The sequence below is a fragment of the Rutidosis leptorrhynchoides genome, chromosome 4 (genome assembly GCF_046630445.1).
Source record: "Rutidosis leptorrhynchoides isolate AG116_Rl617_1_P2 chromosome 4, CSIRO_AGI_Rlap_v1, whole genome shotgun sequence".
Taxonomy (NCBI): domain Eukaryota; kingdom Viridiplantae; phylum Streptophyta; class Magnoliopsida; order Asterales; family Asteraceae; genus Rutidosis; species Rutidosis leptorrhynchoides.
Genome location: NC_092336.1, coordinates 245,417,291 through 245,489,379, shown reverse-complemented (window position 1 = coordinate 245,489,379; position 72,089 = coordinate 245,417,291).

Here is a 72,089-nt window from a genome sequence, read left to right as displayed (position 1 = left end):
GACTCGGTTGGGTGACGTATTAACATTCCACAAAGGTCTAAACTTTCTTAAGCATAATAGAGTACAGGGTTTTCCATATCCGAGAGACGTGAAGTGCTTCGATGCTTTCGTTAATGATTGGGTTTAAAAGGTAGTTAGGCCCTTAAAAAGAGTTTAACCATAAAGAACACCATGGCCAAGTCGGTTTTAATTTCCATGAACACGTTCAGTTATCCTAACGGTCCAATCCTTTATATGTTTAAACAAACAGTTCCTTAATTAACCAAGAATCCCTCAAGCGAGGTGCAATGCTTGAGACCGCGTTATGGTGACGTGTACTAATCAGCACTGATCGGGTTCCATGGCCTTACTTAGCAGAGGTACAACTTATAACAACCGTTGTGCATCAGAGTGCACGTACGAAGTTTATATGCTTGGTGACTACACTAGCATGGTCTAGGACCGACAATGTACTAAGGGTCTAGTTAGATGTTTCACTACCAAAGAGTCCTCAGTCGGAATCCATGGCTCGGTGGACTTACTACAACCGGTGTTCCTCAGTCAAACTTACGTTGTATCCGATAGACTTCTCTTACCAAGGGGTGACATAGATTGTGTACTATGAATCGGGTTTCGCGACTTCCCAATAACAGAGCCAATAGCTAAGTTCTATTAGTTGGAAAAGCGATTGAGTTTAAAGCATAATCGGAAAGCATCTCAACAACATACACAAGCCATAATATTATTTCGACATTATAACTGACTACGTCATAGCATACACTAAAGATAACTACTTGCTAATCATGGAAACAATATCACAAAGCATAATAATGGACAACATTATATAAATACAAAGGATAGAAGTACTAGTAGATTAAACAAGTTTCGAATACAAAAGTGACAACTTCAAACTCCTGATCGTTCTTAATACAATCTTCGGCGTTCTTCTTCGGGTACTAGGTTTCCCGCACGAAGTTGAAGATCTTGAAAGTATGACTAATATTGTAGAAAGAGAGAAAAAGAAGTGAATTAAAGTGTGTATAAAAATGGATGACAAAGACCCTTTAAATAGACATGATTTTTGCCTGCAAATGGCTGGCAGGCCGTTGGCAAGCTGTTTGGCAAGCCGTTTACAGGGCCCGTTTACAAGGTGGCCCATTTTTTATGCCCGTTTGATTTGACCGTGTGGCAGGCCATTTCCCATAGTGGCAAGCCGTTTGGCAGCCTGTATGGCAGGCCGTTTGGCTTGCTGATTTGCTAGATCGTAACTTGATTTCTTGTCTTTCACCGTTTTCGCTCTAGAATCTTCGTTTTTTAGCTCCGATTCTCTTGATTCTTTTTGCACCGTATTTGTAATCACTTGTTCTTCAATTTTAACTAACGAAGCGGGTATTTTGGCGATAAATCTTGGAACTTTATTGTTTTTAGGCCTTAATACCGGGGTGAAAACGTGACTTTTTAGCCGATATCAAATATCCCACATTTAGACTTTGCTTGTCCTCAAGCAAACTTCTCGTTTTTACCTTAAGAAATATTTTCGGAGTTTCTTTTCTAATAGCCTAAGTGATTTGCTTTTCACTACACTAGTCCTAAACGCACCTATCATAAGACATGTCACTGGGTAAAGCGATAGGCTTGAAGATTTTGAATAGACAGCAACATCCCTTACCCCTGACACCCGTGCAGTCTGACTACAGGCATACACATTCAGACGGCTCATCCAATTGAGGCACTCGGTTGGGTGACCTATTAACATTCCACAATGGTCTAAACTTTCTTAAGCATAATAGGATACATGGTTTTCCATATCTGAGAGACATGATGTGCCTCGATGCTTTCATTAATGATTGGCTTTAAGAGATAGCTAGGTCCTTAAAAAGAGTTCAACCATAAAGAACACCATGGCTAAGTTAAGTTGACTTCCATGAACACGTTCGGTTATCCTAATAGTCCAATCCTTTATGTGTTCGAACAAACAGTTCCTTAATTAACCAAGAATCCCTCAATCGGGGTGCAATGCTTGAGACCGCGTTATGGTGAAGTGTACTAGTCAACACTAACCGTGTTCCATGGCCTTACTTAGCTGAGGTACAGCTTACAACAACCGTTGTGCTTCAACTTTCACGTACGAAGTTTATATGCTTGGTGACTACACTAGCATGGTCTAGGACCTACAATGTACTAGGGGTCTAGTTAGATGTTTCACTATGAAAGAGTCCTCAGTCGGAATCCAAGGCTCGGTGGACTTACTACAACCGGTGTGCCTCTGTCATACTCACGTTGTATTCGATAAACTTTTCTTACCTAGGGGAGACACAGATAGTGTACTCTGAATCGGGGTTCGTGACTTTCCAATAACAGAGCCATTAACTACGTTCTATTAGTTGGAAAAGCGATTGAGTTCAAAGCATAATCAGAAAGCATTTTGACGACATACACAAGCCATAATATAATTTCGGCATTATAAATGACTACGTCATAACATACACTTAAAGATAACTACTTGCTAATCATGGCAACAGTATCACAAAGAATAATAATGGAAAACATTATATAAAGACAAAGGATAGAAGTATCAGTAGATTAAAGGAGTTCTGAATACAAAAGTGACAACTTCAAACTCCAGACCGCTCCTAATATAATCTTCGGCATTCTTCTCCGGGTACTAGGTTTCCCGCACAGAGTTGAAAGCCTTGAGAGTATGACTAATATTGTATAAGAGAGAGAGAAAGAATTGAATTGAAGTGTGTGTTGGAATGAATGACAAAGACCCTTTAAATAAGCTTGAATTTTACCTGCAAACGGCTGGCAGGCTGTTTGGCGAGCCGTTTGGTAGGCCGTTTGCAGGGGCTGTTTGCCAGACCATCCTGTTTAACGTGGCCGTTTGACTTGGGCATGTGGCAGGCCATTTGCAACCCGTTTGGCAAGCCGTTTGGCTTGCTGATTTGCTGGATCGTAACTTGATTTCTTGCCTTTCACCGTTTTCGCTCTAGAATCTTCGTTTTAGCTCTGATTTACTTGATTCTTCTTGCACCGACTTCGTAATTAGTTGTTCTTCAATTTTAACTGACGAAGCTGGTATTTTGGCGATAAAGCTCGGAACTTTATAGTTTTTGGGCCTTAATACGGGGTGAAAACGTGACTTTTAAGCCGATATCACCTGCTACACTATGTGGACGGCCTGCCTGATTGAAAATGGCCTTCCAATTAAACGGGCTGATCAAACGGGCTGCCTTCAAATCAAAATGCCCAACAACAAATCAAATGCCCTAATTGGACAGCCAGCTACAAAATCAAATGCCCTGTCAAGAAATCAGACGGCCTACCATGGATGGCCTGCCAGGCCAGAACTTAGTATAAATAAAGCTCATTTGTCTCCATTTCAACACACTCTCCACTCTCCACTCTTCAATTTACTCTCGAATTTAGTTTAGTTTTCTAGTCTAGTTCGAGAATAGTCTTTCAAGGCCTTTGTTAGGACCCCGAAGCTGTGGAATGTAATTTGTACCGATTCTCTCTCTTACTGAATCTCCTTCTCACCTACCGAATCTCATTCTATCTAATCGTTTCTCTCAATCTCAACATGATCTGACCTATCATTTGGTATTAGAGCTTCTAGGGAGTGATATTACATCACTAGATTGATCCAGAGATTGAAGATTACAGAATCTGACCACTCTCGGTATTTTGAATAAGACTCGGTATAATTGAATCTGATAATCTGACGTTCAGATTCCTGTGATAAGTTCCGCGAAGGTGTATTAGGTTGATTAGAAAGAGTTTTGATCATCATTACAGCTTTTTAACATCATTTATTGAGAATCAAGTTGATTTTTAAAGTTTGTGGCTAAAACTCTCGGTATTCATCATTTCTAGCTTGATTCTGTAGTTAAGTAAAGATTTGAGGTTTCAGTTGAGATCGTGAGGTGTTTAATCACATTTCTGACTGTTTAATTTCATCAATTCTTCAAGTTTTGAAGATTTGATACACATTCGGTATTGTAACTGCCATACCGAATCTACTTTAAGTTAATAATTCTCATTCAGTGTTGCAGATTGTGGTGTGTTTGTTATTCTATCACATTCGGTTTGTTCATACGCAGCAAGTTAGTGTGATTTGGGAAAGGATTTGTTTGAAATTCTAAGTTTTCATACTTAGACTCGGTATTATCAACTGCTACAGTTGACATTCGGTATTCTATACATTCGTTATCTTTGTTATTTTGTGTGATACTAACGTGTTTCCTTGTGCAGCAAGGTTACATAATCTAATTCAAAGGGATTGAATTGTGTTTGAACTTCATATTCATACAGAATCTGACTACCGAGTCAGATACCAAATCTGAATCTCTGTATCACTTAATTCATTGGTTTAAGTGTACTCAGGCTTTAAGTCTTGTGGTTACTGAATCTATACTGAATCTAGGTGTGTTACTTGTATTCCTGATTAGTTTCTGTTGCATAATCTGGTTTACCGAATCTGCTACAGTACAGAATCTGTATCGAATCTGCTACATTACCGAATCTATTACTGGATCTGACATTCTTGTTAGATTGTTGTGATTTTTCATCTTAGATTTGTAATACCGAATCTTTATCGAATCTACCTCATTTGCAAGATGTCTACTCAAGATACTTTGATCATTGGATCGGATTCCTGTCCTCCAGTGTTGTTTGATGGCAAGTACACTCAGTGGCTTCACTGTATCACTCATTACATAGACTACAAGGGTGAGAAAGCAAAGTACATATGGGCTTCTCTGAGAGATGGTCCAGTTGTAGATTATCATCTGGATACTGGTATGCCAATTCCAGTCTATGAACTTTTTGGTGATAAACGTGAGAGTGCTCAGGGTGACATAGAGGTAAAGAACATTGTTATGCAAGCTATCCCGTATAAAATGTTTGAAAATGTTCATAGCAACACAATAGCAAAAGATATATGGGATGAGATCAAACGACGGCAAGAAGGTTATGACATGTCAGATGTTACTAAACTGAATAAGGCTCTGGGATTTTATGAAGACTTCAAGCAGGAACCTGATGAACCACTCAAGGATACCTACCGTCGTTTCAATGGTGTTCTCAATGAGTTAAAAAGGTGCAAGATCATAAAAGTAAATGCTAAAGTTAACATGAAATTTCTAAAAAAGCTCAATGCTGATTGGCTTCCTTATGGAACCATTGTTCGATCAACCAAAGAGATTGATAAGATGACTATTCATGAACTTGTTGGAGTTCTTATGCATTACCAACCTGAAGTTTCTAAACTTTAAGAAGGAAGGAAAGAGTCATCTCCAAGTGATCCTCTTGCTCTCATTGCCAAAAAGAAGAGCAAATCATTTACGACTTCCAAAAGCTTATCCAAGAAAGTGCTTGTTGAAGATTCAACTAATTCTGAAGAATTGAATCTGTCTGATGTTGATGAATCTCACCTTAAATTAGTCAAGATGTCAGCCATGTTCACAAAGCCTTGGACAAATACAAATTCAAAGGCAAATCAAGCAATCAACACAAGAATTCATCATCTTCCTCGTACTACAAGAATGCTGATCAGTCAAAACAACAACAACGTGCTGATGATTCCAAGAAGGATGATTCAATCTGTTTCAATTGTGCCAAAGCTGGTCATTACTCTTGTGAATGCAAAATGCCTAAGAAAAATGATGCAGCTTACTACAAGAAGAAAATGTTGTTGGCTAAGATTGTAGAAACTGGGGGAGAGCTGAAACCGGGTTGATGATACTTGGTTTAACTGGACTGACGATTCAGATTCAGAGGTTTAACATGCAAATGTTTGCAAGGTGACTAAGCTCATCAAAGCTACAGAAGCAATGGAGAATTCTGACTCAGCATCTGATGATGATGAGGTACAATCATCTGAAATTCCACCTAATTTTATCAAAGTGCAAAATGACATGATGAAGAATTTGGTCTCAATGTCAAAAGAAGTCAAAGGTTTAAAATCTGAAAACAAGGTTTTAAAAGATAAAATCAAACTTTTTGAGACCAAAACATCTTCATCTAAATTACAATCAGAACTGCAAAGATTGACTGTCCAACTCAGCTCCACGAAAACTGAGTTGGAAGATCTTAAAAAATTAGTTCATCCGATTAAGGTCGAAAGGACAGATTATCGTCTAAAATTGGAACGACTTGCAGAAAAAGTTCAATTCTAGAAAAAGATCTTTCTGATTTAAAAACTCAACATGAACCCACACTTTCAAAGCTAAACAAGAAAATTATTCAATTGGAAAACTCCATCATTGAAAAGGACTCTGAAATCTCTTCGTTGTCAAAAGAGTCTTTTCAAATGAAAGCACAACTTGCTCGATATGAGGAAAAACTCTATCGAATAGATCAATCCAAAGCTATCATGAATATGGAACTTTCATAACAAATGATTTTCATGAATAGACCAAAAATAATTCATGGTGACAAGTGGGGGTTGGGTTATGAAGATCCTAAGATCTTAGAAAATGCTTCCAAAAAGATTCCAGGACTATATCATTCTGATTATTTTCAAGCTGGTTTACCATATCATTTTGTGCATGCTTCTGATGTTGATTTTGATGATATTATTGTTAATCGCAAATCTAGAAAATACCATCAAATTAGCTTAATGTATGAGAAAATTCTAACGACCCATCCTAATCCATCCGAACGAAGTCCATATCGATTATAAATGATTCATAATAGTTGATTACATCGCGAGGTACTTGACCTCTATATGATACATCTTACAAACACTGCATTCGTTTTTAAAAGACCAACTTGCTTTACATCGAAAGTTGACGGCATGCATATCATTTCATAATATATCAAACTATAATTGACTTAATAATAATCTTGATGAACTCAATGACTCGAATGCAACGTCTTTTGAAATATGTCATGAATGACTCCAAGTAATATCTCTAAAATGAGCAAATGCACAGCGGAAGATTTCTTTCGTACCTGAGAATAAACATGCTTTAAAGTATCAACCAAAAGGTTGGTGAGTTCATTAGTTTATCATAAACATTCATTTCCATCATTTTAATAGACCACAAGATTTCATTTTTCATAAGTAACATCTCATATCAGGCAATTCGGAAACTGCATAGAGATAAAAATCATTCATATGAATTGAACACCTGGTAAGCGACGTTAACTTAATGCATAAAATATCCCCAAAACAGAACCTCTCGTATGTATAATAATCTCGAAGTACTAAAGCATTCGTACCCCGAATGGGACTTATCAAGGTCCATAGATCTATCTTTAGGATTCGCGTCAATCAGGGGCCATTTCCCTAAATTCTTAGGTTACTAGACTTGAAGGGCGATATTCGGTTAATAATCCAACCATAGAATGTAATTTTAAGTACTTGTGTCTATTTCGTAAAACATTTATAAAAGCAACGCATGTATTCTCAGTCCCAAAAATATATATTGCAAAAGCATTTAAAAAGGGAGCAAATGAAACTCACCTAATGTATTTTGTAGTAAAAATACATATGACTAAATTGAACAATGCATGATTGGCCTTAGATTCACGAACCTATAACATTTGTATAAACATTAACACACATATCGTAATCGAATAAATATATTTATTATTTTTAATAATATACTTGTTAAATTATTTGTTATATAGATATAGATATATTTAATTTATATATTTTATTTAACTAGTGTTTATCTTTCATTATAACATATTAATAATAATAATAATTTATATTAGGGTTTATATATGATAAAATATGTATGTACCTATTAATTTGATATATTTTATATATAGCTTAGTTACTATCTTGTTAATAATAAAATCATAGCGATATGTGGTATTAATATTCTTATAATGTATTTTTATATAAAAATATCTATTGGTAGTAATACTAATAATAATAACTATGAATATAACAATTTTACTACTAATGATAATAATGATGATAATAATAATAATAATAATAAAGATAATAAAAATAATACTTAAAAATAATAACGATTAAGTTTTATGATTTTTAACTTATAGCATCCATATATATCATGTCCACATAATAATAACGTTGTTTTAAATACTTAATATCTTAATTATAGCATTAAGCGTAATCGCATCCATATTACTCTTATATATAACATAAACGTTTTCATGAGCGCAACAAGTTTATATCTATCCTTATCAATATCATATGTAATTACATTATATTCTTTTATCACATCCTAATTACTCATAAATTTATCTCTTCTTATATTATTCATAATCTTTAATTATAATACATAATCATAACCATATTTACTTTCATATTAATAGTTCTAAATCTATATTTTCTTTTACATCATATTAGTTAATAATAATAATAATAATAATAATAATAATAATAATAATAATAATAATAATAATAATAATAATAATAATAATAATAATTGATAATACTTGTTAGTGATAATAATAATAAAGGTCATACTTTTCATAACACTTACTAATATGAACAATAATAACAATAATACTTAATAATAACAATAATATAAATATTCATAATAATATAAATGTTAATAGAAATAATTTTTAGTAAGGAAACTACCTTTAAAACTTGTTCTAAAAAGAATGCCCAAAACCGGGCTCGAACCCTCGACCTCTCGTTCCCTCACCAACACACCTAACCACGGCTCCATCCATGTGTTTCTGATTAAATCTCTCCCCATATTTATATAACCCAAAATTAGTTTTATGCTCCACTTCATCTTCTTCAATTAATCAAATCCACAAAACTTCTTTTGATATATATATAACATCGATTGTAGTTTGAATCAGAATGTTATATAGAAATTGAAACAATTACTTATTATTGTTAATTGTATTAACAAATAAAAAATAAAATAAAAAAAGATCACAGCAGCCCGTTGCTGTTCTTCACAAAAAAATAAATAAATTGGTTTTTGATTTTTAATTTCGTTTTAGAAACAGTTAAAATTATTTCATAACAAATAAGATATTGTTAGTATATATTTAATAGTTAATAATTTCCTAGTTATATAATGCACAAAAAAAAATGCAGACCAAGCTGCTATCTGACGCAGCTAAAAAAATAATAATTTGATTTTAATTTTTAATGTGTTTCAGACAAATGTTATAACACGAATCATGTTTCAAATCGTTCTTAGAAACTTTATCAACTGCCAATTTAATTGAAAACATAGAAACAATTACGAATTTTTCAATGAACACATTCAGTTGACTTTTATTTTAAAACCTTTGACTTCGAAATTAAACATCAATTTGAGAAATTAAGGATAGAGAACTTACAGATAGATCAAATTGATATTTCCTAACACTCCTGCATTTATAGATTTTAAATAAACTCAAAATTAAAGATTAAAAAAAATAAGCAACGAACAGGGGATAAACTGGATACTCTTTTTTTTTCTTTCTTTTCGGTTCAGTTCATCAAAAAAAAATGAAATTGATAATTGGTAATAATAGGGAAGTAAATGAATGGATTTCTGTTAATCATGTGATTTTATGAGCTGGAAGAAGTCAACAATGGTTCATGAAAGTAGGGAGAAGAAAAGCAGAAAAATATAGTATTAAAAAAACATATATCTCGCGTATATAAATAATGGATTTGTACTGTATTTAAATTTAATAATAATAATTAATAATTAATAATATATAATAACAATACTATTAATATTTAACATTATTAATAAAAATAATAATAGTAATAATTATAATATTAATGTTAATAAATAAAAATAAAATGATAATAATAATATTAGTAATAATAATATAGTATATATATCTAATTTCATCTTTATATGTTATATAATGATATTATTAATACAAATGTTAATATTTGATAGTACCAATATTATTACTACAACAACTATATTTGTATTTTAATTTAATTTATTAATATCCCATATTATTATGTAATACTTAATAATTATATAATATGTATTATAACATATACTGAATAATATATATTTATACATTTTAATATAAATACATTATAATATATGTTTGCATACTAATTATGTTATGATTATATATGTAATTATGAAAATCTAAATGTTTTATATATGCAAGTATTATATATATTTATTTAGAATAATACATTATTTCATCATAGAAATATTATAAATTTCTACATATACATAATATAATAATTATGTATAAAATCATATATATTTATATATACATATATATTCACATATATATACATGCTTAATTACAATTAATTGTTCGTGAGTCGTAGGGTTAAATCCAATTGATAAATAAAATATATGAAATCATTTTAATGTAAAACGTCGATTTACATAATTTGTCGATATTCATTTTCAACGTTAACTATACTCCATAATTTCACTTTCACATTAAATAATATGAAAGCTAAATAGTTATCTTATCAAAAATAACTAGGAAATTATTGTAAAGTATGCATTGAAAATCAAACAGTAACATCCACTAACCATTGTCTAACTCTCGTTAATTGACATCTTGTTCTCACTTGTAAATCACTTTACCATTTTCCGAATGTGGTTAAAAAAATTAGATTTCTTAAATCACAGTGGACCTCACAATAGAGACTCGTAATCATAATACAATGTATCTGATAATTCAATCATTTAATATTATCTTTCAATTCCGTTGATACGTATATTAAACATATATTGAAACAATTATGTTCATGTAAAATATTATACATCTAATACTTTGTTAACGTTGTTAGTTAATATAACTATATATTATATATACATATCTATATACACATAATTGTTCGTGAATCGTCGAGCACAGTCAAAGGGTAATCAATTATATGAATATAATTCCAAAACTTTTTGAGACTCAACACCACAGACTTTGCTTATCGTATCTGAAACATATAAAGATTAAGTTTAAATTTGGTCAAAAATTCCCGGGTCATCACATTACCTACCCGTTAAAGAAATTTCGTCCCAAAATTTGAGTGAGGTGGTCATGACTGGCAATAAGTATGTTTTCATGACGAATATGAGTTGATAAATAGAGTTTTATCTTCATTGAGTAATATGAATAAGACAATTCGTTTACTCGAAGAGTACGAATGAAGTTATCACTAAATAGTGAAATGAGAAAGACATGTTTCATCATAACTTTTGTCTAGTCATGGTTGTATTCCGGAATTCAAGGGATTTAAAGAAAAATCTTCGAAATCTAAAAGATTTGATTCTTCGGTGAATAAGAAAATTAAGATCTCTTTAATTAAATACGGTGATCTGCCTCGACTACTTCGTCTGATATTTTCATTATAAATTTAGCTCTTTCGTTCCATTATTCTCACCCTTCCTATATTTTCTTTCTTAGTCCATACATTCAAAAGATTGTGAGAATGCTTAATCCAGTTCTAATCCCTAATATTTTCCTAATTATTATTTCTGTCATCCTTCTTTTCAATCATCCACCAGAAAAAGCTGCTTACTTTTAATATAACATTGGGGTGATACTATTCTTAATTATTCCGTGTCTTTATATTGCTATTCCTATTAATATCCACGGTTTGTAACTTCCGTGTTGTTATTGGGCTTTATATTTTCTCTTATATTTTGGAGCTCTTTGCCTTTTTATTATCCTCCCGACTTCTAGTAAAGCGAGTAACGGTCCAGAATTTATAAGTATGGAGTTTTGAATGATTAGAATATTCTAAGCAAAGAGAAACATAATAGCACGATTTGATTTGTTAAAATATCAGAATCATGAAGGTTAGAGGCATCAAGAATATATGTTCTCGATTTGCTTAGAGGTTAGATAGAATGTAAGAGTCATGTAACATGGCACATGATGACATTATCATCTGTGAATCATCACGTCCCATTAGAAGTTCAGCATGACTTACTGTAATATAATCACGTTGATCAAGTGTCATTATATTGTACTAACTCATGCATCAATTCCCAACACTACTTCAAAAACATTCATAATTTAAACTCGAATTTTAAATAATTTTATAAACTAAAGTAGTTTCCTTTATGATGTAATATAGATAGCACGAAGAGAAAAATAATTTCGGACGAGAATATTTACGAAAATATCTTCAGAAATATCGAAGATATTTTTGATGATATTTTAAAATTTCTAAGTTCGATGGTTGATGAAGAAAGATTTTCCGCAAGATTTTAACATGAGTACGGAGCAAGATATTCGTTGAAGGTTTCATCGGATCCAAAATTACCTGGATTCTTTGAATATATGGTATGGTCCTTGTATTTGTCCTTGGTTTCCTTCGTGGTTAGCTCAATCCGTTTTCCAGTTCCAACTTTTCTGAGCTTTTCCAACATACTATTCTTTATCATCAAACTTCCGATGATTAAGGTCGTTTACGGTTGTCTACGGTTTCTGCTGCTTCATTCAAATTTTTTTTTTTTTTTAACATTCAGAGTATTGATTTGTGACTGAGTGCTTTTCAGAATTTCAGAATGAAAGATCATAATTCTAAGAGATAAATGTCATACATATAACTGTTGATGTAGATATGATGTGAGTTTTCAAAGTACTGATTGATGATTCCCGGTAATTGGTATGGCAGTTCTCGTTACAAGCTGCGGATGAGTATATGATAGAGTTTCAATGAATAAATATAATGATTTATCAGAGAGATTTAAGCCAAGAAGCATCGAGGTTGTTGGTACGTCTACTGGTAATATGATGGAATATCAAAGAATTCTCTGGTATCAAAAGGGTAATCGTATATATCAGGATTATAGTAAGACTACTTCGAATGAAAAGTCGAAGTTGACTTGCTGGAGCTGTGACAAAATTGGCTACTTTGAAAAGGGATCGCAAAGTTATTTTTGCTAATAAATTCCAAAGGATCTGACGCGGCTACATGTTTAACTTTTACTCAGTTGCCGAGAGTTTCTCAGGTGCATAACTAAATGCATAAATCTTTCCTTCCGTAGATGAAGTGCGGTTGATTCATCCTATCGATTGAGGTGTTTTCAAGAATCATGAAAGGTTTGAACGCAGATTGTAACCGTCAAGATACAAATGGGGTTTAAGATGAAATCAATTGGCAAACTTGAAGAATTGTTTAGTTTCATATATTATAATCAATATTTTAATTCATTTTAATTGTCCAATGTTGGTAGTCCACAGTGTGCAGTCCACAGTCAGCAATTCAATAATTCATATATAATATTCGAATTAATTAATAAGTATCGTGACCCTTGTACATGTCTCAGACTCAATCACAACTCAAAGTATATATATTATTGTAGAATCAACATCAACCCTGTATAGAGAACTCGATCATTACTGCATATAGAGTGTCTATGGTTATTCCAATCACAACTCAAAGTATATATATATATATATATATATATATATATATATATATATATATATATATATATATATATATATATGCGTCGATATGATATGTCAAAACCTTGTATACGTGTCCCGATATTTAAAGTGCGTAAAATAAATACAGAAATTAAATGGCGATAAATAAAATGCGTAAAGTAAATAACAGAAATTAAATGACGATAAATAAAATTGCGAGAATATAAATTGCGATAAATAAACTGCGATAAATAAATTGCGATAAAATAAAATGTGATACAGAATTAACAGTTAGCTAGGAACAGTTAGCTAGGATCTTGTTAGCGTGGTTTCTTAACAAAATTTCATATTGTTAATTAGTCTGTTTCTAATCAATTTTTATTGTGTCCATTATTTCTTCATTATGCCACTTGTTGAATTCTGATAATCAAAATCCCAATATGAAATTGGATGAATATGGTTATTATGTGGTGAACGGATTTGTATATCGGTGGATGTAAGTAGGATAGTAAACGACTGTTGAATCAGTTTCGAAGAATGTACATTGTAACTTATTAATGTGAAATCTGAATATTCCTCGGGTATTACCTACCCGTTAAAATATTTTCACAATTAACACTTTGTACGAAAGAATTTTTAATTACAATCTTTATGAAAACATATATACATATATATTTTCTTCAGATGTAATCATGGATTCATTGAGTTAATATAATATTAAACTCATCTGGTTTACCGTTAGAACTAGAATACATAATCTCTAAAACATTTAGAGATTACTTAATCGCCATGTAGAACGAAGATAATCAATGTAGAACCATACGTAGAACGATGATTATACTCGAGGTACAGAATGAGATGTTGAGGCATAGATTGTTGATGTTACTGGTGCTGTTACTGATGGTACTGTTGGTGCCGGTGATGTTGTTGAAGCTGGTACATTTTGCACCATATTCTCCAAATTTATTTTTCGAGTGCGAAGTTTGTTGACTTCTTCTATTATTCCGGGGTGATTGTCGGTTGGAACGAGCGAATGAATAAGGTTTAGAATTTTAGATAGAATATAATCTTGGCGAGATATTCGGGAAATGAGAGAGAAAGTAGTATTACAAACAGGTTCGTCGGTAAGTGTTTTAGGTTCATCGCCAAGAGGTAAATTCGGTTGGTGAAAAGGATCGCCTTCTTCGCGTCTTCATCGATTAAGTCGACTACGAACCCATCAGATGAATTGGGGATGGCTGATTGATTGATTCATTCTGGTGACACCGATTTCGGAGTTTAGGTGAATATCCATGTCGGAATAGCTGTCGGAATAACTATCCAAATAGCTATCGAAATGTGAGGGACTCGAACTGGTGGAGGAATCCATCTCGTATGATCAGATGAAAGATTTTCGATAAGAATTAGATTATAGGATGTAGATTAGTACCCTGCAATACATAATTTACATATGCATATATAATTCCATAAGTTACGGAGGAATCTACGAAAGCTGTCAGGCAAAGGTAACAATAACAGATACGCTAAGATATGAATTTATCTATACACTGTCTACGCAATAAAGGCAGTAAGACATGTCTAGACTAAGAATGATAAGCAGGTAATTTCCCAAGGATGATAAGCAGATGATTTCCAACTAGAAATGATAAGCAAAACTTTTGACATGCAGACACGGTCGAAGTCCAAACTCACTAATGCATTTAAACAACTATCAATTAGACACACTAATGCAAGACCTGGTTCGCTAAGACCACCGCTCTGATACCAACTCTAACGACCCATCCTAATCCATCCGGACGAAGTCCATATCGATTATAAATTATTCATAATAGTTGATTACATCGCGAGGTACTTGACCTCTATATGATACATCTTACAAACATTGCATTCGTTTTTAAAAGACCAACTTGCTTTACATCGAAAGTTGACGGCATGCATATCATTTCATAATATATCTAACTATAATTGACTTAATAATAATCTTGATGAACTCAATGACTCGAATGCAACGTCTTTTGAAATATGTCATGAATGACTCCAAGTAATATCTCTAAAATGAGCAAATGCACAGCGGAAGATTTCTTTCGTACCTGAGAATAAACATGCTTTAAAGTGTCAACCAAAAGGTTGGTGAGTTCATTAGTTTATCATAGACATTCATTTCCATCATTTTAATAGACCACAAGATTTCATTTTTCATAAGTAACATCTCATATCAGGCATTTCGTAAACTGTATAGAGATAAAAATCATTCATATGAATTGAACAACTGGTAACCGACGTTAACTTAATGCATAGAATATCCCCAAAATAGAACCTCTCGTCTGTATAATAATCTCGAAGTACTAAAGCATTCGTACCCAGAATGGGACTTGTCAAGGTCTATAGATCTCTCTTTAGGATTCGCGTCAATCAGGGGCCATTTCCCTAAATTCTTAGGTTACCAGACTTGAAGGGCGATATTCGGTTAATAATCCAACCATAGAATGTAATTTTAAGTACTTGTGTCTATTTCGTAAAACATTTATAAAAGCAACGCATGTATTCTCAGTCCCAAAAATATATATTGCAAAAGCATTTAAAAAGGGAGCAAATGAAACTCACCTAATGTATTTTGTAGTAAAAATACATATGACTAAATTGAACAATGCATGATTGGCCTTAGATTCACGAACCTATAACATTTGTATAAACATTAACACACATATCGTAATCGAATAAATATATTTATTATTTTTAATAATATACTTGTTAAATTATTTGTTATATAGATATAGATATATTTAATTTATATATTTTATTTAACTAGTGTTTATCTTTCATTATAACATATTAATAATAATAATAATTTATATTAGGGTTTATATATGATAAAATATATATGTACGGATGTACCTATTAATTTGATATATTTTATATATAGCTTAGTTACTATCTTGTTAATAATAAAATCATAGCGATATGTGGTATTAATATTCTTATAATGTACTTTTATATAAAAATATCTATTGGTAGTAATACTAATAATAATAACTATGAATATAACAATTTTACTACTAATGATAATAATGATGATAATAATAATAATAAAGATAATAAAAGTAATACTTAAAAATAATAACGATTAAGTTTTATGATTTTTAACTTATAGCATCCATATATATCATGTCCACATAATAATAACGTTGTTTTAAATACTTAATATCTTAATTATAGCATTAAGCGTAATCGCATCCATATTACTCTTATATATAACATAAACGTTTTCATGAGCGCAACAAGTTTATATCTATCCTTATCAATATCATATGTAATTACATTATATTCTTTTATCACATCCTAATTACTCATAAATTTATCACTTCTTATATTATTCATAATCTTTAATTATAATACATAATCATAACCATATTTACTTTCATATTAATAGTTCTAAATCTATATTTTCTTTTACATCATATTAGTTAATAATCATGATAATAATAATAATAATAATAATAATAATAATAATAATAATAATAATAATAATAAGAATAATAATAATAATAATAATAATAATAATAATAATAATAATAATAATAGATAATACTTGTTAGTGATAATAATAATAAAGGTCATACTTTTCATAACACTTACTAATATGAACAATAATAACAATAATACTTAATAATAACAATAATATTAATATTCATAATAATATAAATGTTAACAGAAATAATTTTTAGTAAAGAAACTACCTTTAAAACTTGTTCTAAAAAGAATGCCCAGAACCGGGCTCGAACCCTCGACCTCTCATTTCCTCACCAACACACCTAACCACGGCTCCATCCATGTGTTTCTGATTAAATCTCTCCCCATATTTATATAACCCAAAATCAGTTTTATGCTCCACTTCATCTTCTTCAATTAATCAAATCCACAAAACTTCTTTTGATATATATATAACATCGATTGTAGTTTGAATCAGAATGTTATATAGAAATTGAAACAATTACTGATTATTGTTAATTGTATTAACAAAAAAAAGATCACAGCAGCCCGTCGCTGTTCTTCACAAAAAAATAAATAAATTGGTTTTTGATTTTTAATTTCGTTTTAGAAACAGTTAAAACTTATTTCATAACAAATAAGATATTGTTAGTATATATTTAATAGTTAATAATTTCCTAGGTATATAATGCACAAAAAAAATTAAAAAAATGCAGACCAAACTGCTATCTGACGCAGCTAAAAAAAATAATAATTTGATTTTAATTTTTAATGTGTTTCAGACAAATGTTATAACACGAATCATGTTTCAAATCGTTCTTAGAAACTTTATCAACTGCCAATTTAATTGAAAACATTGAAACAATTACGAATTTTTCAATGAACACATTCAGTTGACTTTTATTTTAAAACCTTTGACTTCGAAATTAAACATCAATTTGAGAAATTAAGGATAGAGAACTTACAGATAGATCAAATTGATGTTTCCTAACACTCATGCGTTTATAGATTTTAAAATAAACTTGAAATTAAAGATTAAAAAAATAAGCAACGAACAGGGGATAATCTGGATACTCTTTTTTTTTTCCGGTTCAGTTCATCAAAAAAAATATGAAATTGATAATTGGTAATAATAGGGAAGTAAATGAATGGATTTCTATTAATCATGTGATTTTATGAGCTGGAAGAAGTCAACAATGGTTCACGAGAGTAGGGAGAAGAAAAGCAGAAAAATATAGTATTAAAAAAAACAGATATCTCGCGTATATAAATAATGGATTTGTACTGTATTTAAATTTAATAATAATAATTAATAATTAATAATATATAATAACAATACTATTAATATTTAACATTATTAATAAAAATAATAATAGTAATAATTATAATATTAATGTTAATAAATAAAAATAAAATGATAATAATAATATTAGTAATAATAATATAGTATATATATCCAATTTCATCTTTATATGTTATATAATGATATTATTAATACAAATGTTAATATTTAACAGTACCAATATTATTACTACAACAACTATATTTGTATTTAAATTTAATTTATTAATATCCCATATTATTATGTAATACTTAATAATTATATAATATGTATTATAACATATACTGAATAATATATATTTATACATTTTAATATAAATACATTATAATATATCTTTGCATACTAATTATGTTATGATTATATATGTAATTATGAAAATCTAAATGTTTTATATATATAAGTATTATATATATTTATTTAGAATAATACATTATTTCATCATAGAAATATTATAAATTTCTACATATATATAATATAATAATTATGTATAAAATCATATATATTTATATATACATATATATTCACATATATATACATGCTTAATTACAATTAATTGTTCGTGAGTTGTAGGGTTAAATCCAATTGATAAATAAAATATATGAAATCATTTTAATGTAAAACGTCGATTTACATAATTTGTCGATATTCATTTTCAACGTTAACTATACTCCATAATTTCACTTTCACATTAAATAATATGAAAGCTAAATAGTTATCTTATCAAAAATAACTAGGAAATTATTGTAAAGTATGCATTGGAAATCAAACAGTAACATCCACTAACCTTTGTCTAACTCTCGTTAATTGACATCTTATTCTCACTTGTAAATCACTTTACCATTTTCCGAATGTTGTTAAAAAAATTAGATTTCTTAAATCACAGTGGACCTCACAATAGAGACTCGTAATCATAATACAATGTATCTGATAATTTAATCATTTAATATTATCTTTCAATTCCGTTGATACATATATTAAACATATATTGAAAAAATTACGTTCATGTAAAATATTATACATCTAATACTTTGTTAACGTTTTTAGTTAATATAACTATATATTATATATACATATCTATATACACATAATTGTTCGTGAATAGTCGAGCACAGTCAAAGGGTAATCAATTATATGAATATAATTCCAAAACTTTTTGAGACTCAACACCACAGACTTTGCTTATCGTATCTGAAACATATAAAGATTAAGTTTAAATTTGGTCGGAAATTCCCGGGTCGTCACAAAAATCAATGCTAAAATGGGTAAATCAAATCCTGAATTCTTGAAGGAACTTGTTGAAACTGAAAACAATATGCAACATGAAAATTATATGACTAAGCGTAGACTAGTTTATATTCCACACTCATGCTAGAGAAATACATTTTAATGCTTGAGAATGAAGTGTTTAACAAACCTAGTTCTAGCATTATTGCCATAGATGAGGTGTTTGATGAACCAACTTTTGATGTGAAACCAATTCTACCCGCTTTGCCTGCATGTTCTGATAATGTTTACCGTGAAGACCTAGCACATGAATTAACTGTCTTCTTTGAGACAGAATCCCTAGGTCAAACTGATTTAGATGTAAAGGTAGAACCTCGAGATGAACCAACTCCTGTAAACCTGATAGACTTTGACAAACCAATTGATCCTTTGAATGAATTTTATGCGAACTTACCTATTGTACAAAACTTGAAACGTATACTAGGTGAAGTTGAACAGGAAAACGTTGATTTGCAACTTAAGTGTCAATCATTAGAACAAATGCTTGCTTTGTGTGATAAATTGCCTCCACTTTCTAAGAAAGAATTTACTTATGATTTTAAGGAAGGTGAAGTGATAGTTTCTGCAGAGGAATTATGTCTTGAGATTAAGAGCTTAAAACAAAACATAATTCAACTGAAACAGGCTAACACACTTAAGTAATCATCCATTATTGAAACCATTGTGTCTACAAGTGCTGGTGGGATGACTAAGAAGGGGAAGGGGACAACAACATCTAAGGATGTAAAACCCATTATTACTCTTAAAACCCCACTACGTTCTCAATTTGGAAACCGTGTTTCAAAAGTTGCACCTTCAATACAATTTGTTGTCAAGAGAGTTCATTCTCAAAATGGTTCTGTGTTAACTGAAAAGATTCCTATGATTCTAATGTCAAATCAATCAAAGGAAAGTCTTTTACAAAAATCAGTCAAGTCAACACAACACAAGAGTCTAAAACCTGATTTGAGTGAGTATGATGCAAAGGAACGTAAAATCAAATTAGAAATTTTGCAAAATCAATCATCTCATGTGTCAACCAAAAAATTTGGACGTCTAACTAACTGAGGTGTTTTTCTTGTCACAGGTTATAATCCAAATTTGACTTACAAGTTTGTATGGGTTCCTAAGTCTACGACTAAGAAAGTAGCAACTAAACCAAAGAAATCTGCTAGTCGACCTAGGAAATCATCTCATGTTTTTCGATTTTTGTCTGTACATAAAACTTCTACTTGAAATAAGTTGTGTGTTAAGACTTCTGATAACGATGTAAAACTTGATATTGCGTATAATGCTTCATGTAATGTGGTTTTAAATGATGCTTTATTGTCTAAATTGCATGATGCTTTACGTGATTATCTCATTGTTGATCCAAAGTTTATTATTGGTACTAACCGAAAAGGACCCAAGAAACTTTGGGTACCTAAACTATAGGAAATTAACGTTTACAGGGTTTCGACGTCTGTGTTTGGTATATCGATTCCGGTTGTTCTCGACACATAACGGGTGATAAATCCTTGCTTATCAATTTCATTGACAAATTCCTAGGTACAGTTACTTTTGGAAATGATGAGATTGCAGCAATAACAGGTTATGGAGATTTTGTGAAGAATGGCATAACGATCAAACTGGTCTCATATGTTGAGGGTTTGGGGTGCAGTTTATTTAGTGTTAGCCAGTTTTGTGATGGAGATCTCAAAGTTTTGTTTGAACGTCGTCAATGCTCGGTGAAATCCACCGATGGAAACGATCTCCTTGTTGGTAAACGTTGTGCTTCACTTTATACTATTGACCTCAATGATGCACCATCACATGGAACCATGTGTTTGGTCACTCGTTCAACGAAGGAGAATTCATGGTTATGGCATCACCGGATGTCTCACCTGAATTACAAGGGTATTAATCGACTAGTCTCTAAAGACTTGGTTGATGGTATTCCAAGCTTTCAATATGATAAGCATCATGTGTGTCCATCATGTGCGATGGGTAAGCTAAAACGGACTTCTCATCCACCTAAGCAACACCCCAGTACTTCATCGTCCTTGCAATTATTGCATATGGACTTATGTGGACCCATGAGGATTTTTAGTCTTGGTAGTCGGAAAGATGTGCTTGTTATTGTTGATGACTATACCCGATTTACATGGATTTTCCTTCTACGAACAAAATCAGAAACCCCAGCCATTATCATTGAGTTCATTAAAAAAACTCAACGCTCTTTTAACAAATATGTTAAGAGTATTCGAACTGATAATGGGACGGAATTTAAGAATGTGCTGCTTGATAGTTATTTGAAGGCCCAAGGCATTGAACATCAGTTCTCTGCTGCACGAACCCCTCAACAGAATGGAGTAGTCGAATGACGTAATCGTACGTTATGCGAAGCAGCTCGAACGATGCTTGCTTACTCCAAACTACCTCCGAAAATGTGGAGGGAAGCCATTTCTACTGCATGTTATACCCAAAATCGCTGCATCATTAATAAACATTTTGATAAAACTCCTTATGAGTCAATATATGGCAGACGCCCGAATGTCAAATATTTCCGTGTCTTTGGTTGTATATGCTATGTGCTTAGCGATATTGACAGCCTCGGAAAGTTTGATCCACATGGTGATCAGGCCATATTTCTTGGTTATTCTTCGAACAAAGTTGCCTATCGTATTTATCACAAACGGACAAAGACGATCAAGGAAAGCATTAATGTAAGGTTCACTGAATTATCGGGAATGGTTTTTGAACAACTAAGTTCAAAACTCAATTTTCTTGAAAAAGGGTGTTCCTACGGTTACAACAGAGGAACTGGATATCTTGTTTGATAGTATTTATGCTCCTCAACGAAATTCAAATGTTCAAACCGTACCGGTTACACCAACATAGTCAACTACTATGGAGACTCAATCAAGTCTTTTTGATGAAGATACAACACCAACTGATTCACCTATTGTTTCTTCATCCTCCCTCCCACCTCCAGATACAGATAATCTTGAACCAATTCAAGATTCATCAGTTGATACAACTCCAGTTGTTTCTCCAGATACTCAATTGAATCCATTAGATGATGTTACATCAGATCAAGAGGACCAAGGCTCAACGTCAACAACGGTTGATGTTCCAACGGATACCACTGATGTACAACCTCTTCCACATAACAACCGATGGACTAAAAGTCATCTAATTAATCTTATCATTGGTGATGCATCTGCTCCAGTCTCAACTCGAAGGGCGACTTGGAATATGTGTTTATACACTCGGAATATGTTGCTAGGATTGAGGCTATTCATCTTTTCCTTGCATTTGCTTCTCACATAAAGTTCACGGTGTTTCAAATGGATGTCAAAGCTACTATTCTGAATGGTCATCTTCAAGAAGAAGTTTATGTTGATCAACCAGAAGGCTTTGTCGATCCCATTCATCCAAACCACGTCTATTACTTGGAGAAAGCTTTATATGGTTTGAAGCAAGCACCGCGTGCATGGTATGAAACCTTGACAAAGTATTTGCTGGACAATGGCTTCTCTCGTGGAACGATTGATACAACACTATTCATCCGTAAAAACCACGGTCACATTCTCTTGGTTCAAATTTACGTTGATGATATTATTTTTGGTTCCACGTCCCCGGCCTTATGCAAAGAATTTGGTGACCTTATGGCCAACAAATTCGAAATGAGCATGCTTGACCAATTAAATTTCTTCTTGGGGTTACAAGTAAAACAATTACGAAATGGGATTTTTATTAGTCAAACAAAGTATATCAATGATATGCCAAAACATTTTAAAATGACTGATTTAAAACCAATGACAACCCCAATGAGGACTTTACTGGATACTGATGCTATTGGGGAACCCTTTGATGTAATGCTTTATCGAAGCGTGGTTGGTTCTTTAATGTATTTGACTGCAAGTCGACCAGACATTACACTTGCTGTAACTTTCTGTGCCCGCTTTCAGTCTAACCCTAAGAAATCTCACTCCAAAGCGGTTGTTAGGATTTTTTAGTACCTTAAAGGTACACCTAACCTTGGGATCTGGTATCCTCATGGATCCGATTTCAATCTCACTGCTTATACTGATGCGGATCATGGCGGTTGCTATGTTGATAGAAAAAGCACATCTGGATTAATTCAGATGTTGGGAAATAGGCTAGTTAGTTGGTCATCCAAAAAGCAGAACTGTGTGTCTTTATCAACAGCTGAGTCTGAATACATTGCTACAGCTCACTGTTGTTCACAAGTTTTGTGGATGCAAACTCAACTTTTAGACTATGGCTTTAAGATTTCTAAGACCCCAATTTACTGTGATTCACAAAGTGCTATTGCAATTACAAGCAACCCGGTCCAGCATTCTAAGACTAAACACATTGATATTCGCTATCATTTCATTAAGGACCATGTAGAAAAAGGGGATGTAGAGTTATACTTTGTGCCTACCAAAGTGCAATTAGCTGACATGTTCACTAAGCCCTTAGATGAACTTAGGCTAAAGTTCTTGATCAAAGAAATTGGCATGGTAGAGTATAGTGCTTGACATTCCTTAGATATGTTGGGACTTATACTTGGGAACTTGTGTTTAGGGGGAGCAACTATTCCTTTTGCTTTAGATAACATCTTTCAAGGGGGAGCCATACTTTTTGATTTCTGTTAACTACCTGGGATTAAATTTCAATGGTTACGAAAGGGGGAGGTAACTCATTGATATCATATTTCAAGGGGGAGTTGACTCATTTTCTTTAGAATATATCAAAATGGTGATTTACTTTCTTGTATATCACATTTTGAGGGGGGAAAAAAGGGAGAAAATGAAAAGAAAACTGTTTTTCAAAAGTGAATTTCATAAATTTTTTGTTTTTATCTGAAATAATTCACTAAGGCTTGTATACATCTCAGTATGCAACCCGTTTTAACAATTGGTATCACTGAAGATTTGTACTTTGTACATAATTCAATATTTTCTAAGTACAAATCTTGTTTTGATAAAATTCATAAAAATTGAAAAAGATAAAATCCAAAAATATTCGAATTTTACTGAATAAATGCTAATTTTAGCATTATACCGAATCTGACAACCAACTGTACAGATTCGGTAAGTCAAAAATTTTCAATAATTGTCTCAGAAATATTTTTCATGAAAAGTTTGAAATGAATATTGAGAGGAAAAGTCAATTTGTCAAGATTTGAAGTTAAATTGATAAAGTTTGGAAAAGTAAACTGTATTCGGTATAATAGGCCTATTCAGTAAAGCCCATTCGGTATTTTATCTTCGGTATCTATAAAAGGAGGGTTAAAGTCAAACTAACTCTCTTACTGTTCTTAATTACCTACCGAGTCTGACTGAACATACCGAATCTGCCTAATCTACCGAGTCCGTCCTTCTCTTTCTTCAAATCTTTGTTATATTTTCATTTTAATCAATGTTTAAGATACATAATTGTAGATCTGAGATAATTAAGTGTTTATCAACCAGAAAAGATCAAAATAACTGGATTATGACTTTTAATTTTGAAATATTGTTGATTATACCGAATCTGAGTCGTACTCTTTTAATCTTTGATTAAAGTCAATTGATTTGGATAATTAACATGAAATCTTGTCTAATCTGAGTTAAATTTGATTGATTTATCATTTGACTGAGTCTGATTACATGGTTAATTGCTTATTTGATAGATTCTGTATATACCGAATGTGTTCTATCTACAGTACCGAGTCTGTTCAAACAATTAACATGTTGTTATGCTTTAATTGAGTGGTTAATTGATTTTGGTTGTGTTCTTGCATGATATGTGATAGAATATGCATGTTTGAGTGACTTTCTCTTAATTTTGAAGATACCGAATCTGTTCTTGTCTTGATACCGAGTCTGACATTTGGTACCTCGAAACTTTCTGGTTTTTATCTTCGAACACTTAACATGTTTATTCTGGATCTTTTTGAATTGAAAACTCAAAATTAATTTGGTTTCCAAATCTTAAAATTTTTGGTATACCGAATCTGCTTAATTGTGTTTAAAATTGACTAAGTGTTGTTCTGATTCTTTGTGTTATATAATTGACTTTGCATGATGACTTTATACTGTAATGAATATCATATGAATGTCATGTTTGTCAATTATTTGTTCATATTTGGAATAAATGGTGTTTTTAACTTAGAAAAACCATAAAAATCATAAAACTAGAAAAATACAAAGGATTTCAAAGGCAAATAAGAATAGAGATATGTGCTTTATGTTGAATATATTGTGGTCTTCTATTTCTTATTCATGCAGCTAAATGGCGAACAATCACTTCATCAACTCTGAAACCAACATTCCTTGCAATTACTGGACTGCAATTCTAGAGAGGCATACACTTTGGCCTGCTCTAAGCTCAATGTCAGTATACCAGTAACAGATCTGGAGCTACTCAATAGAACCATTAGGTTTGTGGAAGTTGCACAACCTACAACTGAAAATCCAGAAGGAACTCAAGCTCGATTAGAATTTCAACTAAGGGGAGTTCAAGGGATGAGGAGTATCACTAAGGCTAATCTCAGGAGGATCTTCAGACTTTCTCTTGTACAGAATGCTCCTGCTTTCCCTACTACTCAGCAAATGATGAACACAGTCTTCGATCTTGGTTATGTTGGAGCTACTAATGTTCCACCGGTTAAGTTCCAGAAGAAATATCTTCACTCAAGGTGGTATGTGATCTTCTCAATCATTAACAGATGCTTGCTGATGACAAAGAGTGGATATGACAGCCTTACCGTGCCAATGTTGAAGTTGTTCTACTCTTTCATAAGAGTAGAGGCTCCTAACTATGCTGAGCTTCTATGGGAACTGGTTCAGGCACAAGTTGATAAACCAAGGGGTTCATACATTCCTTGTGAAAGGTTTTTCTGTATCTTTATCCATGATGCTATCACTGCTTGCAGAAATGCAAATATTTTTGTACCAGGTACACATGGATTACAGATAAAGAGATTTGTGGAGCTAAAGATGAATACCCCAATGATTTCTGACAATCAATTCACTGCACCAATTCCAAATTGGCTTGTGGGGCTAGCTGTACCCCAAGACGCTCGAATACGCTCTTATTTTGAGGCTGTAGGAATACCTCTTCCGAACCCAGCACAACAAGAACAAGTTGAACCCGCCGGGGTTCCAGCCCCAGACGTTATAGAGGAACCTGTAGTACAACCACCCGGACCAGCTAATCCTCCACTTAGGGTGAACCTCAAATGTTCTAGGGTAGCACACCAAGCTCAACCCGTGAGGATCAGGGAGCCTAGTTCACCTAGGATTGAACTAACCCTTTCAACAACACCCGAAGTGAGTAGTGACACTGATTCTTTAGCAACTGAGTCATCTCCTGAACCTTCTCCTAAGAGAACTCGATTTATACCTAATGAGATGATTCAGACACCACCAACCCAACGAGTAACTAGATCTAGGACTTCGACACCCATCGTCCGCCAAATAGTTACTCCAACCGTTGGTGATACGGACCAAGACCTAGAACCAATTAGGTCACCCTCACCCATCTCCGTATCACATCTAATAATAACAGTAAGCCCTACGCTAAATGAAGCGCAAGCTTTGGTAGGCAAGAGATCTAAACGCAAGGATGGTAAAAATACCACTAAGCCCATCCAATCTAAACAGGACTTAACAATAAATCTTACACAGAAAGATGCTTCGGCATCTAAGGAAGTAAAGTCTTCCTCTGCAGTAAAGTATGCGTTGACTCAATCGATTGAGGAAACTCAATCATTGAAGTCCGGAACGGCCGAAGGGGAGCCGAAAAGTCTTGAAAAGGCACACTGCGTATCGGCTGGAAATCCTCCTGTGCCTCAACGTACAACAGGGTCTCGAGGTCTGGCTTATCTTGATGAGGGAGATCTGCCGTGTCCCATGGAAACGAGTCAACATGACAATCCTTCGGGATATTTATTAGACTTCCAGCATACTGATCCTTTGGTTCATGAAAGTGATCCATTGGTTCAAACCACTTCTCTTTCAGATTCTGAAACTCAGGGTCTGGAGGAAGAGTCGTTAACTAAAAGAGATGTACCACCTCATGGTATATCAATGATTTGAGGAGTCGGAGATAGAAATATCTCTGCAAGATCAAAACCGACGGGTAGTTCTACTACTTTTTCAGAGTCCCATGAGACCAAAGTCATGGAGGTGGATGCTTCGAAAGAAACTTCGCAGGCGACAACTCCGGTTGTTGCCCAACCTCCATCCGAAAGAGATATCACGAATCTGACTAGTAGTATGTACAGCCCTACATATAAGAATAATACCGCACAAACATCCTTACCTGCCCTTACGGTAACTCACACACTTCCACCGACATCGCCTTCAACAGTTGCTGCTGATGCTGATGTTGTTCGTGGTTACACTGTTGTTTCACCGACTGGGTCACCTTCTCGGATTTCAAATAGATATGGATTAAGATATCTCTCTGACAATGAGGTGGAGGAACTATATCTTGCTGAGTTTGCTAAACGAACTGATCTTGATGAAGTTCGCGAGACTATGATGATTTATCTTGAGCAAGAAAGGATAGTATATCCTTTATCTCCATGCAAGTCACCTGGACCAATTCACATGCCTGATCATGATGATTTCGATCCTGACAATATTCATGAGGGGGAGAATAGACAAGGTGGTTATCGGTCCAGTGGTTTTCAAAGATCAACATATGAAGCTGGTACATCTAGTCAACATAAGGATCAAGATGTTGTTGATATTTTTGATTCTGAAAGCGATGAAATTGAGGAAATTCAGTGTAAAAGTTTTCTAGATGAATCGAAAGGTCAGAGAGAGGGTGACTCAGGGTGGCTTATGATTATGGATTTAGCTGATCAAGTAGAAAATAAGTCAGCTCAAGAGGACAATCAGAACTTCGATAATATTGAAGATATTTTGAAGGGGTCGTCGAGTGTCGCCAATGAATTCAATGATCATCAATTTGTTAATTTGTCATCTCCAACTGATGAATTTGGGATACACTTTGAGAAAGAGATTTTCTCTAATCGCAAGGAATGTGACGACCCAGAAATTTTTGACCAAATTTAAACTTAATCTTTATATAATTTCGACACGATAAGCAAAGTCTATAATGTTGAGTCACAAAAAAATTTTGAACTGTTTCATATATTCAATTTACCTTCGACTGTTTCAGACGATTCACAAACAAATAATTGTAAATAGATATGTGTGTGTATATATAAATAATAATTTGAAATATAATTTGAAATATTATATGTTGTTGTTATTAAAACTAATTATGTAAAAATAAAATAAAAATAGGATATTATAATAATAATTATTTAAAATATATCAATGTATATAAATAAAGTATAAATATATATATATATATATATATATATATATATATATATATATATATATATATAAATATTAAATTATTGTAATACTCGTTTGATGTTCTGATTGATATTAAACATGTTAAATTCAAACTTATTAGTATTATCATTAATAATAAAATTATATCATTATTAGCATTATTAATAATTATCATTATTCTATTATTAATATTATTATTAGTTTTATTATTATTAATAATACTAAAAGTATTATTATCATCAATATAATTATATTTATAAATTATTAATTAAATATGAATTACGCAGCCAGCTATATTATGCGAATTCATTTCATATCACAATCAACTTTAATCAATTTCTTTCCCTCTCTGTTCAAGATAGTACAAATCATAACTCTAATGACATTGAATCTGTTAGTAGTTGCAATCAGACTTTTATTTTTTTTGTTTTTTCTTATTGTTCCTTCTTCTGTTTGATTCTTTGTGTCGACCTTCATTCAATGTATATCAATTAATCATCCATTCTTTAGTAGTAAAACCAGTCGACTTCTTTTGTTATCACTACTACGAGTTTGTTCCAAACCCAAACCAAAAACCCTATCACCCCTGAACCCAATCACCCCCTTACACCGCTAGCTACTCTTCGTTAAGGATTGCTACTCAATCAAGACTCAAACCACCTTCATGAAACCAAATTGTTGACGTTGAATCGAGACCAAAGAGCCACCATCACCACACCTTCGTTGCCACTGCTACAGGTTATTTTTCTGTTTCTAAAATAAACTACATGTTGCTCTTTTTCTTTTATTTGGACAAGTAAACAACAATCAAGAAACCACCACTTCCACCACCACCTTCACCCCTCTTGTATTACTATCACGGGATAGCTAATATACTCCTGTGTTTTGTTTAAATTTGAAACTCTCCAAATCTTCTTGCTAAACCACCTCCGTCACTTTCCATCACCACTTCACGTCACCACCATAAATCACATGTTCATGATCAACAATCGAACCACTATACCTTCAATGATTTTTCTGTCGTCTACCGAACCATGAAAAACCACACCATCATTTAATCATCACCAAAGCCAAAACGTTTTCTTCCTTTTTCTGCTGCTACTGTCGCACATGCTACAAGTTCTTGAACACTAACAATGGAAATTGATAATGATATTGTAGTTGGGTAATTATATAATGGATCAAAGACCCACTCCTTTATTCCAGCCGACGTTTTGATAGCCTTTTTAAATTAGTGGGGAGATTAAAACATTGAACGGTTAATTCAATTGGCCACAAGAACCCCACCTGTTATTCCCTTTTCGCAGATATCCTAATTACAACCTACACATGTATATTAAATTGAAGTATGGCCGACACCTTTTAAATTGGTGGAGAATATTTTTTTTTTGAGGGACCAAGGTGGGATTCTTACATAAGCAAGTGCCAAAAACCCTTCCATCATGTGTGAACAACTAGGAAAAGGGGTACGGGATTTAAGGAGACAGCAGGACGAATTTTATAGCCACCACGTTACCATCTGTTTCTCTTCTATTCGCTAAAACAACAAAGTTCTTTTTTTTTAAAGACTGTGAATGAACTGGGTTTGACATCTATATATTTCGGGTAGTGATAGTTATGTCATGGGGCTGATGACTTGATTTTGTTCGGCCATATTGTTTTGGGTCGAGTCCCAGCTTCTGTCTTCGATAGATACCGAAGATAAAATACCGAATGGGCTTTACTGAATGGGCCTATTATACCGAATACAGTCCACTTTTCAAAACTTTATCAATTTAACTTCAAATCTTGACAAATTGACTTTTCCTCTCAATATTCATTTCAATCTTTTCATGAAAAATATTTCTGAGACAATTATTGAAAATTTTTGACTTACTGAATATGTACAGTTGGTTGTCAGATTCGGTATAATGCTAAAATTAGCATTTATTCAGTAAAATTCAAATATTTTTGGATTTTATCTTTTCCAATTTTTATGAATTTTATTAAAACAAGATTTGTACTTAGAAAATATTGAATTATGTACAAAGTACAAATCTTCAGTGATACCAATTGTTAAAACGGGTTGCATACTGAGATGTATACAAGCCTTAGTGAATTATTTCAGATAAAAATAAAGAATTTATGAAATTTACTTTTGAAAAACAGTTTTCTTTTCATTTTCTCCCTTTTTCTCCCCCTCAAAATGTGATATACAAGAAAGTAAATCACCATTTTGATATATTCTCAAGAAAATGAGTCAACTCCCCCTTGAAATATGATATCAATGAGTTACCTTCCCCTTTCATAACCATTGAAATTTAATCCCAGGTAGTTAACAGAAATCTAAAATTATGGCTCCCCCTTAAAAGATGTTATCTAAAGCAAAAGGAATAGTTGCTCCCCCTAGAATGTATCTACTCCCCCTAAACACAAGATCCCAAGTATAAGTCCCAATAGATCTAAGGAATGTCAAGCACTATACTCTACCATGCTAATTTCTTTGATCAAGAACTTTAGCCTAAGTTCATCTAAGGGCTTAGTGAACATGTCAGCTAATTGCACTTTGGTAAGCACAAAGTATAACTCTACATCCTCTTTTTCTACATGGTCTTTAATGAAATGATAGCGAATATCAATGTGTTTAGTCTTAGAATGTTGGACCAGGTTGCTCGTAATTACAATTGCACTTTGTGAATCACAGTAAATTGAGGTATTAAAAATATTAAAGCCATAGTCCAAAAGTTGAGTTTGCATCCACAAAACTTGTGAACAACAGTGAGCTGCAGCAATGTACTCAGACTCAGCTGTTGATAAAGAGACACAGTTCTGCTTTTTGGATGACCAACTAACTAGCCTATTCCCCAACATCTGAATTGATCCAGATGTGCTTTTTCTATCAACATGGCAACCGCCATGATCCGCATCAGTATAAGCAGTGAGATTGAAATCGGATCCATAAGGATACCAGATCCCAAGGTTAGGTGTACCTTTAAGGTACTGAAAAATCCTAACAACCGCTTTGGAGTGAGATTTCTTAGGGTTAGACTGAAAGCGGGCACAGACAGTTACAGAAGTGTAATGTCTGGTCGACTTGCAGTCAAATACATTAAAGAACTAACCATACTTCGATAAAGCGTTACATCAAAGGGTTCCCCATTAGCATCAGTATCCAGTAAAGTCCTCATTGAGGTTGTCATTGGTTTTAAATCAGTCATTTTAAAACATTTTAGCATATCATTGATATACTTTTTTTGACTAATAAAAATCCCATTTGGTAATTGTTTTACTTGTAACCCCAAGAAGAAATTTAACTGGTCAAGCATGCTCATTTCGAATTTGTTGGCCATAAGGTCTCCAAATTCTTTGCATAAGGCCGGGGACGTGGAACCAAAAATAATATCATCAACATAAATTTGAACCAAGAGAATGTGACTGTGGTTTTTACGGATGAATAGCGTTGTATCAATCGTTCCACGAGAGAAGCCATTGTCCACCAAATACTTTGTCAAGGTTTCATACCATGCACGCGGTGCTTGCTTCAAACCATATAAAGCTTTCTCCAAGTAATAGATGTGGTTTGGATGAATGGGATAGACAAAGCCTTCTGGTTGATCAACATAAACTTCCTCTTGAAGATGACCATTCAGAAAAGCAGTTTTGACATCCATTTAAAACACCGTGAACTTCATGTGAGAAGCAAATGCAAGGAAAAGACGAATAGCCTCAATCCTAGCAACCGGAGCAAACATTTCATCATAATCAATACCCTCTTGTTATCAATATCCCTTGGCCACAAGACGTGCCTTATTACGAACCACAATTCCATCAGAATCCTTCTTGTTCTTATAAATCCACTTAACCCCTATTGGTCGTTGACCCGTTGGTTTTGGAACTAATCGCCATACTTTCAAAAGATCAAATTGACTTATCTATTCTTGCATTGCTACTACCCAGTTCGGATCTAGTAAAGCTTGAGCAACCATTGTTGGTTCAATCTTACTAAGAAAGGCAGTGTATAAACACATATTCCGAGTCGCCCTTCGAGTTGAGACTGGAGCAGATGCATCACCAATGATAAGATCAATTGGTTGACTTTTAGTCCATCGGTTGTTATGTGGAAGAGGTTGTACATCAGTGGTATCCGTTGAAACATCAACCGTTGTTGATGTTGAGCCTTGGTCCGCTTGATCTGATGTAACATTATTTAATGGATTCAATTGAGTATCTGGAGAAACAACTGGAGTTTTATCAACTGATGAATCTTGAATTGGTTCAAGATTATCTGTATCTGGAGGTGGGAGGTGAAATGTCCCGTTCTTATTGATTAAAAACGTTCCATATTAATTGATTTCGTTGCGAGGTTTTGACCTCTATATGAGACGTTTTTCAAAGACTGCATTCATTTTAAAACAAACCATAACCTTTATTTCATCAATAAAGGTTTAAAAAGCTTTACGTAGATTATCAAATAATGATAATCTAAAATATCCTGTTTACACACGATCATTACATAATGGTTTACAATACAAATATGTTACAACAAAATAAGTTTCTTGAATGCAGTTTTTACACAATATCATACAAGCATGGACTCCAAATCTCGTCCTTATTTAAGTATGCGATAGCGGAAGCTCTTAATAATCACCTGAGAATAAACATGCTTAAAACGTCAACAAAAATGTTGGTGAGTTATAGGTTTAACCTATATATATCAAATCATAATAGTAGACCACAAGATTTCATATTTCAATACACATCCCATACATAGAGATAAAAATCATTCATATGGTGAACACCTGGTAACCGACGTTAACAAGATGCATATATAAGAATATCCCCATCATTCCAGGACACCCTTCGGATATGATATAAATTTCGAAGTACTAAAGCATCCGGTACTTTGGATGGGGTTTGTTAGGCCCAATAGATCTATCTTTAGGATTCGCGTCAATTAGGGTGTCTGTTCCCTAATTCTTAGATTACCAGACTTAATAAAAAGGGGCATATTCGATTTCGATAATTCAACCATAGAATATAGTTTCACGTACTTGTGTCTATTTTGTAAATCATTTATAAAACCTGCATGTATTCTTATCCCAAAAATATTAGATTTTAAAAGTGGGACTATAACTCACTTTCACAGATTTTTACTTCGTCGGGAAGTAAGACTTGGCCACTGGTTGATTCACGAACCTATAACAATATATACATATATATCAAAGTATGTTCAAAATATATTTACAACACTTTTAATATATTTTGATGTTTTAAGTTTATTAAGTCAGCTGTCCTCGTTAGTAACCTACAACTAGTTGTCCACAGTTAGATGTACAGAAATAAATCGATAAATATTATCTTGAATCAATCCACGACCCAGTGTATACGTATCTCAGTATTGATCACAACTCAAACTATATATATTTTGGAATCAACCTCAACCCTGTATAGCTAACTCCAACATTCACATATAGAGTGTCTATGGTTGTTCCAAAATAATATAGATGTGTCGACATGATAGGTCAAAACATTGTATACGTGTCTATGGTATCTCAAGATTACATAATATACAATACAAGTTGATTAAGTTATGGTTGGAATAGATTTGTTACCAATTTTCACGTAGCTAAAATGAGAAAAATTATCCAATATTGTTTTACCCATAACTTCTTCATTTTAACTCCGTTTTGAGTGAATCAAATTGCTATGGTTTCATATTGAACTCTATTTTATGAATCTAAACAGAAAAAGTATAGGTTTATAGTCGGAAAAATAAGTTACAAGTCGTTTTTGTAAAGGTAGTCATTTCAGTCGAAAGAACGACGTCTAGATGACCATTTTAGAAAACATACTTCCACTTTGAGTTTAACCATAATTTTTGGATATAGTTTCATGTTCATAATAAAAATCATTTTCTCAGAATAACAACTTTTAAATCAAAGTTTATCATAGTTTTTAATTAACTAACCCAAAACAGCCTGCGGTGTTACTACGACGGCGTAAATCCGGTTTTACGGTGTTTTTCGTGTTTCCAGGTTTTAAATCATTAAGTTAGCATATCATATAGATATAGAACATTTGTTTAGTTGATTTTAAAACTCAAGTTAGAAGGATTAACTTTTGTTTGCGAACAAGTTTAGAATTAACTAAACTATGTTCTAGTGATTACAAGTTTAAACCTTCGAATAAGATAGCTTTATATGTATGAATCGAATGATGTTATGAACATCATTACTACCTTAAGTTCCTTGGATAAACCTACTGGAAAAGAAAAAAAATGGATATAGCTTCAACGGATCCTTGGATGGCTCGAAGTTCTTGAAGCAGAATCATGACACGAAAACAAGTTCAAGTAAGATCATCACTTGAAATAAGATTGTTATAGTTATAGAAATTGAACCAAAGTTTAAATATGATTATTACCTTGTATTAAAATATTAACCTACTATAAGAAACAAAGATTTCTTGAGGTTGGATGATCACCTTACAAGATTGGAAGTGAGCTAGAAAACTTGAAAGTATTCTTGATTTTATGTAACTAGAACTTGTAGAATTTATGAAGAACACTTAGAACTTGAAGATAGAACTTGAGAGAGATCAATTAGATGAATAAAATTGAAGAATGAAAGTGTTTGTAGGTGTTTTTGGTCGTTGGTGTATGGATTAGATATAAAGGATATGAAATTTTGTTTTCATGTAAATAAGTCATGAATGATTACTCATATTTTTGTAATTTTATGAGATATTTCATGCTAGTTGCCAAATGATGGTTCCCACATGTGTTAGGTGACTCACATGGGCTGCTAAGAGCTGATCATTGGAGTGTATATACCAATAGTACATACATCTAAAAGCTGTGTATTGTACGAGTACGAATACGGGTGCATACGAGTAGAATTGTTGATGAAACTGAACGAGGATGTAATTGTAAGAATTTTTGTTAAGTAGAAGTATTTTGATAAGTGTATTGAAGTCTTTCAAAAGTGTATAAATACATATTAAAACACTACATGTATATACATTTTAACTGAGTCGTTAAGTCATCGTTAGTCGTTACATGTAAGTGTTGTTTTGAAACCTTTAGGTTAACGATCTTGTTAAATGTTGTTAACCCAATGTTTATAATATCAAATGAGATTTTAGATTATTATATTATCATGATATTATGATGTATGAATATCTCTTAATATGATATATATACATTAAATGTTGTTACAACGATAATCGTTACATATATGTCTCGTTTCAAAATCATTAAGTTAGTAGTCTTGTTTTTACATATGTAGTTCATTATTAATATACTTAATGATATGTTTACTTATCATAATATCATGTTAACTATATATATATCCATATATATGTCATCATATAGTTTTTACAAGTTTTAACGTTCGTGAATCACCGGTCAACTTGGGTGGTCAATTGTCTATATGAAACCTATTTCAATTAATCAAGTCTTAACAAGTTTGATTGCTTAACATGTTGGAAACATTTAATCATGTAAATATCAATCTCAATTAATATATATAAACATGGAAAAGTTCGTGTCACTACAGTACCTACCCGTTAAATAAATTTCGTCCCGAAATTTTAAGCTGTTGAAGGTGTTGACGAATCTTCTGGAAATAGATGCGGGTATTTCTTCTTCATCTGATCTTCACGCTCCCAGGTGAACTCGGGTCCTCTACGAGCATTCCATCGAACCTTAACGATTGGTATCTTGTTTTGCTTAAGTCTTTTAACCTCACGATCCATTATTTCGACGGGTTCTTCGATGAATTGAAGTTTTTCGTTGATTTGGATTTCATCTAACGGAATAGTAAGATCTTCTTTAGCAAAACATTTCTTCAAATTCGAGACGTGGAAAGTGTTATGTACAGCAGCGAGTTGTTGAGGTAACTCAAGTCGGTAAGCTACTGGTCCGACACGATCAATAATCTTGAATGGTCCAATATACCTTGGATTTAATTTCCCTCGTTTACCAAATTGAACAACGCCTTTCCAAGGTACAACTTTAAGCATGACCATCTCTCCAATTTCAAATTCTATATCTTTTCTTTTAATGTCAGCGTAGCTCTTTTGTCGACTTTGGGCGGTTTTCAACCGTTGTTGAATTTGGATGATCTTCTCGGTAGTTTCTTGTATAATCTCCAGACCCGTAATCTGTCTATCCCCCACTTCACTCCAACAAATCGGAGACCTGCACTTTCTACCATAAAGTGCTTCAAACGGCGCCATCTCAATGCTTGAATGGTAGCTGTTGTTGTAGGAAAATTCTGCTAACGGTAGATGTCGATCCCAACTGTTTCCGAAATCAATAACACATGCTCGTAGCATGTCTTCAAGCGTTTGTATTGTCCTTTCGCTCTGCCCATCAGTTTATGGATGATAGGCAGTACTCATGTCTAGACGAGTTCCTAATGCTTGCTGTAATGTCTGCCAGAATCTTGAAATAAATCTGCCATCCCTATCAGAGATAATAGAGATTGGTATTCCATGTCTGGAGACGACTTCCTTCAAATACAGTCGTGCTAACTTCTCCATCTTGTCATCTTCTCTTATTGGCAGGAAGTGTGCTGATTTGGTGAGACGATCAACTATTACCCAAATAGTATCAAAACCACTTGCAGTCCTTGGCAATTTAGTGATGAAATCCATGGTAATGTTTTCCCATTTCCATTCCGGGATTTCGGGTTGTTGAAGTAGACCTGATGGTTTCTGATGCTCAGCTTTGACCTTAGAACACGTCAAACATTCTCCTACGTATTTAGCAACATTGGCTTTCATACCCGGCCACCAAAAATGTTTCTTGAGATCCTTGTACATCTTCCCCGTTCCAGGATATATTGAGTATCTGGTTTTATGAGCTTCTCTAAGTACCATTTCTCTCATATCTCCAAATTTTGGTACCCAAATCCTTTCAGCCCTATACCGGGTTCCGTCTTCCCGAATATTAAGATGCTTCTCCGATCCTTTGGGTATTTCATCCTTTAAATTTCCCTCTTTTAAAACTCCTTGTTGCGCCTCCTTTATTTGAGTAGTAAGGTTATTATGAATCATTATATTTATAGATTTTACTCGAATGGGTTCTCTGTCCTTCCTGCTCAAGGCGTCGGCTACCACATTTGCCTTCCCTGGGTGGTAACGAATTTCAAAGTCGTAATCATTCAACAATTCAATCCACCTACGCTGCCTCATATTCAGTTGTTTCTGATTAAATATGTGTTAAAGACTTTTGTGGTCGGTATATATAATACTTTTGACCCCATATAAGTAGTGCCTCCAAGTCTTTAATGCAAAAACAACCGCACCTAATTCCAAATCATGCGTCGTATAATTTTGTTCGTGAATCTTCAATTGTCTAGACGCATAAGCAATCACCTTCGTTCGTTGCATTAATACACAACCGAGACCTTGCTTTGATGCGTCACAATAAATCACAAAATCATCATTCCCTTCAGGCAATGACAATATAGGTGCCGTAGTTAGCTTTTTCTTCAATAACTGGAACGCTTTCTCTTGTTCATCCTTCCATTCAAATTTCTTCCCTTTATGCGTTTATGCAGTCAAGGGTTTTGCTATTCTGGAAAAGTCTTGGATGAACCTTCTGTAGTAACCAGCTAGTCCTAAAAACTGGCGTATGTGTTTCGGAGTTTTCGGGGTTTCCCACTTTTCAACAGTTTCTATCTTTGCCGGATCCACCTTAATACCTTCTTTGTTCACTATGTGACCGAGGAATTGAACTTCTTCCAACCAAAATGCACACTTTGAAAACTTAGCGTACAATTCTTCCTTCCTCAATACTTCTAACACCTTTCTCAAATGTTCACCGTGTTCTTGGTCATTCTTTGAGTAAATAAGTATGTCATCAATGAAAACAATGACAAACTTGTCAAGGTATGGTCCACACACTCGGTTCATAAGGTCCATGAACACAGCTGGTGCATTAGTTAAACCAAACGGCATGACCATAAACTCGTAATGACCGTAACGTGTTCTGAAAGCAGTCTTTGGAATATCATCTTCTTTCATCCGCATTTGATGATACCCGGAACGTAAGTCAATCTTTGAATAAACAGACGAGCCTTGTATTTGATCAAATAAGTCGTCGATTCTCGGTAGTGGGTAGCGGTTCTTAATGGTAAGTTTGTTCAACTCTAGGTAGTCGATATACAACCAGAATGTACCATCTTTCTTCTTGACAAACAAAACAGGAGCTCCCCACGGGGATGTGCTTGGTCGAATGAAACCACGCTCTAAAAGTTCTTGTAATTGGCTTTGCAGTTCTTTCATCTCGCTGGGTGTGAGTCTGTAAGGAGCACGAGCTATTGGTGCAGCTCCTGGTACAAGATCTATTTGAAATTCAACGGATCGATGTGGTGGTAATCCCGGTAATTCTTTCGGAAATACATCGGGAAATTCTTTTGCAATGGGAACATCATTGATGCTCTTTTCTTCAGTTTGTACTTTCTCGACGTGTGCTAGAACAGCATAGCAACCTTTTTTAATTAATTTTTGTGCCTTCAAATTACTAATAAGATGTAGCTTCGTGTTGCCCTTTTCTCCGTACACCATTAAGGGTTTTCCTTTTTCTCGTATAATGCGAATTGCATTTTTGTAACAAACGATCTCTGCTTTCACTTCTTTCAACCAGTCCATACCGATTATCACATCAAAACTCCCTAACTCTACTGGTATCAAATCAATCTTAAATGTTTCGCTAACCAGTTTAATTTCTCGATTCCGACATATATTATCTGCTAAAATTAATTTACCATTTGCTAATTCGAGTAAAAATTTACTATCCAAAGGCGTCAATGGACAACTTAATTTAGCAAAAAAATCTCTACTCATATAGCTTCTATCCGCACCCGAATCAAATAAAACGTAAGCAGATTTATTGTCAATAAGAAACGTACCCGTAACAAGCTCCGGGTCTTCTTGTGCCTCTGCCGCATTAATATTGTAAACTCTTCCGCGGCCTTGTCCATTCGTGTTCTCCTGGTTTGGGCAATTTCTAATAATGTGGCCCGGTTTTCCACATTTATAACAAACTACATTGGCATAACTTGCTTCGACACTACTTGCTCCGCCATTACTCGTTCCGACACCATTTGTTCCTTTCGTTCTATTAACCCCTGGTCCGTAGACCTCACACTTCGCCGCGCTATGACCATTTCTTTTACACTTGTTGCAAAATTTGGTGCAGAACCCCAAGTGATACTTTTCACACCTTTGGCATAGCTGCTTCTGATTGTTGTTGTTGTTGCGGTTATTATTGTTGTTGGGATGATTGTTGTAGTTGCTGTTATTGTTGTTGTTGTTGTTGTTGTTGTTGTTGTTGTTGTTGGGCCGTTTGTTGTAGTTGCGATTGTTGGGATAATTGTTGCGATTATTGTTGTAATTACTGTTGTTGTTGTATTGGTGATTCTTATCACCGTTTTCCTCCCACTTTCTTTTGACTTGCTTCACATTGGCCTCTTCAGCAGTCTGTTCTTTAATTCTTTCTTCAATCTGGTTCACTAGTTTATGAGCCATTCTACATGCCTGTTGTATGGAGGCGGGCTCGTGTGAACTTATATCTTCTTGGATTCTTTCCGGTAATCCTTTCACAAACGCGTCGATCTTCTCTTCCTCATCTTCGAATGCTCCCGGACACAATAGGCACAATTCTGTGAATCGTCTTTCGTACGTGGTAATATCAAATCCTTGGGTTCGTAACCCTCTAAGTTCTGTCTTGAGCTTATTGACCTCGGTTCTGGGACGGTACTTCTCGTTCATCAAGTGCTTGAATGCTGACCACGGTAGTGCGTACGCATCGTCTTGTCCCACTTGCTCTAGATAGGTATTCCACCATGTTAACGCAGAACCTTTGAAGGTATGCGTAGCGTACTTTACTTTGTCCTCTTCAGTACACTTACTTATGGCAAACACCGATTCGACCTTCTCGGTCCACCGTTTCAATCCGATCGGTCCTTCGATTCCATCAAATTCCAAAGGTTTGCAGGCAGTGAATTCTTTGTAGGTGCATCCTACACGATTTCCTGTACTGCTATATCCAAGGTTATTGTTGGTATGTAGCGCAGCCTGTACTGCGGCTATGTTTGAAGCTAGAAAAGTACGGAATTCCTCTTCATTCATATTCACGGTGTGTCGAGTAGTCGGTGCTATTTCCTTCAAAATAGTCAAATGGAACAAGTTAATCATACAGAATATTAAGAGTAGTTAATAGTATTTCGTAGCATAATATGAACTCATTTATAAAAGCTTTTTCTTCATATTAGCATTTTATAAGTTTAAATTCGGGTAGTACCTACCCGTTAAGTTCATACTTAGTAGCTAATATACAATTCAACTACTACAATTCTATATGAAAAACTGATTATAATAATATTCCGCGTTCAAACTTTTATACAATATTTTACAAACTTACAATACCGCTTATTTTACATAAAGCATGAAATATAGCACACAATAACTTTGATACAAGATAGTTGTGAAGATAATTCTAGCTAGTACACAAGTCGTTCAGCAAAGGCAATAAAGACACGTAATTCATACGTCCAGAAACAAGTCATGCATTCTGGTTTTACTAGGACTACTTCCCATCCTTGGTCTTGTGGAACATAACCGTTATGGCCGTTGATAAGTGATGTGCTGAATTGTAACCTTTATTTATGAACGGATTTGAGTTGTTTTGTTACACGAATTGATTTATTGTATATGTGGTATTTTATTGAATTCAGGTTGATTTCACACATATATAGGCAACTAGTCCTATCCGTGTAGTTTAGTTTGTTGGTAAATCTGATTCGTTCCACAGGGAGATGGAGTGTTTAATGGTTTTTAATAGTCTTTGATGTCAAACTTAATTAAAGGGGGTTTTGGATTAGGAATTTATAATATAACAGTAACAGAAAATAACTTAACTAATTTACTTCATAAATAAAATTACAAGATTACAATAAATAACTTAAAAAGGAACTAAATGAAATTATGCTAATTATGATGCATTAATTATATTACTAAATGGTAATTAGTAAAATAGTAATTTTTAATAAAACTATATGTTTAGAATTTTGTTTTGAGTAATTATAATATAAACTTATTTAAATTAACTAAATGACAAGTTTTAATTATATTAATATAAATTATTAGGAATAGTAATTTAACTAATTACAAACTAATTATAAATTATAAACTTTTAATTAACACTAATTATAAGGTTAAAACATGTATTAAAGTATTTTATAATAACTAATATTAATTATATAGTAATAACCTAAATATAAATAATTAAATAATTAAAACCCTAATTTTAACCCTACTGGTACTGTAGCCGCGTTGTAGACCGTACGCGTTTCGCGTATTTATACGCGTATCGCGTATAATTTAAAACCTACGCGAATTGTGTGAATCTGGTCGTACAGTTTGATTTACAGGCATACGCGTTTCGCGTATACCATACACGATTCGCGTATGACTTATACGATGTGACAAACAGTCTGTTGCGAATTTTAAGTACTTTTATGTATTCTTTTTATATTTTAAAATAATAATTCGTAAATAATGATAATAATACGTTTACAAGAAATAATAATGGGATAAATGGGAGTGTTTACTTAAATGTGTCACCTCTAGGTCCATGGATTGTTTTGAGTTTAAGCCCTATTAAAATGTTTTAGTAATAAACTTTACATTTTTCTTTCGAAAAAATATAAGGTTACGACTAACTAATTAAAATCTAATTTTCATCGGATTTTATTTAGAAAGCTACTATTCCCCAAGTATTTAAATTGAGACCTAGCCTAGTTTTGACTTTCGCCAAAACCCAAATCATAACGGTTTCCCTTTTTATAATTTCACTACCATATAATTATTGATATTACCCAAACCACCGAAGTTTATTTCTAAATTGGTGTTAATAACTTATCCATAAATTCGTCTAGATCATTTTAATGTTGAAGCTTAATTTATGTAAATAAAAACAACTTTCGTTATTTAAATTTAATAAATTAAGTGGCAAGGGTTAAATACCTAATTACACAATAATGGTTCTTTTAACTAGGCTCAATATTAAGAATACTAAAGTTACATTTTTAACTTTTACAAATGGTAACAATCCATTTCACTAGGGGCTCTACATTTAAGCAAACACTAGGGAAATTTAGCTATTCATTACACTAGGGTAAACATAAAAATATAGATATGCAAACATAATAACAACGCTAATTTTAACAGAGTAAACTTACTAAAATATCTTCACTTTCATTAACTTCAAACGGTAGAAAATTACAATAATAACACCCCTTTCACGCGTACAATAACACCCTTAATCACGAATAATACACCCTTAAATATTTGAAACTAATTTTACAGAGTAATAAAATGACAGTAGTAATTATGTATAGTAATTGATATGTGTAAACTTGTGTTGTATTCTCCCTTTTTTGTGTTGATAGTACTCCGTATTTATCGTTGAACTTGAAGTAGTAGTTGAGTCAAAATGCTCCACTTGCTGTAGCACTTAGACAAAAGAATTGTTTTAAAAACATAAAAGTAGCCGCCCCCTTCTGGAAACTGGAACAGTAATCTGGCCTAACATTACGCGTTTCGTGTATGGCTACACGATTCGCGTATGACCAAAAGGCTACATGTTTCGTGTAGTGTTACACGATTCGTGTAAGACCAATCGACAGTTTTCTTCATTTTTTTCTTTTTGTTTATTCTTTGTTGATCCCGTATCGACGTGTACTGACTTGGCACTTTCCATTTGAACTCTTTTCTTCATCTATCTTGTACTTTCATTCGGATAAACTTTTCTTGATATAAATTTGGTTAAAACTATCGTTTTATCGTCGTTTCTTCGAATAGCAAGCTCTTGTCTACTTTTATCGTTTTTCTCGTGAAATGCTCATTGAATGTCTTTGTAGATGGTAAAAACCTATGAAATATAAGTGATATTGAGTCGAATAATATGTATGTTTAGAGCAATATCAAAATACCCCACACTTGAACGTTGCTTGTCCTCAAGCAATTACATCTTTGAACAGAATCGGAACATTACATATATCTTTATTATCGAACATTAGATCACACAACACACACTACACGAAATGAAACACACGCTATATGAAATATATTACACAACACAGTATTTATTGGATCACACGCACACGAAACGAAATTTTGACAACAGAAACAAACATGAAACTCGTGATTAGGGTTTAAAAATTTGGATCCTTAGGGAAAATTGGACCTTGTGAAAACGTTTTATGATTTTATAAAATGTCATGCTAGTTTTTACACTAGACACGTTTTCCGGTTTTAACCTCAAATTCCGGTTGAGGGTAACTGAAAACCGAAGTCTCAGTCGGCGATTAGCAAGCTATTCGCCCCCATGATTGTAGTATCATGGAACTTGAAGCCGAATGTCCAAAAAATGGTTTTACACAAATATAATTCATAAAATAGCATAAGTTTTAGAACAAAATTATATCGTGTCCAAATATCATCGGTGAACCATGAGTTTGCACACCTCAATTTGTTATGGCATATGTATGTTGACTGCGGTCAAACATAGATGCGGTTAATCTTTACGGAGATTATCCATCTGGGGATTAGATTCATTAGTCTTAAAAGCTAATTTGCATTGTGCCCCCCCATTGTACGAGACATATCCTTCTCATGGTTAGGATAAATCTGACCACCAAAAACCCTGTTTGATGCTGAGGTTAGGTGGATTTCCAGCCGATTTTAGGGATGACTTTTCAAGATTTTTCGTCAACCTACAGCTGTTCTGGACTACATCTTCTAACATAAGTTAGCAAGTGTGTCAATTTGGAAGACTTTACTTCCTTACGGGATGGACTTGATTCATCCTCTATTACTCGTAATAATGGAATATTCAGGTTTATACGTTCCAAAGCAATGATATCTGCAATAACTTCATAGAAACATGTGATATATGGTTCTCAACATAAGGTTTTATGAATTCTTGTTATAATTGGTTTTCTTTTATAGGTTTTAAACAAATAAACTTATGCGTTTTTAATGTATTGAGACGATAATTTCGGTTTTTGACACCTATGCTTTAATCGCTCGTAGTTACCTTAAAATTTTATTTGTTATATTTGTTTAAAGATTTTCAAATTTTCATAAAAACCAATAACTTATAAGTTCTCGAGAATTTATATATTCCCACCCCACACTTAAGATTATGTAATGCCCTCATTACATAAAATCAGATAATAATGTATAAATTTGAGAGGGCAAATAGTGTGAAGTATTTGGAACTTCCTTTGTTAACCGATTTGGATTTTCAAATTGTTTTACCTATGATTTTATCCAACGTTTGTATCACAATGTAATTCTATGTTTCGTTTCGTCTAATTGCATTTTCTTCTGTACCTGTCAAAACCATGTAAAAGCACACAAAACATGGGGTTGTACATCAATCGTACAAAACAATTTTACCCCACACTACTTTCTTGCTAATATATAATAAAACATAAGAAACATAAAAGTATTAAAACACACCATACAATAATGTTATTACACACCAAAATGCACAAACACACAATTGGCGAGAAAAAGATTTAAAGAGTGAAGCCTCGTTGGCTCGCCTCGTAGTGGAGTCGCATTATTTCGCTCCCCATTACTTCGTAGGCGTAACCTCGCTGGTTTAAGAGGTATTCTTCTGCACATTTTAAAGGCCCTTCTCGGCATAAGGTTACGTACTCGTAATTAGAGTCCGTTTGGTTCTTTGGGCAATCTCCGGAGTGAGTCGGTTTTCCACATTTTACACATTTACCCAAATGACGTGCTCTACGCCTTTTAGCTGATTTAGATTTTCCTCTTGCATAGTTTGTCTCATTTAGTTTCTGTCTTTCTTCTTTCCTCGCCTTATCGCATCTTTTCTTAATATCTAACACCACATCCCTCGGTAAAATCTTATCGCACTTTAAAATGAAATGGTTGTAGATATACTGACTGCGCATCTTGAAATTACACAATAAAAACAAAAAGAAATTAAAAAGGTAGAATGGAGGGAGAAGACTAGTTCTTTAGGGTCTGCTAGGGAAAGACCAATCTAACCCCACTCTTAAAGATAAGAATAAAAATCGAGAATGGAGTTTAAAACCTTAGAGTTACCCTGAATTTATTTGTCCTTAGGGTAGAAGGTGGTTTCGTCTCTTTCCGTAGTGTTGATTTCTTCAAAGTATAACTTGAGTCTGTGTCCGTTCACTTTGAAAGTTCCACCGTCTTTACCATACAACTCTGCATATCCAGATGGAAAAACCTGTTTTATTATATATGGCCCATTCCATCGGGATCTAAGTTTACCAGGTGAAAACTTGAAACGTGATTAGAATACCAATACTTTATCCCCTTGTTCAAATTCTTTCTTTTTTAATCGTGCATCGTGCCATACTTTAGTTTTTTCTTTATATGTTTTAGAATTTTCGTAGGCTTGTAATCTTAATTCATCTAGTTCGTTAAGTTGTGATAACCTATTTTCTCCGGCTTGTACAAGGTCAGTATTACATTCTCTCATAGCCCAGTACGCCTTGTGTTCAACTTCAACAGGTAGATGACACGCTTTACCGTATACAAGTCTAAATGGTGTGGTACCTATTGGTGTTTTATACGAAGTCCTAAAAGCCTACAACGCGTCATCTAACTTGCGTTGCCAGATTTTAGGGTTGTTATTAACTGTCTTCTCAAGTATGCGTTTTAAAGCACGATTCGTGTTCTCCACTTGACCACTTGTTTGCGGGTGGTACGAAGTAGAGAAACGATGAGTTACGCCATACTTCTTCAACACCTTTTCAAGAAGGTTGTTGGTAAAATGTGTTCCTCGGTCGGATATGAGTGCTTTTGGGATTCCAAAGCGTGAGAAGAGATTTTTCAAGAAGTTTACCACCACCCTAGCATCATTTGTAGGCAAAGCTTTTGCTTCAGCCCACTTGGATACATAGTCAACGGCTACTAGTATGTACTTGCACTTATGTGAACTTGGAAAGGGTCCCATGAAATCGATTCCCCAAATGTCAAAGATTTCACAAACTTGGATGCCGGTTTGAGGCATCTCATCCTTTTTCGTGATGTTACCCGTTCGTTGGCATGCGTTACAAGTCCGAATGAAATCATGGGCATCTTTAAAGATCGTGGGCCAATAAAAGCCCGATTCAAGGATTTTTCTTGCAGTGTGGTTTGGTCCGAAATGACCGCCGGTTGGCCCTTGATGGCAATGCTCAAGAATTTGTTGAGCTTCTTGTCTGTACACACAACGGCGAATTATTTGATCCGCACCAACACGAAATAGGTCTGGGTATTCCCAGAAATAAGACTTTAAATTCGCAAAGAATTTCTTCTTTTGCTGATAAGTAAGTCCTTTTTGTAGAATGCCTGAAGCAAGATAGTTTGCAAAATGGGCAAACCATGGGATTTCAGATTCTTTTTCAACCCTCATTAGAGATTCGTCAGGAAATGTATCTTTGATGATTGTATCATCTAGTTTATCTAATTCGGGGTTTTCAAGTCGGGATAAATGATCGGCAGCTAGATTCTCGGCTCCTTTCTTATCACGTATCTCAATGTCAAATTCTTGAAGTAAAAGAACCCAACGTATGAGACGATGTTTTGCATCTAGTTTCGAGAATAAATACCTAAGTGCCGAATGGTCCGTGTAAACAATGGTCTTGGACAACACCAAATATGACCGAAATTTATCGAATGCATAAACAACCGCTAGGAGTTCTTTTTCCGTAGTGGTATAATTAATTTGGGCTCCTGTTAGAGTTTTACTTGCATAATAAATCGGGAGAAAATGATTATCCGGACGTTGTCCTAAGACAGCACCTAAAGCATAATCGCTTGCGTCACACATTAGCTCAAATGGCATGCTCCAATCCGGAGATACCATAATGGGAGCTTGTGTGAGTTTTGACTTTAGAATCGAGAATGCATTCTCGCAATTAGTGTCAAAGTCAAATGGAGCATCCTTTTCAAGAAGTTTGGTCAATGGGCGGGCGATTTTAGAAAAATCTTTGATAAATCGCCTATAGAATCCTGCGTGACCAAGAAAGCTTCTAATTGCTTTAACATTTGATGGTTTAGGTAGTTTAGAGATAACTTCAATTTTAGCTTTATCTACCTCTATTCCCGCACGAGATATTTTGTGACCAAGTACAATGCCTTCTTTCACCATGAAGTGGCATTTTTTCCAATTTAGGACCAAGTTTGCTTTCTCACATCGGATAAGCATACGTTCAAGGTTGAAAAGACACGATTCAAAGGACTCTCCAAATACGGAAAAGTCATCCATGAAGACTTCCATACAATCCTTTACCATATCATCAAAGATTGCCATCATGCACCTTTGAAAGGTTCCGGGTGCATTGCATAAACCAAACGGCATTCGGCGATAGGCAAAGGTACCGAAAGGACAAGTGAATGTGGTCTTTTCTTGGTCGTTGGGATCAATTGGAATTTGGAAGTAACCGGAGAAACCGTCTAGAAAGCAATAATATTCTTTTCCCGCTAATCGTTCAAGCATTTGATCAATAAAAGGTAACGGGAAATGATCCTTTCTAGTGGCATCATTTAGACGTCTGTAATCAATACAGACTCTCTAGCCGGTAATTGTTCTAGTTGGGACGAGTTCGTCCTTTTCATTTAATATAACGGTTGTACCCCCCTTTTTGGGTACTACTTGTACTGGACTAACCCATGGACTATCGGAGATGGGGTAGATTAACCCGGCATAAAGAAGCTTGACGACCTCCTTTTTAACAACCTCTTTCATGTTGGGATTTAGCCTGCGTTGTCTTTGTACTACGGGTTTGTAGTCATTCTCAAGGAGAATTTTATGTGTACAATAAGACGGGTTTATTCCCGGAATGTCGGTTGTTTTCCAGGCTATAGCCTTTTTATGGGTTTTTAATACAGAAATTAGTTTATCCTTCTCATTATCTGAAAGATGTGAAGCAATAATTACTGGTAATTGAGATGTACCTTCGAGATAAGCATACTCCAAGTGTTTGGGTAGCTCTTTAAGCTCTAGTACGGGTGGTTCTTCTAAGGAATTTTTTATACGGAATCTATCATCATTTTTGATTTCCTCAAACGATTCCTCTTCCATGGGAATTTCTTCTATTATGGTCTTGTCATCCTTGACCACCTTCATCAACTCATCAAAATCTTTATCAATATTGAAGTATTCATTCTCACTTACCGGGGCTAACCCCGGGATATCAATTTCAAGTAGCTCCTTCAATTCGTTCTCGACACAAAGATCTATAACATCAATTTGAAAACAAGAGTCATCGGTAGAAGTGGGTCTTTTCTTGGCTTTGTCAATGTGACAAATTATTCTCTCGTTTCCCACACCTAGACTCAATTGTTCTTTTTGGACATTAATGATAGCATCTGCAGTGTTTAGGAAAGGACGTCCTAAAATGATAGGAACTTTTGTGTCCTCTTGCATTTCTAAAATAACAAAGTCGACGGGAAAGATAAGTGAGCCAACTTTTACAAGTATATCCTCGGCTATACCTATGGGAGTATCAAATGATTGGTTTGCTAATCGAATACCCATTCGGGTTGGTTTTAAGTCTCCTAAGTCAAGTTTTAAATATAACGAGTAAGGCATTAAGTTAACACTTGCACCTAGGTCGGCTAGTGCATCGTACACCACCGAATCACCCATCATACATGGTATGATAAAACTACCAGGGTCTCCTAATTTTGGAGGTACATTTTGTTTCTTTAAGATGGCCGAACATTCCTCATGGAGGAATGTGGCAGAAACGTCGTGGTATTTACCCTTCGAGGATATGAGATCCTTTAAAAACTTCCCGTAATTGGGCATATCCCTAAGAACCTCCGCGAGTGGCATGTTAATGCTAATTTGCTTAATCATGTCCGCAAATTTCTCATATCGCCTCGCGAGTCTGTCTTTCTTTAATGCTTTTGGGTAAGGAATACGTTCCTTATGCACCTTTACTGGTGGTTCTTCACTTTTCTTTGGTATGACCTCAGGTGGATCATCTTTCTCTTGTTCTTTGTCAACTTGCTCATTTTCATCAACCGGTATTTGTAAAACAGAAGGAGATAAAGGAACTTCCGGGGACTTAAGAGTCTCCGGTTTAGTAGTTAAACCACTTCTAGTAGTTATAGCATTTACATGCTCGTTCCTTGTTTGGGGGTTGTTGGGATTCACTTGAGTATTTGAGGGGAGAGTACCTGGTGGTCTCTCTGATAGTAACTGTGATATCCTTCCAACATTCCTTTCTAAGTTTTGTATTGTGGCTTGTTGATTTCGGATTTGCTGAGTTTGGAGCTCTGCATTTTGCTCGTGCTTAACCATAAAATCTCTTAAGAGATCTTCTAAACCAGATTTCCTCTCAGGTTGAGGTTGCATAATTGCTAATGGTTGTGGTTGATTGTGTTGGAAATTATTTTGATAATTTCGTTGAGGTTGATTTCGGTTATTATAACCTGGTGGCGGATTTCTTTGATTTTGATTTGGGAAATTCCGGTTATTTTGGTAACCTGGATTTCCTCCTTGATAGTTATTATTATTTTAATAGTTATTATTATTTGATCCTGAAGGTCCTCCTACTTGATAGCTGTTTATAGGAGGATATTTTCGGTTGTTTGCTTCTATAGCTGGAAAATCACTGAAGTTCATTTCACCTTTTCGTAAGTAACCTAAGAAATTTGCTTGCTCTTCCATTGTACTTTGATCACAATCTCTAGTAAGATGGGGACCTTGGCATAGTTCACATCCTACTCTGATAGCATGCATTTCCTTGGTTACTTTCTCGATTTGCCTTGCTTGATTTGCTATTTGAACTTTTAAGGAAGCAATTTCATCATTGCTTTCAATTCTAGCAACATTTGATGATCTAGAGAATTCTATTTCTTGATGCCAATTATGGGAATGGGAAGCTAAATCAGCAATGATTGTGTGAGCGTCTTCAGGTGTTTTCTTCATGATCGAACCTCCGGCTGCAACATCTATATCTTTTCTAGTTGCCACATTGACTCCTTTATAGAATATTTGGACCTTTTGGAATGTATTCAACCCGTGTTGAGGACATATTCGAAGCATTTTATTGAATCGGGTCCAAGCTTCATAAAGAGTTTCATTAGGATTTTGTTTAAAGTGATTTATTTCACTTTGTAATTTTGCTGCTTTTGAAGCAGGAAAGAATTCTGACAAAAATTTATCCATCATATCATTCCAGTTTTCAATATAACCTTCTGGTAATGAGTCTAGCCAATCTCTTGCATCATCTTTTAAGGACCATGGAAAGATTTTTAAACATGCAACTTCATCGGTGACATCTTTGATTTTGAAAAGCTTGCAAATGCTTACAAACTTACGAAGATGCTCGTTAGCATCCTCATTTGGGGCTCCACCGAATTGACATGTATTAGTCACCATGTGTAAAAATTGACCTTTTATTTCAAAGCCATCAGTCATCGTGGGTTGGATGATTGCGTGGCCTTGACCTTTTCTTGTGGCCTTCATTAATGCTTCCATCGTTTGATTTGTATCATCCATTTCTTCTTCTTCTTTAATAATCGGCTCTATGATTGGTTGAATTATTGGTTCAGAGTCGGATTCTAAGGAAAGTGACTCTAAATTTTTAGCAAGAGATTCTACTTCTTGAGCTCTAAAGCGTTCGTGGAATTTTCTTTCGGGCTCAGGATGTGAAGGAGTTAATTCAGCATTGGAGGAATGTAAGTTCATACATTAATTTCTATTATGAGATCACTTTACTAAAGGTTTATCTAGGGTTACCTACTTGTTTCTCTTTTTTTTTTAGTGTTTTTTTTTTCGGTGTTTTAAAATTACTAGTACTTCCTATTTCTTTTTGTTGTTTTTGTCCTTTATTAATTCTTTGAGGTTCCGGATTAAGTTTAACGAGTTTAGGATTGAACGGATCATACAATTTGGGAAATTGTACAAAGAACTAAAGGATTTATTCATAAACTTTGAACTTTCTTGGAAATGAATTTCCTCGAGAGGATCGAATAACATAAAAACAATGATAAAAACCCTTAAACAAACAGATTTTCCTTCTGATTTTGCCCACGTTTTGAATAGCCAAAAGATGCAGCAGAGGGGCAGGATCCTTCTATTGACCAATAAAATTGGTGATCCAACAACCCGGTCCACGTACAAATCCAACTACTACTACGAATCAGAAAAATTATCTATTTATTTAACTGCCAACTCCCCGGCAGCGGCGCCAAAAAGTTGATGTGCTGAATCGTAACCTTTATTTATGAACGGATTTGAGTTGTTTTGTTACACGAATTGATTTATTGTATATGTGGTATTTTATTGAATTCAGGTTGATTTCACACATATATAGGCAACTAGTCCTATCCGTGTAGTTTAGTTTGTTGGTAAATCCGATTCGTTCCACAGGGAGATGGAGTGTTTAATGGTTTTTAATAGTCTTTGATGTCAAACTTAATTAAAGGGGGTTTTGGATTAGGAATTTATAATATAACAGTAACAGAAAATAACTTAACTAATTTACTTCATAAATAAAATTACAAGATTACAATAAATAACTTAAAAAGGAACTAAATGAAATTATGCTAATTATGATGCATTAATTATATTACTAAATGGTAATTAGTAAAATAGTAATTTTTAATAAAACTATATGTTTAGAATTTTGTTTTGAGTAATTATAATATAAACTTATTTAAATTAACTAAATGACAAGTTTTAATTATATTAATATAAATTATTAGGAATAGTAATTTAACTAATTACAAACTAATTATAAATTATAAACTTTTAATTAACACTAATTATAAGGTTAAAACATGTATTAAAGTATTTTATAATAACTAATATTAATTATATAGTAATAACCTAAATATAAATAATTAAATAATTAAAACCCTAATTTTAACCCTACTGGTACTGTAGCCGCGTTGTAGACCGTACGCGTTTCGCGTATTTATACGCGTATCGCGTATAATTTAAAACCTACGCGAATTGTGTGAATCTGGTCGTACAGTTTGATTTACAGGCATACGCGTTTCGCGTATACCATACACGATTCGCGTATGACTTATACGATGTGACAAACAGTCTGTTGCGAATTTTAAGTACTTTTATGTATTCTTTTTATATTTTAAAATAATAATTCGTAAATAATGATAATAATACGTTTACAAGAAATAATAATGGGATAAATGGGAGTGTTTACTTAAATGTGTCACCTCTAGGTCCATGGATTGTTTTGAGTTTAAGCCCTATTAAAATGTTTTAGTAATAAACTTTACATTTTTCTTTCGAAAAAATATAAGGTTACGACTAACTAATTAAAATCTAATTTTCATCGGATTTTATTTAGAAAGCTACTATTCCCCAAGTATTTAAATTGAGACCTAGCCTAGTTTTGACTTTCGCCAAAACCCAAATCATAACGGTTTCCCTTTTTATAATTTCACTACCATATAATTATTGATATTACCCAAACCACCGAAGTTTATTTCTAAATTGGTGTTAATAACTTATCCATAAATTCGTCTAGATCATTTTAATGTTGAAGCTTAATTTATGTAAATAAAAACAACTTTCGTTATTTAAATTTAATAAATTAAGTGGCAAGGGTTAAATACCTAATTACACAATAATGGTTCTTTTAACTAGGCTCAATATTAAGAATACTAAAGTTACATTTTTAACTTTTACAAATGGTAACAATCCATTTCACTAGGGGCTCTACATTTAAGCAAACACTAGGGAAATTTAGCTATTCATTACACTAGGGTAAACATAAAAATATAGATATGCAAACATAATAACAACGCTAATTTTAACAGAGTAAACTTACTAAAATATCTTCACTTTCATTAACTTCAAACGGTAGAAAATTACAATAATAACACCCCTTTCACGCGTACAATAACACCCTTAATCACGAATAATACACCCTTAAATATTTGAAACTAATTTTACAGAGTAATAAAATGACAGTAGTAATTATGTATAGTAATTGATATGTGTAAACTTGTGTTGTATTCTCCCTTTTTTGTGTTGATAGTACTCCGTATTTATCGTTGAACTTGAAGTAGTAGTTGAGTCAAAATGCTCCACTTGCTGTAGCACTTAGACAAAAGAATTGTTTTAAAAACATAAAAGTAGCCGCCCCCTTCTGGAAACTGGAACAGTAATCTGGCCTAACATTACGCGTTTCGTGTATGGCTACACGATTCGCGTATGACCAAAAGGCTACACGTTTCGTGTAGTGTTACACGATTCGTGTAAGACCAATCGACAGTTTTCTTCATTTTTTTCTTTTTGTTTATTCTTTGTTGATCCCGTATCGACGTGTACTGACTTGGCACTTTCCATTTGAACTCTTTTCTTCATCTATCTTGTACTTTCATTCGGATAAACTTTTCTTGATATAAATTTGGTTAAAACTATCGTTTTATCGTCGTTTCTTCGAATAGCAAGCTCTTGTCTACTTTTATCGTTTTTCTCGTGAAATGCTCATTGAATGTCTTTGTAGATGGTAAAAACCTATGAAATATAAGTGATATTGCGTCGAATAATATGTATGTTTAGAGCAATATCAAAATACCCCACACTTGAACGTTGCTTGTCCTCAAGCAATTACATCTTTGAACAGAATCGGAACATTACATATATCTTTATTATCGAACATTAGATCACACAACACACACTACACGAAATGAAACACACGCTATATGAAATATATTACACAACACAGTATTTATTGGATCACACGCACACGAAACGAAATTTTGACAACAGAAACAAACATGAAACTCGTGATTAGGGTTTAAAAATTTGGATCCTTAGGGAAAATTGGACCTTGTGAAAACGTTTTATGATTTTATAAAATGTCATGCTAGTTTTTACACTAGACACGTTTTCCGGTTTTAACCTCAAATTCCGGTTGAGGGTAACTGAAAACCGAAGTCTCAGTCGGCGATTAGCAAGCTATTCGCCCCCATGATTGTAGTATCATGGAACTTGAAGCCGAATGTCCAAAAAATGGTTTTACACAAATATAATTCATAAAATAGCATAAGTTTTAGAACAAAATTATATCGTGTCCAAATATCATCGGTGAACCATGAGTTTGCACACCTCAATTTGTTATGGCATATGTATGTTGACCGCGGTCAAACATAGATGCGGTTAATCTTTACGGAGATTATCCATCTGGGGATTAGATTCATTAGTCTTAAAAGCTAATTTGCATTGTGCCCCCCCATTGTACGAGACATATCCTTCTCATGGTTAGGATAAATCTGACCACCAAAAACCCTGTTTGATGCTGAGGTTAGGTGGATTTCCAGCCGATTTTAGGGATGACTTTTCAAGATTTTTCGTCAACCTACAGCTGTTCTGGACTACATCTTCTAACATAAGTTAGCAAGTGTGTCAATTTGAAAGACTTTACTTCCTTACGGGATGGACTTGATTCATCCTCTATTACTCGTAATAATGGAATATCCAGGTTTATACGTTCCAAAGCAATGATATCTGCAATAACTTCATAGAAACATGTGATATATGGTTCTCAACATAAGGTTTTATGAATTCTTGTTATAATTGGTTTTCTTTTATAGGTTTTAAACAAATAAACTTATGCGTTTTTAATGTATTGAGACGATAATTTCGGTTTTTGACACCTATGCTTTAATCGCTCGTAGTTACCTTAAAAATTTATTTGTTATATTTGTTTAAAGATTTTCAAATTTTCATAAAAACCAATAACTTATAAGTTCTCGAGAATTTACATATTCCCACCCCACACTTAAGATTATGTAATGCCCTCATTACATAAAATCAGATAATAATGTATAAATTTGAGAGGGCAAATAGTGTGAAGTATTTGGAACTTCCTTTGTTAACCGATTTGGATTTTCAAATTGTTTTACCTATGATTTTATCCAACGTTTGTATCACAATGTAATTCTATGTTTCGTTTCGTCTAATTGCATTTTCTTCTGTACCTGTCAAAACCATGTAAAAGCACACAAAACATGGGGTTGTACATCAATCGTACAAAACAATTTTACCCCACACTACTTTCTTGCTAATATATAATAAAACATAAGAAACATAAAAGTATTAAAACACACCATACAATAATGTTATTACACACCAAAATGCACAAACACACAATTGGCGAGAAAAAGATTTAAAGAGTGAAGCCTCGTTGGCTCGCCTCGTAGTGGAGTCGCATTATTTCACTCCCCATTACTTCGTAGGCGTAACCTCGCTGGTTTAAGAGGTTTTCTTCTGCACATTTTAAAGGCCCTTCTTGGCATAAGGTTACGTACTCGTAATTAGAGTCCGTTTGGTTCTTTGGGCAATCTCCGGAGTGAGTCGGTTTTCCACATTTTACACATTTACCCAAATGACGTGCTCTACGCCTTTTAGCTGATTTAGATTTTCCTCTTGCATAGTTTGTCTCATTTAGTTTCTGTCTTTCTTCTTTCCTCGCCTTATCGCATCTTTTCTTAATATCTAACACCACATCCCTCGGTAAAATCTTATCGCACTTTAAAATGAAATGGTTGTAGATATACTAACTGCGCATCTTGAAATTACACAATAAAAACAAAAAGAAATTAAAAAGGTAGAATGGAGGGAGAAGACTAGTTCTTTAGGGTCTGCTAGGGAAAGACCAATCTAACCCCACTCTTAAAGATAAGAATAAAAATCGAGAATGGAGTTTAAAACCTTAGAGTTACCCTGAATTTATTTGTCCTTAGGGTAGAAGGTGGTTTCGTCTCTTTCCGTAGTATTGATTTCTTCAAAGTATAACTTGAGTCTGTGTCCGTTCACTTTGAAAGTTCCACCGTCTTTACCATACAACTCTGCATATCCAGATGGAAAAACCTGTTTTATTATATATGGCCCATTCCATCGGGATCTAAGTTTACCAGGTGAAAACTTGAAACGTGATTGGAATACCAATACTTTATCCCCTTGTTCAAATTCTTTCTTTTTTAATCGTGCATCGTGCCATACTTTAGTTTTTTCTTTATATGTTTTAGAATTTTCGTAGGCTTGTAATCTTAATTCATCTAGTTCGTTAAGTTGTGATAACCTATTTTCTCCGGCTTGTACAAGGTCAGTATTACATTCTCTCATAGCCTAGTACGCCTTGTGTTCAACTTCAACAGGTAGATGACACGCTTTACCGTATACAAGTCTAAATGGTGTGGTACCTATTGGTGTTTTATACGCAGTCCTAAAAGCCTACAACGCGTCATCTAACTTGCGTTGCCAGATTTTAGGGTTGTTATTAACCGTCTTCTCAAGTATGCATTTTAAAGCACGATTCGTGTTCTCCACTTGACCACTTGTTTGCGGGTGGTACGAAGTAGAGAAACGATGAGTTACGCCATACTTCTTCAACACCTTTTCAAGAAGGTTGTTGGTAAAATGTGTTCCTCGGTCGGATATGAGTGCTTTTGGGATTCCAAAGCGTGAGAAGAGATTTTTCAAGAAGTTTACCACCACCCTAGCATCATTTGTAGGCAAAGCTTTTGCTTCAGCCCACTTGGATACATAGTCAACGGCTACTAGTATGTACTTGCACTTATGTGAACTTGGAAAGGATCCCATGAAATCGATTCCCCAAATGTCAAAGATTTCACAAACTTGGATGCCGGTTTGAGGCATCTCATCCTTTTTCGTGATGTTACCCGTTCGTTGGCATGCGTTACAAGTCCGAACGAAATCATGGGCATCTTTAAAGATCGTGGGCCAATAAAAGCCCGATTCAAGGATTTTTCTTGCAGTGTGGTTTGGTCCGAAATGACCGCCGGTTGGCCCTTGATGGCAATGCTCAAGAATTTGTTGAGCTTCTTGTCTGTACACACAACGGCGAATTATTTGATCCGCACCAACACGAAATAGGTCTGGGTATTCCCAGAAATAAGACTTTAAATCCGCAAAGAATTTCTTCTTTTGCTGATAAGTAAGTCCTTTTTGTAGAATGCCTGAAGCAAGATAGTTTGCAAAATGGGCAAACCATGGGATTTCAGATTCTTTTTCAACCCTCATTAGAGATTCGTCAGGAAATGTATCTTTGATGATTGTATCATCTAGTTTATCTAATTCGGGGTTTTCAAGTCGGGATAAATGATCGGCAGCTAGATTCTCGGCTCCTTTCTTATCACGTATCTCAATGTCAAATTCTTGAAGTAAAAGAACCCAACGTATGAGACGATGTTTTGCATCTAGTTTCGAGAATAAATACCTAAGTGCCGAATGGTCCGTGTAAACAATGGTCTTGGACAACACCAAATATGACCGAAATTTATCGAATGCATAAACAACCGATAGGAGTTCTTTTTCCGTGGTGGTATAATTAATTTGGGCTCCTGTTAGAGTTTTACTTGCATAATAAATCGGGAGAAAATGATTATCCGGACGTTGTCCTAAGACAGCACCTAAAGCATAATCGCTTGCGTCACACATTAGCTCAAATGGCATGCTCCAATCCGGAGATACCATAATGGGAGCTTGTGTGAATTTTGACTTTAGAATCGAGAATGCATTCTCGCAATTAGTGTCAAAGTCAAATGGAGCATCCTTTTTAAGAAGTTTGGTCAATGGGCGGGCGATTTTAGAAAAATCTTTGATAAATCGCCTATAGAATCCTGCGTGACCAAGAAAGCTTCTAATTGCTTTAACATTTGATGGTTTAGGTAGTTTAGAGATAACTTCAATTTTAGCTTTATCTACCTCTATTCCCGCACGAGATATTTTGTGACCAAGTACAATGCCTTCTTTCACCATGAAGTGGCATTTTTCCCAATTTAGGACCAAGTTTGCTTTCTCACATCGGATAAGCATACGTTCAAGGTTGAAAAGACACGATTCAAAGGACTCTCCAAATACGGAAAAGTCATCCATGAAGACTTCCATACAATCCTTTACCATATCATCAAAGATTGCCATCATGCACCTTTGAAAGGTTCCGGGTGCATTGCATAAACCAAACGGCATTCGGCGATAGGCAAAGGTACCGAAAGGACAAGTGAATGTGGTCTTTTCTTGGTCGTTGGGATCAATTGGAATTTGGAAGTAACCGGAGAAACCGTCTAGAAAGCAATAATATTCTTTTCCCGCTAATCGTTCAAGCATTTGATCAATAAAAGGTAACGGGAAATGATCCTTTCTAGTGGCATCATTTAGACGTCTGTAATCAATACAGACTCTCTAGCCGGTAATTGTTTTAGTTGGGACGAGTTCGTCCTTTTCATTTAATATAACGGTTGTACCCCCCTTTTTGGGTACTACTTGTACTGGACTAACCCATGGACTATCGGAGATGGGGTAGATTAACCCGGCATAAAAAAGCTTGACGACCTCCTTTTTAACAACCTCTTTCATGTTGGGATTTAGCCTGCGTTGTCTTTGTACTACGGGTTTGTAGTCATTCTCAAGGAGAATTTTATGTGTACAATAAGACGGGTTTATTCCCGGAATGTCGGTTGTTTTCCAGGCTATAGCCTTTTTATGGGTTTTTAATACAGAAATTAGTTTATCCTTCTCATTATCTGAAAGATGTGAAGCAATAATTACTGGTAATTGAGATGTACCTTCGAGATAAGCATACTCCAAGTGTTTGGGTAGCTCTTTAAGCTCTAGTACGGGTGGTTCTTCTAAGGAATTTTTTATACGGAATCTATCATCATTTTTGATTTCCTCAAACGATTCCTCTTCCATGGGAATTTCTTCTATTATGGTCTCGTCATCCGTGACCACCTTCATCAACTCATCAAAATCTTTATCAATATTGAAGTATTCATTCTCACTTACCGGGGCTAACCCCGGGATATCAATTTCAAGTAGCTCCTTCAATTCGTTCTCGACACAAAGATCTATAACATCAATTTGAAAACAAGAGTCATCGGTAGAAGTGGGTCTTTTCATGGCTTTGTCAATGTGAAAAATTATTCTCTCGTTTCCCACACCTAGACTCAATTGTTCTTTTTGGACATTAATGATAGCATCTGCAGTGTTTAGGAAAGGACGTCCTAAAATGATAGGAACTTTTGTGTCCTCTTGCATTTCTAAAATAACAAAGTCGACGGGAAAGATAAGTGAGCCAACTTTTACAAGTATATCCTCGGCTATACCTATGGGAGTATCAAATGATTGGTTTGCTAATCGAATACCCATTCGGGTTGGTTTTAAGTCTCCTAAGTCAAGTTTTAAATATAACGAGTAAGGCATTAAGTTAACACTTGCACCTAGGTCGGCTAGTGCATCGTACACCACCGAATCACCCATCATACATGGTATGATAAAACTACCAGGGTCTCCTAATTTTGGAGGTACATTTTGTTTCTTTAAGATGGCCGAACATTCCTCATGGAGGAATGTGGCAAAAACGTCGTGGTATTTACCCTTCGAGGATATGAGATCCTTTAAAAACTTCCCGTAATTGGGCATATCCCTAAGAACCTCCGCGAGTGGCATGTTAATGCTAATTTGCTTAATCATGTCCGCAAATTTCTCATATCGCCTCGCGAGTCTGTCTTTCTTTAATGCTTTTGGGTAAGGAATAGGTTCCTTATGCACCTTTACTGGTGGTTCTTCACTTTTCTTTGGTATGACCTCAGGTGGATCATCTTTCTCTTGTTCTTTGTCAACTTGCTCATTTTCATCAACCGGTATTTGTAAAACAGAAGGAGATAAAGGAACTTCCGGGGACTTAAGAGTCTCCGGTTTAGTAGTTAAACCACTTCTAGTAGTTATAGCATTTACATGCTCGTTCCTTGTTTGGGGGTTGTTGGGATTCACTTGAGTATTTGAGGGGAGAGTACCTGGTGGTCTCTCTGATAGTAACTGTGATATCCTTCCAACATTCCTTTCTAAGTTTTGTATTGTGGCTTGTTGATTTCGGATTTGCTGAGTTTGGAGCTCTGCATTTTGCTCGTGCTTAACCATAAAATCTCTTAAGAGATCTTCTAAACCAGATTTCCTCTCAGGTTGAGGTTGCATAATTGCTAATGGTTGTGGTTGATTGTGTTGGAAATTATTTTGATAATTTCGTTGAGGTTGATTTCGGTTATTATAACCTGGTGGCGGATTTCTTTGATTTTGATTTGGGAAATTCCGGTTATTTTGGTAACCTGGATTTCCTCCTTGATAGTTATTATTATTTTGATAGTTATTATTATTTGATCCTGAAGGTCCTCCTACTTGATAGCTGTTTATAGGAGGATATTTTCGGTTGTTTGCTTCTATAGCTGGAAAATCACTGAAGTTCATTTCACCTTTTCGTAAGTAACCTAAGAAATTTGCTTGCTCTTCCATTGTACTTTGATCACAATCTCTAGTAAGATGGGGACCTTGGCATAGTTCACATCCTACTCTGATAGCATGCATTTCCTTGGTTACTTTCTCGATTTGCCTTGCTTGATTTGCTATTTGAACTTTTAAGGAAGCAATTTCATCATTGCTTTCAATTCTAGCAACATTTGATGATCTAGAGAATTCTATTTCTTGATGCCAATTATGGGAATGGGAAGCTAAATCAGCAATGATTGTGTGAGCGTCTTCAGGTGTTTTCTTCATGATCGAACCTCCGGCTGCAACATCTATATCTTTTCTAGTTGCCACATTGACTCCTTTATAGAATATTTGGACCTTTTGGAATGTATTCAACCCGTGTTGAGGACATATTCGAAGCATTTTATTGAATCGGGTCCAAGCTTCATAAAGAGTTTCATTAGGCTTTTGTTTAAAGTGATTTATTTCACTTTGTAATTTTGCTGCTTTTGAAGCAGGAAAGAATTCTGACAAAAATTTATCCATCATATCATTCCAGTTTTCAATATAACCTTCTGGTAATGAGTCTAGCCAATCTCTTGCATCATCTTTTAAGGACCATGGAAAGATTTTTAAACATGCAACTTCATCGGTGACATCTTTGATTTTGAAAAGCTTGCAAATGCTTACAAACTTACGAAGATGCTCGTTAGCATCCTCATTTGGGGCTCCACCGAATTGACATGTATTAGTCACCATGTGTAAAAATTGACCTTTTATTTCAAAGCCATCAGTCATCGTGGGTTGGATGATTGCGTGGCCTTGACCTTTTCTTGTGGCCTTCATTAATGCTTCCATCGTTTGATTTGTATCATCCATTTCTTCTTCTTCTTTAATAATCGGCTCTATGATTGGTTGAATTATTGGTTCAGAGTCGGATTCTAAGGAAAGTGACTCTAAATTTTTAGCAAGAGATTCTACTTCTTGAGCTCTAAAGCGTTCGTGGAATTTTCTTTCGGGCTCAGGATGTGAAGGAGTTAATTCAGCATTGGAGGAATGTAAGTTCATACATTAATTTCTATTATGAGATCACTTTACTAAAGGTTTATCTAGGGTTACCTACTTGTTTCTCTTTTTTTTTTAGTGTTTTTTTTTTCGGTGTTTTAAAATTACTAGTACTTCCTATTTCTTTTTGTTGTTTTTGTCCTTTATTAATTCTTTGAGGTTCCGGATTAAGTTTAACGAGTTTAGGATTGAACGGATCATACAATTTGGGAAATTGTACAAAGAACTAAAGGATTTATTCATAAACTTTGAACTTTCTTGGAAATGAATTTCCTCGAGAGGATCGAATAACATAAAAACAATGATAAAAACCCTTAAACAAACAGATTTTCCTTCTGATTTTGCCCACGTTTTGAATAGCCAAAAGATGCAGCAGAGGGGCAGGATCCTTCTATTGACCAATAAAATTGGTGATCCAACAACCCGGTCCACGTACAAATCCAACTACTACTACGAATCAGAAAAATTATCTATTTATTTAACTGCCAACTCCCCGGCAGCGGCGCCAAAAAGTTGATGTGCTGAATCGTAACCTTTATTTATGAACGGATTTGAGTTGTTTTGTTACACGAATTGATTTATTGTATATGTGGTATTTTATTGAATTCAGGTTGATTTCACACATATATAGGCAACTAGTCCTATCCGTGTAGTTTAGTTTGTTGGTAAATCCGATTCGTTCCACAGGGAGATGGAGTGTTTAATGGTTTTTAATAGTCTTTGATGTCAAACTTAATTAAAGGGGGTTTTGGATTAGGAATTTATAATATAACAGTAACAGAAAATAACTTAACTAATTTACTTCATAAATAAAATTACAAGATTACAATAAATAACTTAAAAAGGAACTAAATGAAATTATGCTAATTATGATGCATTAATTATATTACTAAATGGTAATTAGTAAAATAGTAATTTTTAATAAAACTATATGTTTAGAATTTTGTTTTGAGTAATTATAATATAAACTTATTTAAATTAACTAAATGACAAGTTTTAATTATATTAATATAAATTATTAGGAATAGTAATTTAACTAATTACAAACTAATTATAAATTATAAACTTTTAATTAACACTAATTATAAGGTTAAAACATGTATTAAAGTATTTTATAATAACTAATATTAATTATATAGTAATAACCTAAATATAAATAATTAAATAATTAAAACCCTAATTTTAACCCTACTGGTACTGTAGCCGCGTTGTAGACCGTACGCGTTTCGCGTATTTATACGCGTATCGCGTATAATTTAAAACCTACGCGAATTGTGTGAATCTGGTCGTACAGTTTGATTTACAGGCATACGCGTTTCGCGTATACCATACACGATTCGCGTATGACTTATACGATGTGACAAACAGTCTGTTGCGAATTTTAAGTACTTTTATGTATTCTTTTTATATTTTAAAATAATAATTCGTAAATAATGATAATAATACGTTTACAAGAAATAATAATGGGATAAATGGGAGTGTTTACTTAAATGTGTCACCTCTAGGTCCATGGATTGTTTTGAGTTTAAGCCCTATTAAAATGTTTTAGTAATAAACTTTACATTTTTCTTTCGAAAAAATATAAGGTTACGACTAACTAATTAAAATCTAATTTTCATCGGATTTTATTTAGAAAGCTACTATTCCCCAAGTATTTAAATTGAGACCTAGCCTAGTTTTGACTTTCGCCAAAACCCAAATCATAACGGTTTCCCTTTTTATAATTTCACTACCATATAATTATTGATATTACCCAAACCACCGAAGTTTATTTCTAAATTGGTGTTAATAACTTATCCATAAATTCGTCTAGATCATTTTAATGTTGAAGCTTAATTTATGTAAATAAAAACAACTTTCGTTATTTAAATTTAATAAATTAAGTGGCAAGGGTTAAATACCTAATTACACAATAATGGTTCTTTTAACTAGGCTCAATATTAAGAATACTAAAGTTACATTTTTAACTTTTACAAATGGTAACAATCCATTTCACTAGGGGCTCTACATTTAAGCAAACACTAGGGAAATTTAGCTATTCATTACACTAGGGTAAACATAAAAATATAGATATGCAAACATAATAACAACGCTAATTTTAACAGAGTAAACTTACTAAAATATCTTCACTTTCATTAACTTCAAACGGTAGAAAATTACAATAATAACACCCCTTTCACGCGTACAATAACACCCTTAATCACGAATAATACACCCTTAAATATTTGAAACTAATTTTACAGAGTAATAAAATGACAGTAGTAATTATGTATAGTAATTGATATGTGTAAACTTGTGTTGTATTCTCCCTTTTTTGTGTTGATAGTACTCCGTATTTATCGTTGAACTTGAAGTAGTAGTTGAGTCAAAAAGCTCCACTTGCTGTAGCACTTAGACAAAAGAATTGTTTTAAAAACATAAAAGTAGCCGCCCCCTTCTGGAAACTGGAACAGTAATCTGGCCTAACATTACGCGTTTCGTGTATGGCTACACGATTCGCGTATGACCAAAAGGCTACACGTTTCGTGTAGTGTTACACGATTCGTGTAAGACCAATCGACAGTTTTCTTCATTTTTTTCTTTTTGTTTATTCTTTGTTGATCCCGTATCGACGTGTACTGACTTGGCACTTTCCATTTGAACTCTTTTCTTCATCTATCTTGTACTTTCATTCGGATAAACTTTTCTTGATATAAATTTGGTTAAAACTATCGTTTTATCGTCGTTTCTTCGAATAGCAAGCTCTTGTCTACTTTTATCGTTTTTCTCGTGAAATGCTCATTGAATGTCTTTGTAGATGGTAAAAACCTATGAAATATAAGTGATATTGCGTCGAATAATATGTATGTTTAGAGCAATATCAATAAGACAGCGTGTTGTAACGTCGTCAAAGGGACGAGGGTTACGTAATGTCCAACAGTCCCGTAACAATCTAAAAACCTCATTTCTTACCCCAATTACCGACTCCGTCACTTGTGGGAATGTTTTGTTTAATAGTTGTAGCCCGATGTTCTTGTTCTCACTTTGGTGAGAAGCGAACATTACTAATCCGTAAGCATAACATGCTTCTTTATGTTGCATGTTAGCCGCTTTTTCTAAATCACGAAGTCTAATATTCGGATATATTGAGTCAAAATAATTTTTTAACCCATTGCGTAAAATAGCATTTGGGTTCCCCGCAATATATGCGTCAAAGTAAACACATCGTAACTTATGGATTTTCCAATGTGATATCCCCCATCTTTCGAACGAAAGCCTTTTATAAACCAAGGCATTCTTGAAACGTTCTTCGAATGTCTTACAAACTGATCTCGCCTTAAATAGTTGTGCCGAAGAATTCTGACCGACTCTAGACAAGATTTCATCAATCATGTCTCCGGGTAGGTCTCTTAAAATATTGGGTTGTCTATCCATTTTGTGTTTTTATACTGTAAAATAGACAAGAGTTAGATTCATAAAAAAAAAAACTTATTAATACAAGCAATTTTTACATATATCATAAAGCATAAGCACACTATATTACATATATTACACCACACGAATACAACTATCTTATTCTGACTCGCTTGTTTCTTCTTCTTCGGTTTTGGTTCGTTTTGCCAAGTTTCTAGGGATATATGATGTTCCCCTAATACGAGCCGTCGTTTTTCACATTGGTTTAGAAAAACCTGGTGGTTTAGAGGTTCCCGGGTCATTGTTACAACTTAAGGACTTCGGGGGTTAACGATACATATAAAGTTCATCGGGGTTGGAATTAGATTTCTCTATTTTTATGCCCTTTCCCTTATTATTTTCTTTTGCCTTTTTAAATTCAGTTGGGGTAATTTCTATAACATCATCGGAATTCTCGTCGGAATCCGTTTCTTCGGAGAATTGGTAATCCTCCCAATATTTTGCTTCCTTGGCGGAAACACCATTGACCATAATTAACCTTGGTCGGTTGGTTGAGGATTTTCTTTTACTTAACCGTTTTATTATTTCCCCCACCGGTTCTATTTCTTCATCCGGTTCCGATTCTTCTTTCGGTTCCGATTCTTCTTCCGGTTCCGACTCTTCTTCCGGTTCCTCTACGGGAACTTGTGAATCAGTCCACGAATCATTCCAATTTACATTTGACTCTTCATTATTATTAGGTGAGTCAATGGGACTTGTTCTAGAGGTAGACATCTATCACATAATATCAAACGCGTTAAGAGATTAATATATCACATAATATTCACATGTTAAAAATATATAGTTTCCAACAAAATTTTTTAAGAAATCATTTTTCAACTAAACACGGTCGAAGTCCAGACTCACTAATGCATCCTAACAAACTCGATAAGACACACTAATGCAAAATTCTGGTTCTCTAAGACCAACGCTCGGATACCAACTGAAATGTCCCGTTCTTATTGATTAAAAACGTTCCATATTAATTGATTTCGTTGCGAGGTTTTGACCTCTATATGAGACATTTTTCAAAGACTGCATTCATTTTAAAACAAACCATAACCTTTATTTCATCAATAAAGGTTTAAAAAGCTTTACGTAGATTATCAAATAATGATAATCTAAAATATCCTGTTTACACACGACCATTACATAATGATTTACAATACAAATATGTTACAACAAAATAAGTTTCTTGAATGCAGTTTTTACACAATATCATACAAGCATGGACTCCAAATCTCGTCCTTATTTAAGTATGCGACAGCGGAAGCTCTTAATAATCACCTGAGAATAAACATGCTTAAAACGTCAACAAAAATGTTGGTGAGTTATAGGTTTAACCTATATATATCAAATCATAATAATAGACCACAAGATTTCATATTTCAATACACATCCCATACATAGAGATAAAAATCATTCATATGGTGAACACCTGGTAACCGACGTTAACAAGATGCATATATAAGAATATCCCCATCATTCCGGGACACCCTTCGGATATGATATAAATTTCGAAGTACTAAAGCATCCGGTACTTTGGATGGGGTTTGTTAGGCCCAATAGATCTATCTTTAGGATTCGCGTCAATTAGGGTGTCTGTTCCCTAATTCTTAGATTACCAGACTTAATAAAAAGGGACATATTCGATTTCGATAATTCAACCATAGAATGTAGTTTCACGTACTTGTGTCTATTTTGTAAATCATTTATAAAACCTGCATGTATTCTCATCCCAAAAATATTAGATTTTAAAAGTGGGACTATAACTCACTTTCACAGATTTTTACTTCGTCGGGAAGTAAGACTTGGCCACTGGTTGATTCACGAACCTATAACAATATATACATATATATCAAAGTATGTTCAAAATATATTTACAACACTTTTAATATATTTTGATGTTTTAAGTTTATTAAGTCAGCTGTCCTCGTTAGTAACCTACAACTAGTTGTCCACAGTTAGATGTACAGAAATAAATCGATAAATATTATCTTGAATCAATCCACGACCCAGTGTATACGTATCTCAGTATTGATCACAACTCAAACTATATATATTTTGGAATCAACCTCAACCCTGTATAGCTAACTCCAACATTCACATATAGAGTGTCTATGGTTGTTCCAAAATAATATAGATGTGTCGACATGATAGGTCGAAACATTGTATACGTGTCTATGGTATCTCAAGATTACATAATATACAATACAAGTTGATTAAGTTATGGTTGGAATAGATTTGTTACCAATTTTCACGTAGCTAAAATGAGAAAAATTATCCAATCTTGTTTTACCCATAACTTCTTCATTTTAACTCCGTTTTGAGTGAATCAAATTGCTATGGTTTCATATTGAACTCTATTTTATGAATCTAAACAGAAAAAGTATAGGTTTATAGTCGGAAAAATAAGTTACAAGTCATTTTTGTAAAGGTAGTCATTTCAGTCGAAAGAACGACGTCTACATGACCATTTTAGAAAACATACTTCCACTTTGAGTTTAACCATAATTTTTGGATATAGTTTCATGTTCATAATAAAAATCATTTTCTCAGAATAACAACTTTTAAATCAAAGTTTATCATAGTTTTTAATTAACTAACCCAAAACAGCCTGCGGTGTTACTACGACGGCGTAAATCCGGTTTTACGGTGTTTTTCGTGTTTCCAGGTTTTAAATCATTAAGTTAGCATATCATATAGATATAGAACATTTGTTTAATTGATTTTAAAAGTCAAGTTAGAAGGATTAACTTTTGTTTGCGAACAAGTTTAGAATTAACTAAACTATGTTCTAGTGATTACAAGTTTAAACCTTCGAATAAGATAGCTTTATATGTATGAATCGAATGATGTTATGAACATCATTACTACCTTAAGTTCCTTGGATAAACCTACTGGAAAAGAGAAAAATGGATATAGCTTCAACGGATCCTTGGATGGCTCGAAGTTCTTGAAGCAGAATCATGACACGAAAACAAGTTCAAGTAAGATCATCACTTGAAATAAGATTGTTATGGTTATAGAAATTGAACCAAAGTTTAAATATGATTATTACCTTGTATTAAAATGATAACCTACTATAAGAAACAAAGATTTCTTGAGGTTGGATGATCACCTTACAAGATTGGAAGTGAGCTAGCAAACTTGAAAGTATTCTTGATTTTATGTAACTAGAACTTGTAGAATTTATGAAGAACACTTGGAACTTGAAGATAGAACTTGAGAGAGATCAATTAGATGAAGAAAATTGAAGAATGAAAGTGTTTGTAGGTGTTTTTGGTCGTTGGTGTATGGATTAGATATAAAGGATATGAAATTTTGTTTTCATGTAAATAAGTCATGAATGATTACTCATATTTTTGTAATTTTATGAGATATTTCATGCTAGTTGCCAAATGATGATTCCCACATATGTTAGGTGACTCACATGGGCTGCTAAGAGCTGATCATTGGAGTGTATATACCAATAGTACATACATCTAAAAGCTGTGTATTGTACGAGTACGAATACGGGTGCATACGAGTAGAATTGTTGATGAAACTGAACGAGGATGTAATTGTAAGCATTTTTGTTAAATAGAAGTATTTTGATAAGTGTATTGAAGTCTTTCAAAAGTGTATAAATACATATTAAAACACTACATGTATATACATTTTAACTGAGTCGTTAAGTCATCGTTAGTCGTTACATGTAAGTGTTGTTTTGAAACCTTTAGGTTAACGATCTTGTTAAATGTTGTTAACCCAATGTTTATAATATCAAATGAGATTTTAAATTATTATATTATCATGATATTATGATGTATGAATATCTCTTAATATGATATATATACATTAAATGTTGTTACAACGATAATCGTTACATATATGTCTCGTTTCAAAATCATTAAGTTAGTAGTCTTGTTTTTACATATGTAGTTCATTGTTAATATACTTAATGATATGTTTACTTATCATAATATCATGTTAACTATATATATATCCATATATATGTCATCATATAGTTTTTACAAGTTTTAACGTTCGTGAATCACCGGTCAACTTGGGTGGTCAATTGTCTATATGAAACCTATTTCAATTAATCAAGTCTTAACAAGTTTGATTGCTTAACATGTTGGAAACATTTAATCATGTAAATATCAATCTCAATTAATATATATAAACATGGAAAAGTTCGGGTCACTACAGGAGGGAGGATAAAGAAACAATAGTTGAATCAGTTGGTGCTGTATCTTCATCAAAAAGACTTGATTGAGTCTCCACAGTAGTTGACTATGTTGGTGTAACCGGTACGGTTTGAACATTTGAATTTCGTTGAGGAGCATAAAGACTATCAAACAAGATATCTAGTTCCTCTGTTGTAACCGTAGGAACACCCTTCTTCAAGAAAATTGAGTTTTAAGAAGAAGTAATAGCTAGGTTAGGATCGGGTTTTGAACTGAGTTGTTCAAAAACCATTCCCGATCATTCATCGAACCTTCAATTAATGCTTTCCTTGATCATCTTTATCCATTTGTGATAAACACGATAGGCAACTTTGTTCGAAGAATAACCAAGAAATATGGCCTGATCACCATGTGGATCAAACTTTCCGAGGCTGTCAAAATCGTTAAGCATATAGCATATACAACCAAAGACACGGAAATATTTGACATTCGGGCGTCTACCATATAGTAACTCATAAGGAGTTTTATCAAAATGTTTATTAATGATGCAGCGATTTTGGGTATAACATGCAGTAGAAATGGCTTCCCCCCACATTTTTGGAGGTAGTTTGGAGTAAGCAAGCATCGTTCGAGCTGCTTCGCACAACGTACGATTACGTCATTCGACTACTCCATTCTGTTGAGGGGTTCGTGCAGCAGAGAACTGATGTTCAATGCCTTGGGCCTTTAAATAACTATCAAGCAGGACATTCTTAAATTCCGTCCCATTATCAGTTCGAATACTCTTAACATATTTGTTAAAAGAGCGTTGAGTCTTTTTAATGAACTCAATGATAATGGCGGAGGTTTCTGACTTTTTTCATAGAAGAAAAATCCATGTAAATCGGGTATAGTCATCAACAATAACAAGCACATCTTTCCGGCCACCAAGACTAGAAATCCTCATGGGTCCACATAAGTCCATATGCAATAATTGCAAGGATGATGAGGTACTGGGGTGTTGTTTAGGCGGATGAGAAGTCCGTTTCAGCTTACCTATCGCACATGATGGACACACATGATGCTTATCATATTGAAAGCTTGGAATACCATCAACTAAGTCTTTAGAGACTAGTCGATTAATACCCTTGTAATTCAGGTGAGACATCTGGTGATGCCATGACCATGAATTCTCCTTCGTTGAATGAGTGACCAAACACATGGTTCCATGTGATGGTGCATCATTGAGGTCAATAGTATAAAGTGAAGTACAACGTTTACCAACAAGGAGATCGTTTCCATCGGTGGATTGCACCTAGCATTGACGACGTTCAAACAAAACTTTGAGATCTCCATCACAAAACTGGCTAACACTAAATAAACTGCACCCCAAACCCTCAACATATGAGACCCGTTTGATCGTTATACCATTCTTCACAAAATCTCCATAACCAGTTATTGCTGCAATCTCATCATTTCCAAAAGTAACCGTTCCTAGGAATTTGTCAATGAAATTGACAAGCAAGGATTTATCGCCCGTCATGTGACGAGAACAACCGGAATTGATATACCAAACACAGACGTCGAAACCTTGTAAACGTTAATTTTCTATAGTTTAGGTACCCAAAGTTTCTTGGGTCCTTTTCGGTTAGTACCAACAATAAACTTTGGATCAACAATGAGATAATCACATAAAGTATCATGCAATTTAGATAATAAAGCATCATTTAAAACCACATTACATGAAGCATCATACGCAATATCAAGTTTTACATCGTTATCAGAAGTCTTAACACACAACTTATTCCAAGTAGATGTTTTGTGTACAGACGAAAATCGAAAAATATGAGATGATTTCCTAGGTCGACTAGCAGATTTCTTTGGTTTAGTTGCTACTTTCTTAGTCATGAACTTAGGAACCCATACAGACTTGTAAGTCAAATTTGGATTATAACCTGTGACACGAAAAACATCTCTGTTAGTTAGACGTCCAAACTTTTCAGTTGACACATGAGATGATTGATTTTGCAAAATTTCCAATTTGATTTTACGTTCCTTTGCATCATACTCACTCAAATCAGGTTTTGGACTCTTGTGTTGTGTTGACTTGACTGATTTTTGTAAAAGACTTTCCTTTGATTGATTTGACATTGGAATCATAAGAATCTTTTCAGTTAACACAGAACCATTTTGAGAATGAACTCTCTTGACAACAAATTGTGTTGAAGGTGCAACTTTTGAAACACGGTTTCCAAATTGAGAACGTAGTAGCTTTTTAAGAATAGTAATGGGTTTTACATCCGTAGATGTTGTTATCCCCTTCCCCTTCTTAGTCATTCCACCAGCACTTGTAGACACAATGGTTTCAACAATGGATGATTGCTTAAGTGTGTTAGCCTGTTTCAGTT